The following is a 72089-nucleotide window of genomic DNA, read 5'->3' on the forward strand; positions in this document are numbered from 1 at the left end:
ATGCGTTCTCGGTGAGTGGGGTCACTTGCGGGAGTGACTTCACGCCCTAGTTTCGCCCTTCGTGGAACCCGCCACGGAAGGGATGTGCACATTAATGGGACAGGTTATCGCCGTACGATGAGCGGGCTTGTGGAACGGCAGTGCGGTCCCCCATCGCGGGCCGGGTCCAAAGTGGACGGTCGAGATTGAGACGATGGGAGTTGGTGGTGTGTGTGTGTGTGTGTGTGATTCGTTGTTTGTCTGTTTATCTTATTGTTGATATATGTATTGAATTGTGTGATTAGTACTGACCCGTTTAAATGTTTTAAAAACTGTGGTGATCCATTCGGGGTGGTGAGCGATTATTGAGCGGTGTGATATGACGCGTATGGGATAGCCGGATGAGTCATCACGTGGCCGTTAGAAGTCTTCCGCTGTGTCAGACGAAGTCTAGTAGCTTTGATAGTTTTAGCAGTAGACCGTATGAGAACCTTGTAATTCCTTTTATTAGTTTTGGTTTGAACATGTAATCACTTAATCTATAATTACTTTAAAAGTACGTTTCTTTATTGTCTTATGATATTCAAGCACTTCGGGCAACCGAGATGGTAGTATCCTTATACCTGAGTGGTCCTGGTAAGGCACTTGGAGTATGGGGGTGTTACAAATGGTATCAGAGCGACGATTTTGGAACCTGTAACAAATGAACATAGTGAACATAGGGAGTCTAATAAAATGAACCTGGTGTATGTGTAATGGGAGCCCCGGCTGATGCTAGGTTTTGGGTGAGTAGGCGCCCTCATTTCAAAATCTTGGCCCCATGATACTTAAGCCAGTCACATGGTATGGGAACGTGGAGTCCGTGTGTATATGTGCGACGTGTATGTTAATTGTGCTGTATATGGTTGGTTGAAAGCATGTTGCATGATAGTTAGTTTACATGTTGGTTGGAATCGTTGGAAAGGTATATGAGAATGCTGAATGATAAGATAGGAAAAGAAAGTAGTTCGTATATGATGATGTGTGATGAATAATGATGTTGCAGGACGAATGATTTATAATGAGGCAATCCTAATATATATGTGGTTATGGGGTGTGATAAGATTTGTTTTCGTAGTTTTGTTTGCGTAAAACTATATATTAAGTTCGTATAATTGTCTACTATCGTATCATATGCGCTTGTTAGATGAAGTATGTGATTGAACTAGATGAATTGATTGGAAAAGATGAAGTGGATTCGTAATGTTGTCGTATTAGCAACATGGAAATAGGATTTGTAGTGTATGGGTGTGGTTTGTGTTATGAAAAGTTATGAAAATTTAAACATGCGGGTAATACATGATTGAAAGTTGAATGTTATATGAGCATGATAGATGGTAATGTTTGACTTTTGGTAAGTAGTAACATGAAGAATAGAGGTTCAATGATATGTGTTTTATATAACGAATTGGATGAAAAGCATGATAGTTGTTTATAACGTGGCACTTGATAACACGAGGTAGATTATTTTGTTGATTGTATGAGGAGTCGCGCAGATTTGAATGCGTAGTTGTAATCATAATGTTGAAATAATAATGAATGCATAGTACGTTAGGGTATGTGAGATAACATTCGGGTAGTATTCACGAAGTTCGCATGACGCGATCGAGTGGGTTTGATTCGATCGAGTGGGTATTTGTCGTTATTTTGACCAGAATCGTGTTTTGGGCACTCGATCGAGTACCTCGGGCACTCGATCGAGTATTGGGTCACTCGATCGAGTAGCCGGGCTACTCGGTCGAGTAAGTCGAGATCGAAGGTCTGTTTGGGTTCTCGAGTGGGCACTCGATCGAGCATGATTGGGCACTCGATCGAGTAGCCTCAACTCGATCGAGTAGGTTCTGGTACTCGATCGAGTGGGGTCCGTGCAGGTCATATGCGTGTTTCAGGTCATATGTCTATCTTTTTGACATTCGTTGCATATTATGTTTAATTCAAAGGTCTTGTATTACTTCTTTGTGCATTGTTTTACGTATGTGTTGGTCCTGAAGCGTAAGTTACCCAATCTTATGATGTAAAGAATGGCACTATGATGAGTATGAGTTCGGTGGGGAGGACATGAGTTATATGTAATTATGATAGATGGTGGAAAAAGAAAAGGAAGATTGGTATAGTTTATTGAGGCATGGCGCACGTTTTGCGAGACGGGATGAGTGATATGATTGTGTGTTGAGTAATGTAAAAGTAAGTGAATATGGGCAAGGGATGATGTGAGTATAATGAACGTGATAATGAAAAGATTGAAAGTAAGAATGTGGACAGTGGCAGCTTGAGATGTGTAAAGAGTTATGGAGGGAAATGGTTAGGAGTCGTGTGGGTTATGGATTTATGTAGTGAAAGTTCGTTTAAAGGGGTTGAGAAGAGTAATATATATAGTGAACTTTGTGGAGACATGTCGCGAGGTGTATTTGTAGACAGTGAGTGAGTTTGGGAGGTTTGGTTTATTAAAAGATGAAACTATTGTGTGATTTCCTTGGGTAATTAACGGTATTAAATGAATTCTGATTTCTAGAGATGTAAAAAGGGAGATGCAATTATTTGAGCATTAAACGTTGGTGCTATGAATAGATTAGTGACTAGTAGGAGTGATAGCATAATAAGAGAAGATCCATGGTAAGAAAGAGTGAGATGATGTCGGTAGAAAATAATGGAATTCGAGTTTTGGGGCGACAAAGGGGTAACTGGATTTCTAAAGAGTTAGCTAGAAGGAATGAGGAGTTGAACTATTAATGGGTATTATTGAGTGTAAGGAGAAAAGAAGGATGAAAGTAAGCTGAGGAAATGTTCACCGGAGCTATGTGATATAAAGGTAAGGAATCATCGAAAGGTGTGATAGTATCACGAGGATGTTAGCTAAAGGTTATATAGGAGTTTCAGGACAACATGATTGATACTGAGTTTCGAGGAATTAAGGGAGTAAGGAGTTGGTGGAGTATTAGCACGATACGAGATATTTGGTGGAGAGTTGGATGACGATACAAATAAGATAGCGTTGGGAATAATGTTGAGGTAATTTTGTGGATGGGTTTGATGTTCGTTATTTGGAATGTTAACCGAAAATAGGAGAGAAACCATGTTAGTTTGATATGAGTGTAAGAGATTTGATATACGAGCAGTGATGGCTTTGTGGTGTTATCACTAGTGGTTAAGAATGATGGTATATTAGAAAGGTAGCAATTCTAAAGAGGTTGATTTGGTAGGGACCTGATTGTTGTGTATGATTGTGAGAGGGCATAAGATGTGGTTAGATGAGGAGGATGCTATTAGTTGAATAGTGAAGGTATGGTTATATTTGGCAGGAAGTGATGGTTGTGCGAATGGGGGAATATGTTATGAGGGGCATATGAGTTAAACTCGGGTGGCAGGTAACCTTTATCGAGTGGTAACTTACGTGGTCAGGATTGACTAGTTGGTTGTGATTACGGGTCTATGATATGTGTAAATGTTTGTGTGAGGTTCTGACCTCACAAGAAGTGGTATGGTGTGATAATTATAAAGTTGTTTTATGAATGTTCTGTAATATATATGTTGGACACGGTAATTTAATTTAATGATATCCAAAAAGGTAATAATTTGATTGATTTGACATGGCTAGTTATAATTTTATGTGTATTGATAACACATGTGTATTCCGGGAAATGGCAGAGAGGATGTTCATGAGATGCTTATCTGTTTATCCATATAATATGTTGCATGGTGATTTAATAAAGTGGATTTGAGTAAGTTTTCTTGTCTGAGAAGTTATGCTAAGTCAGTATTTATGGGAATTGTATGCAGTTGTGATGTCTATCGGTGTGGTTGTGGTGCCTCGGGTGGTGATCCGGGCACGGTACATAGTGCTGTGATGCGGGTATTTTCGCACTACGGTGTGGTCATTGGTGGCGGTGTTGCGATGCCGTCACCGGTTGTGGTGGAGTAGGCGGATGATTATGATTCGGGTTTCAAAGTACATACCATTATACATAGATTGTTGTTTTGTTTGATGTTGCTCTCTGCGAGTGTCGATTTGTCTTTGATAGACGTTGTCTTGCTTATTCATGTTTTCTTTACCAGGTTAAGTTGGGAATGAGGTAGAGTATGATGTAAAATAGAGTTGTATATGTTTCGTTGTTGTCATGGGATAGTGATAATCTGTTGATGGGACACGGTTGTGAGAGGTTGTTACGGTAATTTTGATCTTGTTTTCAGATGAGACATCGGTAGACATGGTAATGGAAAATGATTCGTGGAACATGTGTTGTAATGAGCTGAAAGCGGCAGGTAGTTCATAATCTTTTGTTGAGACAGTGAGTGTAGGGTGTTGGGGAAATTAGTGTCATGTTAAGTTGTGTATGAATTTTGCGGTAATGAAAGAAAGAACTTGAGGATCTAGTGTGCGTGTACGTAACAAATGCGGATCGTGAGTTATGCTTCTGGGAGATAAGTGCCTTACGTAGAGAGGTACGTTGTCTGGCAGTAATAATGAAGAGTGGGTATGGTGATTTGCTACGAGTTTATGGTATAGGTTAGGTGCGCTGCCGAATGAGTTGAGGAATGGGAAATGTTTATGTATGGGAGCCTTGGATATAAGAATGGTGAGTGTTTGGTTTATAGACGGTTATCTTTGACATGTGGTGGTACAGAGGGTAATGAGATATAGATATGGTTTGGTATTAGTGAGTTACGAGGACTTAACATTTGTCTTAAGAGGAGTAGGATGCGATAAAACAGATTTTGATGGTTGTACATATGGTAATATATTCGGAAGTTGAGTCTTGATGTAGAATAAAAGATCGATTCGTGTTGTGGGTGATTTTATTAAAGGTCATGACCGTGCTTGTAGTAGCGTGATGTTTAGGAGTGTGAGAATATTTCGCTAGTATTGACAGTTGGATGATGAGGTTACGAGTGTGAGTAAACTTCGAGGACGAAGTTCCTTTTAAGGGTGGTAGAATATAACATCCCGTTTAATGTCTATGAGTGTCTTGGTATTGGATTTGATAGTTGATCATATTATGGAGCTAGCAGCATTAGAGGATGGTAGTTGGTTATGTATGGAGTTGGTGTCGTGAGAGATATATATGTGGTAGATACGATATAGTGAATCATGTTGTGGAAGTAAACATAGTTGGTGGAGTGGGTGTTAAGAGTTCATGCTCTATGTTCGGTCGAGTTCTTGAGTCCTTAGCTAAGTTGTTGTGTCTTGGTCGAGTCTGTATGGTTGTTTTTATGTATGGGTTGAACTTCGGGGACGAAGTTCCTTTTAAGGAGGGAAGACTGTAATACTCCGTATTTATAAGTCTTGGGGTACTCTATCGAGTAGCCCTTACTCTGTCGAGTAAGGGTAAGTTGCGAGATTAAATAGTTTCGACTGTTAGGGTACTCGATCGAGTAGCAGGGGTACTCGATCGAGTAAGGGGGTACTCGATCGAGTACCTTGGGTACTTGATCGAGTGTCCTGCTTACGGGGAGTTTTCTCGGGTTTTGTTAATTATGCGATTAAGGTATTTAAACATAGTCGTCATTGTTTTAAATCACTTTTACAAAACCTAAAACCCCGTTTAAGAGAGAAAGCAACCAGTTCATCTTCCTAATCGCATCCTTAGCAATTCCCGAGTTCGGATCGTCGCTCTTGTCGTTATTCGTATCGTTGAGTTCCCTGCGTCGAGGGTAAGCTTTTAATATAGTTTTTATAATGTTTTGTTAAGATTGGTTAAACCCTAATTTAGGAATTGGGGGTTTTGGTGTGTAGTTTGTGACGTGTAGTCTTTATGTGCCGTATGATAGGAGGAGAATTCGTAGAGGAGCCGTTTTGATACAAATTTGTAGATACCGTCTGCGTGTTGTGCTTTCCGGTAGGATTTCCTACTCGCATTAGTCCCATAATGGGATATTGGTGATGTCTTTGTAGTTAGTTGTTTGATATGATGATTGTGATTGTGATTGTGATTGTGATTGTGATTGTGATTGTGATTGGTTGTCTATGGCTCTCGAGATGCGTTCTCGGCTGAGTGGGGTCACTTGCGGGAGTGACTTCACGCCCTAGTTTCGCCCTTCGTGGAACCCGCCACGGAAGGGGATGTGCACATTAATGGGACAGGGTTATCGCTCGTACGATGAGCGGGGCTTAGGTGGGAACGGCCGCGGTCCCCCATCGGTGGTCGGTCCAAAGGGACGGTCGATATTGAGACGATGGGAGTTGGTGGTGTGTGTGTGTGTGTGTGACGGTTCAAATTTGTCTTTATCTTATTGTTGATATATATATTGAGTTGTGTGATTAGTACTGACCCCGTTTAAATGTTTTAAAAATCGTGGTGATCCATTCGGGGTGGTGAGCGATTATTGAGCAGTGTGTGATATGACGCGTATGGGATAGCTGGGATGAGTCATCACGTGGCAGTTAGAAGTCTTCCGCTGTGTCAGACGAAGTCTAGTAGCTTTGATAGTTTTAGCTGTAGACCGTATGAGAACCTTGTAATTCCTTTTATTAGTTTTGGTTTGAACATGTAATCACTTAATCTATAATTACTTTAAAAGTACGTTTCTTTATTGTCTTATGATATTCAGTACCTCGGGCAACCGAGATGGTAGTATCCTTATACCTGAGTGGTCCTGGTAAGGCACTTGGAGTATGGGGGTGTTACACCTTGATTATTTTAAAACTAAGTTATAGAACATTATCGAATAGGTGTTTCGAAGTTCAAATCCGGGTGTCACATAATTCTAAAAAAATGAAATATCATAATCGATTATAATATATTGTACTTACTTGATTTTATGCATTAAGTAGCCTTTAAAGCTTTGTTATCTCGAATTCTAGCAAAATTTATTAAGTACTAATCATCATAAGTGTAAGAGAATCGGGGCGCTTTGATAGCCCTTATGATTAATATAAAGACAGGTGTGAAATTAATGATTTGTGTACATTTGCTGTATTTTGTAAGGGGGAAAAATCAAATGTAAACTATTGACTGGGATGGAGGGAGTATATATTTTGTTTGAACTATATAAGACAGTCTTATTAATTGAACAAAATAATAATAATAATAATAATAATAATAAGTACGGGGATTTGTGCGCGGCAGCGGGTTATGGTTTCCTTCCCTTCTCTTTCTCATCACTTGGGGAGCTGGGTTCGGATGCTGTTGTCTTGCTCAAGCGGATCCAGAAATTCTCGGTATCTCAGGATGCGGGGGATCAGGTGGCCGCTTACATTTTTACTAGACTTAGCTTTGCTGTTGCTAAGGGTGTGGGAGCCCAGATTGTTTCTCGGCTCCCCACCAATTTCATGTAAACTTTTATTTTTCTTTTAATAAAAGTTGCGCATCCTTTTATAATAATAATAATAACAACAACAACAACAACAACAACAACAACAACAACAACAACAACAACAACAACAACAACAACAACAACAACAACAACAACAACAACAACAACAACAACAACAACAACAACAACAACAACAACAACAACAACAACAACAACAACAACAACAACAACAACAACAACAACAACAACAACAACAACAACAACAACAACAACAACAACAACAACAACAACAACAACAACAACAACAACAACAACAACAACAACAACAACAACAACAACAACAACAACAATAATTATTACTGATACACAGAGTTCATTTTTATGTTCTTTCTTTCACAAACCACATGTAATGTATACTCCTATGATCATCTTATTGTTATCATTCAACCGTATAGGCGTAAAAGATAAACCCATTTATGTTTTTGGCCACTATAGGAAAACATACAATTTAGTGACAACAAAATTATATAGTTTGTTTTTTGTGCTAGGCATGGAAATGCTTTCCATATTTCTTAGAAGAATTCACATGCTACATCAAGTTAGTCATCATCCCAAGTGTAGTAAGTTGAACATAAATCATCTCATATTTGTTGATGACTTGATTGTTTTTGTGAGAGAGATGTACCATCTGTGAAAGGAATAGCTACAATTTTAAATGATTTTGCAGCAAATTCTGGATTATACCCTAACCCTTATAAAACTAGTATTTACTTTGGTGGAGTCAAAGATGACATAAGATGCCAAATTTTCAATGCTACTGGGTATACTGAGGATCATTTCCCATTTAAATACTTGGGTTTAACACTTTATCCAGGGAAACTAAGTGGTAATATGTACAATCTTCTCTTGGATAAAATCCAAGCTGCAATCACTCATTGGTCTACTAAACTGCTCACTTATGCTGGAAAATTACAATTGATTAATACTGTAATTTTTGGGCTTGAGAGTTTCTAGTGTTCTGCTCTATTACTGCCTAAGGGAGTCATAAATCTGATCAAAAAATACTGTAAAAATCTATTCTGGGGCATCACTGAAGGTGCTAGGAAAATGGTCTATAAAAGTTGGAGTTCAATTTGTGCTCCATGGGAAGAGGGAGGATTTAATGTGAAAGAGGTTTTGAGTTTGAACAAAGCATTGCTTAGTAAATGGATTTGGAAGTTGCAATATGATCAGGAGGGAGTCTAGGCACAATGGAACATCCACTATAATCTACATAATCAATCTATATGGGATGCTCAGAATAAGAATGTGACACCCCCATACTCCGAGTGCCTTACCAGGACCACCCAAGTATAAGAACGTCACCATCTCGGTTTCCCGAGGCAATAATAATAAAATGACAATAAAGAAACATAATTTAAATAGTAATAAAGTTTAAGTGATTACAATTCCAAATCCAAACTGACAAAAATACGATACATGTTCTCTTAAACCAAATGTCCAAACAGCTAAAATATAACAGCGGAAGACTCTAATCAGCTCGTGGTGACACATCCCAGCTAGCCCAAATGCCTCTAGTCAAACCTGCTCAACAACTGCTCACCATCCCCGTGGATCACCACAGTTTTTAAAACAATTAAACGGGGTCAGTACTAATTACACAAAAACAAGATACAATACAACAATTGCCAAATAGCACAATCGTCACATCAAACCCCGGTGATGCGTGTCATTTATATGATGTTTTACACCTCATTTTACACGCATTTCAGAGCCCAATTATGTAGTTTATGCTACTATTTGCCCCATTTCGTCTACTTTCGTATTTTCATGTAATATTGAAGATTTATGCGGAAATGAGTAGAAATCAAGCCGAATCCGTTCCCGAGTACCTTGCATTGCATTTGACATGAAATATTTACTCAAGAAACAAACTTGGTGCGCATTTCGAGGCCCGAAAGACAATTTTATGAAGAATTAGAAGCGAACTACTAGCTACACTGGTCGATCGACTGACCTCCATAGTCGATCGACCAGAGCACGACTTACAGAAGCTACTGTTCAGTGCAGACCAGTCGATCGACTGCCTTGCATGGTCGATCGACCATCACACGAGCTGACGCGCAAATTAAAGAAATAGAACGAGAATTCCAAAGCCCATTGTAAATTAGGTTTAGGAATAAGTGTTACGTTATATTCCTATATAACGTAACCTTAGTTTTCAGAATAATCATAAAGTTTTATCAAGTCTTTTATCATCAATAATTAGGGTTCCTTAGATTATTGTTAGTAATTAATAAAGTTTTTTTTTTTTTTTTTTGCATCCGGTTTTGATCTTTCCTTCCTGTTTCATACGGTATTCTTCTGTTCTAATATTCAGTTTTATTGCTTTCGTTCGTAGTATAGGATTGTTAGGTTATAATTCCCAAAGCCAATTATCGTTTTATGTTAATTGTTCAATTAATTAATTTAAGTATGAATTCGAATGCTTTAATTATTGATTTTATTGCTGTAATTATTTCTAGTATGAGTAGCTAAACCCCTTGTGCTAGGATGTAGGGAATCTGTAGTATAGGCGGCATTAGAATAGTGGACCTGAAATCGCGCCATGGTCGACCGAGCGGCCTATCTGGTCGATCGACCGGCTCCCGTGTGATTACCTTCGTTTTAATTAATTTAATTGTTGTATTTGACGAATCGAGTGCACGCGACTAGTTGAATGCTTAGGAATTGACCGACCTAATAAGATCGAAAGATAGGGGAGGGAAATAGACTACCTAATTAAGATGACTAGATTAATGAGATCGAAAGATAAGTTAATTTAGACTTTTAAATCACTTTTCAGAACGAAAGTTAATATTAGTGATATTAGGGACCCGTAGCGAGATCGAAAGATGCTACCTGTTAAGAGTGGACCGAGAGGACTTCTTATTTTCCCGTCTCACGTGATTGTTTTAGACTTACCTAGTATACTGCCGCCGAAACTATAGTGAACCGACCATCTTAGCACCCTTTTAATATTTGATTTCATCTACTAGCTTAGTTTACTTTTCATTTATTGCCTTAGTTATAGATCAACTCAAATCAAAACCCCCACTCACTTGTTACTTTAAGACTAAAATTAGACAACTAAAAATTGCATTCGCCTCTCTGTGGTTCGAACCTGCTACCTCTATCTATAGTTGTAGTTGGAATTATAAATATTATTTTTGACACCTTACGACGGGTATCAAATTTTGGCGCCGTTGCCGGAGAGGCAATTGTTTAAATTTTTAGTTGTTTTTATTTTAGTCTTTTCTATAATTTAAGGGACATCTGTTCCTTAAACTATTCTCATATTCTACTTGTAGTTTCTTCTTATGCGCAGGTCACAGGGTGGTGAATTATTACCGTTCAATCCTGAGATTGAGAAGACTTTGCGCGAGTTGAGACGATCATCTAGGGTATTGCCGACAGAGGAAGAGCTGAGTACTCTGTCCAGTTACTACGAGAACGAGCTGTTTGAGGAGGATCCACCTTCGTCACCTATTTCTACTTCCTCAGCAGAGACTGTCACATCTCCAGACATGGCTGAAGAAGCAAGTATAGCCAGTCACTCTGAGCCGACAGCCGAGACTCTCTATAAGGGATTCGCATTACCAGGGACGGATAGAAAATTCGAGCCGAAACCGTCCTATATCCACTTGGTTGAGAGAAACCAATTCGGGGGAGCTGCAAATGAAGATGCAGCCAAACATATGGAGACATTCATTGACTATTGTTGTTCCATACCCCTACCGACCGGTGTGACCCAGGACCAAGTGAAGGAGACTATGTTCATATTCTCTCTTCGTGATGCTGCAAGGGAGTGGGACCGAGACCTGGATCGAGCTGCTAACGGGATCACTGATTGGAATTCGCTGGCCCTAGCATTTTACAAGAAATATTTCTCTGCCTCAAAGACAAATGCCATTAGAGCTCAGATCACGAGCTTTAAACAGGGTCCTGATGAGAATTTTCATGAGGCGTGGGTTCGTTTCAAGAAGCTGGTGCGAACTATTCCGCACCATGGGTTTGAGAAATGGAGTCTATGCAATCAATTTTATAATGGGCTTTATGACGATCAGAGGGCTATCCTGGATGCGACAGCTAGTGGCAGATTCCAGGAGAATGTTGGAGAAACTAAGGGGTGGAAAATTATTGATGATTTGGCCACCCATAAAGCTGAGTATGGAAATTCCAGGGGAAATCAAAGGAGAGCTGCTGAATCCCCTTCTGTAGCTGCATTAGAGGCTCTCACGGTGAGATTTGATAAGTACGAGTTGGGAGGAGCTTCGAAAGGAGGGATCTATCAAGTGAATGCTGTGTCAGACGGTCCTTTCGTCTGCAAAAGATGTGGAGCTGAGGGACATGTTTCAGATTTTTGTCCTAATCCCTATGAGTCTTGTGCTGCTTTTCAACATTATAGGCAGACAAATACTTATTTTGAGCCGAATGTCCATCCAAACTTGAGGTGGAGTAGCCAAAATGTCCAAAATCCGACTCCACCCCCACAGCAGCAGCAACAAAGCTATGTACCCCCTCATAAGCAGCAGCAGCCGTACCAAAAGCCTCCGTATGTTCCACAGCAGCAGCAGTCCCATGGCTCCGATTTTGCCGAGTTGAAAAATTTGTTGCTGAAGGAGTCTCAAGCTAGAGAGGTCGGGATGAAAATGTTGGAGAGCCAAATTGCCCAATTGGCTAGCAAGAGTGCAACAAGAGCTCCGGGGCATTTACCATCGCAGACGGATCAAAAGGAGACCCTTAATGCTATTACTTTGAGGAGTGGGTCCACCCTTGAGGGGCCCGCTATGGTCGAGGATGTCACTAAAAAAGATGAGGCGGAACCAAGTAAGAAGAAGGTTGTAACGAATAATAGGAAGAAAAAGACGATCAGCAAGTATATCAGTCGATCGACTGACATACCCAGTCGATCGAACAGTCCGCGAAGTGACACAGCTACTGTTCCTGTAGAAGTCAGTCGATCGACTGACATGCATGATCGATCGACTGACAACGCTGCTAATGGTGAGTCTTTTCGTCCTCCAATGCCAAATAACTTGAGAGACCACTTGTTTCGGGGTACGACTACTCCGAAAATATTGAGGCAAGACCCAAATGATGATGGGTCAGTCCCGGTTCCAAAGTATGACCCGATGACGATTAATGGTTCATTTTTTAGACGGTCTAAAGAAGGGTCAAGCTACAACAAAGAGAAGGTAGTGGATTTTCAGCCTAAATCCACCGATGCCGGCATGAGAGACCTAGAGGAGAGGGCTAAGTTACTTCTTACAACCCCCTATCCGGAGAGATTGGTGCCGACGAAGAAACAGGTATCGTTTAACGAATTTGAAAATGTTATTCGCAGCTTAAATGTGCAAGTTCCTTTTCTTGAATTAGTTAATCAAGTGCCTGCCTACATGAAATTTATGAAGCAAGTTTTGTCTAAAAAGAAGTCACTTGAAACTGTGCAATCTGTCGCACTAACTGAGGAGTCATGTTCTTATTTGACCCACAGTGCACCTCATAAGCTAGAAGACCCAGGTAGCTTTTCAGTCCTATGTAATATTGGCACCTTTTCTATTGAGAAGGCCTTGTGTGACCTAGGAGCCAGTATTAGTGTCACGCCTTTGAGTCTTGCTAGGAAGTTGAAATTGACTAGGTTTGCAGTTACCAACATGACAATACAGATGGCTGATTGATCTGCGGTCCAGCCTATAGGAGTCTTAGAAGACATTCCCGTGCAAATAGGAAAGTTCTTTTTCCCTGTTGACTTCGTTGTACTAGATATGCCCGAGGATGCCCACATTCCTATCATATTGGGTAGACCATTTCTGCACACTGCTGGTGCAGTTATAGATGTTGGCTCAGGGACATTGACTTTTAAGGTAGGGAAACACTCCACTGTCTTTGCCCAGACAGCTAAGAAGAAAGATCCTTTGTGGCCAGTCACTTGTAATGTGGTTTCTGAAAAGAAATCCTATTTTGTGCTTCCTGATATGCCTGCCCCTATGACTATTCCTGTTGTAACACCTCCGCCCCAGATTGGGAGCAAATTGGAGGAAGATTCTTCTGTTTTGGATATTGTAGGAGTTGGTTTGGGGAAGGAAGAGCCGCATGTTGCTCCAGCTGTGAAGGAGCCAATCGTTCAAAGAGGCGGTTTAGGATGTCTTAGCTATGGCACTGATGAGGAGCCTGATGAGGAGCCACTCAAAGTGACGGAGTCCGATTTGGATTTTGACGAGTCAGATGAAGTTATTGATTGGGGAGATGCTGAAGCTGTTGATCCGTTGAGTTCTGCGGATGTTGGAGTTGAGAAGAGTGCAGCTGAGAAGATGAGCACTTTAGAGGCTACTTCTTGTAGCCAGAAGCCGAGCAAGTGGGCCATTCCGTGGCCATTCTTGATCAACTATTAGTTGATTAAGACTTTTTAAAAAACCATTCATTTTATTGTTTTTAGACTTTTTATTGCTTTTGTGTGCGCGAGACTTCGCATTTTAATAAGTTTGCTTAGGATTTTAAACACTTTAGACTGTTACTTTGGGTTTTGCGCAATTTTGGGCGCGTTATTATGTGTATTTGCAGGTTTATAGACCATGTTGGCTCAATTTATTGAGCTAATTCGAAGAAAATCAGAACTTACAAAGAGTTTTTTTTGCGATCGATCGCCTCCTATGGTCGATCGACTGAGCTGCGATTCCCAGGAGCTTTTGTTCCTGTTCACCCTGGTCGATCGACTGGGTGATGTGGTCGATCGACCATGTTCGCTGCTGTACCTGCTCACGACCATTCCCCTGTTTTCTTCCGTTTCTTTATTTTACACATAATGTTGCGTTTAATAAATTGTTTTCTCGGATTTACGCATGGTACTTTTGTTAGCCTTTTCAGGTACCTATGGTAGCACTGCTGGCTACTGAAACCTCCTAGCTCACGCTAGTTTGGGGAGGTTTCCTTTTGTTGCGCTTAAAGTCTTGTGAGTTTCCGAGTCCTTACTTCATGTCTTATGTAGTTAATTTTCGCAAATTCCCGTTTTTCTTTTATTTCATTACATGATTTTGCACAATGGGAACATTGTGTGATTTGGTTTGGGGAAGGGTTTTGCGTTGCATTTCATTTGCTTGCATTCATGTTTACATTTTTGTCTTGCATTTGTGGTTTCATTTCTCTTATATATACAGAAATTCAAAAAAAATTGAAAATTTTCAAAAATTTCAAAAAATGCACGTTTATTTTAGCATTTAGGTCGAGTCGGAACGGTAGTATTTCAATGATGACATTACATTTTCAGCTGTTTTATGCCTAAGCCTTGCTAATTGACATGTTATTAGTAGAATCATATGCATAGTCTACGAGTTTTCGTTAAATTCTTGCTGAACTTGAGACTTGACTTAGATTTTTGGCAAACTACATCATTTTTCTGAGATTTAGAGCCTATAACTGGTGTCATACATGACCAGTTTATCTAGGATTGTGAGTAGTACTCCTTATGAGACATGCTACATCAATTTGCATAAATATGAACTTAATCTGCTTAATACCTGTATGCATTCGGTTCGTGGTTAGTTGACACATGTGGAAGAGGTCACTCCCTTTATTCATTTTGCCCATAAGCTTCACACTGCCAAAAATAGCCTTTTTGTCCCGATAACTACATCCTACACTTAGCCCGCCCTTGTCAAGCTAGTAGTTTATGTTCCTGGGATTGTTACTTTGTTTTTGGTAGCTAATGCTCATTTTGAGATGATGTTGGGAAGATGAAAAAGGAAGGAAAGAAGAAAACAAAAAAGAGGAAAAAGAAAAAAAAAAACGCGTGCTGTACTGTAGAGGGCGGTCGATCGACTGCTACACCTGGTCGATCGACTGAAACCCGAGAAAAGAGAAAAGAGAAAAATCACATGGTTGGAGTTTTGATTAGTTGGTGATTTTATTCCCATGCTTTATTATCATCTTTTGGGGAATTACAATTACATCGGAGATTGTGAGATTTGTGCTTGATAATTAGCACCGGGTTTATTATTGAATTTTGAGAAAGAAGTTGGACGTTGTTATTAATTTGGTTCCCTTAGTTACTGGCTTGGCTTTTAACTCTGTTTTTATCCAAATTTACCTTAGCCTCTTTTTACCCATTACCTCACATATCCATATTTACCTCGGTATGTGTCATGGTCTTTTGATTGGTTGGAATGCATATGTACGGTTGTAGAAATTATTTTCATATTATATTGCAGGCATGTTCTTATAGGTCGTAGTTAGGTGAGTGTCATTACATTTACTTCTTTCTATCTTACATATATTCACCTGTGCTTATGTGTGATATGAGCGACCCGCGAGAGTCCATAATAATAAGTCTTTATAGTTGACGGTTCAGCAGTTTTTAATGACTACATAACTCGTTCGCATGATTCATAATGCTAATTGATTGTTAGTTGTTGCATTAAATTGGTTTAGGCTATTCGGTTTGCATTTCGCTCTGAGATTGAACTCGTTCCATTAGGTTTTAGGATTGAGTCTAGTTCTTGCTTGGGGACAAGCAAGGGTTTGGTTTGGGGAAGTTTGATGCGTGTCATTTATATGATGTTTTACACCTCATTTTACACGCATTTCAGAGCTCAATTATGTAGTTTATGCTACTATTTGCCCTATTTCGTCTACTTTCGTATTTTCCTGTAATATTGCAGATTTATGCGGAAATGAGTAGAAATCAAGCCGAATCCGTTCCCGAGTACCTTGCATTGCATTTGACATGAAATATTTACTCAAGAAACGAACTTGGTGCGCATTTCGAGGCCCGAAAGACAATTTTATGAAGAATTAGAAGCGAACTACCAGCTACACTGGTCGATCGACTGACCTCCATAGTCGATCGACCAGAGCACGACTTACAGAAGCTACTGTTCAGTGCAGACCAGTCGATCGACTGCCTTGCATGGTCGATCGACCATCACACGAGCTGACGCGCAAATTAAAGAAATAGAACGAGAATTCCAAAGCCCATTGTATATTAGGTTTAGGAATAAGTGTTACGTTATATTCCTATATAACGTAACCTTAGTTTTCAGAATAATCATCAAGTTTTATCAAGTCTTTTATCATCAATAATTAGGGTTCCTTAGATTATTGTTAGTAATTAATAAAGTTTTTTTTTTTTTTTTTTGCATCCGGTTTTGATCTTTCCTTCCTGTTTCATACGGTATTCTTCTGTTCTAATATTCAGTTTTATTGCTTTCGTTCGTAGTATAGGATTGTTAGGTTAGAATTCCCAAAGCCAATTATCGTTTTATGTTAATTGTTCAATTAATTAAATTAAGTATGAATTCGAATGCTTTAATTATTGATTTTATTGCTGTCATTATTTCTAGTATGAGTAGCAAAACCCCTTGTGCTAGGATGTAGGGAATCTGTAGTGTAGGCGGCATTAGAATAGTGGACCTGAAATCGCGCCATGGTCGACCGACCGGCCTATCTGGTCGATCGACCGGCTCCCATGAGATTACCTTCGTTTTAATTAATTTAATTGCTGTATTTGACGAATCGAGTGCACGCGACTAGTTGAATGCTTAGGAATTGACCGACCCAATAAGATCGAAAGATAGGGGAGGGAAATAGACTACCTAATTAACACGACTAGATTAATGAGATCGAAAGATAAGTTAATTTAGACTTTTAAATCACTTTTCAGAACGAAAGTTAATATTAGTGATATTAGGGACCCGTAGCGAGATCGAAATATGCTACATGTTAAGAGTGGACCGAGAGGACTTCTTATTTTCCCGTCTCACGTAATTGTTTTAGACTTACCTAGTATACTGCCGCCGAAACTATAGTGAACCGACCATCTTAGCACCCTTTTAATATTTGATTTCATCTACTAGCTTAGTTTACTTTTCATTTATTGCCTTAGTTATAGATCAACTCAAATCAAAACCCCCACTCACTTGTTACTTTAAGACTAAAATCAGACAACTAAAAATTGCATTCGCCTCTCTGTGGTTCGACCCTGCTACCGCTATCTATAGTTGTAGTTGGAATTATAAATATTATTTTTGATACCTTACGACGGGTATCACCCGGTCTCCATAAACAATCTCCACGTAACTGACTACACACTAAAGTATGTAGCCGTGCCAGAGTACCCATCGCAACAGATACTCCACACCGCCGGTGGGGGACCGCAGCCGTACCCACCAAATCCCTGGTCATCTCCATCTAGCGATAAACCCAAGTCCATTAATGTGCACATCCCTTCTGTGGCGGGTTCCACAGAAGGCGAATCATGGGCGTGAAGCCACTCCTGCAAGTGACTCCACTCAGCCAGGGACACGCCCCGAAGAACACAGACAGATAAACAGCAATCACAATACAACCTCAACAACCGTCTGAAAGAATCAACAATACTAACTACAGCACAATTCACCACACATATCATGTAACTAATACTAAGTAGGGAAAACCGTACCTGAAATGCAATCACAAACAGCAGATGATCTAGCAGCTGTCTCAAAAACACTGTTCTACGAATCCTCTTCCTATTCACATAATCATATAATTACTAACAATCACAATTAATCATCAAAACCCCCAATCTCCCAAATTAGGGTTTAAACAAAGTTCATTAAATGCTATAAAATTGGTACGTAGATCTTACCCTCGACGCAAGGATCACAAGGACACAAAGAATGATGAAATCCGACCTCTCAAGCTCCGGGATTTGCCAATAACACGGATGATGCGAATAACATAGTCTCAATCTCCTTTTTAAGATTATTAGGTTTGTAAAAGTGTTTAATAAAGATGACGATATAAATTATATACTAATCCGTGTTATTAACAAAACCCGTCAAAACAATACCCGTTAACCGACCTACTCGATCGAGTAACTAACGTACTCGATCGAGTGCCACTTACTCGATCGAGTACCCAGGCTACTCGATCGAGTACCCTATAGGCAGAACACTGTTTCTAAAATCAAAACACCCTTACTCGATAGAGTAAGGCCCACTCGATAGAGTACCCCGAGACTCATAAAACCGTAATATTACAGTCTTCCCTCCTTAAAAAGAACTTCGTCCCCAAAGTTCAAACCACAACAAAATAAAAACATACTACCACACTCCCGACACTACAACCAAAACAAACTCAACACAAAACTCCGACACAACTCACTACTAACTATACCAAAAAAAAACATAAAAAGATGCAAAAAACTCTTCGCGATCATCTCCTACCCCCTTAAAAGAAACAAGGTTACGTCCCCGTAACCATACATACCTGATAAAAAAGAATCGGATAGCGCTCTCTCATGGACTCCTCTGCCTCCCAAGTAACCTCCTCAACCTCATGATTCGACCAAAGAATCTTAAGCAAGACTGTCTCGCCATTTCTAGTTTTCCTAACCTTCCGGTCAAGAATCTGCTTAGGCACCTCAAGGTAAGACAAGGACTCATCCAGCTCTATGTTCTCTGCCTCTAACACATGTGACGGATCACTTACATACTTCCGCAGCTGAGATACATGAAACACATTATGCACCCTATCCAAAGAAGACGGTAAAGCCAAACGGTAAACAACCTCTCTAACCCGGTCTAAGATCTCATATGGTCCTATGAACTTCTGGCTCAGCTTGCCTTTCTTCCCAAATCTCATGACCCCACGCATAGGAGACACTTTCAGAAGAACCTTGTCCCCAACCTGAAACTCTATATCCCGGCGTTGTAGATCTGCATAACTCTTTTGCCTATCCTGAGCTGCTCTCATCCTTTCCCTGATCATCTTAATCTGCTCAACCATCTCATGTACCTTCTCTAGTCCCAAAACGACTGCCTCAGCAGTGTCGTCCCAACAAATCGGACTCCTACATCTCCTCCCATATAAAGCCTCAAATGGCGCCATGCCAATACTAGTATGATAGCTGTTGTTATAGGAAAACTCGATCAAATCTAACCTCTGTCCCCAACTACCACCAAAGTCCATCACACAAGCTCGTAACATATCCTCAAGAGTCTTGATTATTCTCTCTGTCTGACCATCTGTTGCAGGATTAAAAGCTGTACTCATCTTCAATGTCGTTCCTAAAGACTCCTGCAATTCATTCCAAAACCGTGAGATAAACCTCGAATCTCTGTCAGATACGATGTCCTTAGGCACCCCATGTAACCTTAGCACATTCTTCCGATAAGCCATAGCTAATTGTGCCTTAGTCCATGTATCTTTCATTGGCATAAAATGAGCTGACTTGGTCAGTCAATCCACTATAACCCATATCATGTTGTTATCCTGATGGCTCTTGGGCAAACCCATGTTAAAATCCATGGAAATGGATTCCCACTTCCACTTAGGTACCTCTAAAGACTGAATCTTACCTTGTGGTCGTTGCTGCTCCCCTTTAACTCTCTGACATGTCAAACAACGGGCCACAAACTCATCTGTTTCTTTCTTCATCCCAGGCCACCAGAAAGTCTTCTTTAAATCCTTGTACAGCTTGTCACCACCTGGATGTACCGAATATGGTGTACAATGTGCCTCTGTCATGATTGTCTTTTTCAGCTCCTCATCATTAGGGACACACCACTTCCCATCAAACCTCAAACTACCGTCTGTATGAATAGAGAATCTAGACGTTGTCCCTTTCTCTACTCCAGCTCTCCACTCCACCATCTTGGGATCTAACACCTGTTTACCTCGAATATCATCATATAGGTCAGGCTGTACTGTCAAATCTCCCATTGGCATCCCCTTTCTGGATCATATGTATCCCAAACTTCCCAACCTCATCTCTCAACCTCATCAAGGATATAGCCGTGCACAAAGAATGTATACTCTTCCTGCTCAAAGCATCTGCAACTACATTGGCTTTCCCTTCATAGTAGATAATATCCATGTCATAATCGCCAATCAACTCCATCCACCTCCTTTGTCCCATGTTCAACTCCTTTTGAGTGAAGATGTACTTGAGACTCTTGTGATCAGAAAATACCTTAAAGGTCGCCCCATAAAGGTAATGTCTCCAGATCTTGAGAGCAAACACAACTGCACCCAACTCCAGATCGTGTGTAGGATAATTCTCTTCATAAGGCTTCAATTGCCTAGAAGCATAGGCAATCACTTTACCATTCTGCATCAACACACATCCCAACCCGTTCTTTGAGGCGTCTGTATAAACCTCAAAGTTCTCACTCCCTTCAGGCAATGCTAAGATTGGAGCTGTGGTTAAACGCTCCTTCAATGTCTGAAACGCCGTCTCACAACTTTCATCCCAACGAAACCTGTTCTCTTTCCTCATCAAAGCTGTCATAGGTCTAGCAATCTTGGAGAAATCTTTCACGAACCGTCTGTAATATCCTGCTAAACCCAAGAAACTCCTGATCTCAGCTACATTCTTTGGTGCTTCCCACTTGGTAACTGCTTCAATCTTTGCAAGATCCACATCTACCCCTTCCTTTGAAATCACATGCGCCAGAAAGGCAACTTTCTCTAACCAGAACTCACACTTGGACAACTTGGCATACAACTCATGCTCCCTCAAGGTCTGCAACACAATCCTGAGATGCTCCTCATGTTCCTTCTTAGTCTTAGAATAGACTAAGGTGTCATCGATGAAAACCACTACAAACTTGTCCAAAAACTGACTGAAGACTCTGTTCATCAAATCCATAAACACATCCGGCGCATTAGATAACCCAAAAGGCATCACCACATACTCATAATGGCCATACCTCGACGTGAAAGCTGTCTTTGGTATGTCCTCCTCTCTAATCTTCACCTGATGGTACCCCGACCTCAAATCAATCTTGGAAAAGACTGATGCACCACTCAACTGATCAAACAGGTCATCTATCCTTGGAAAAGGATACTTGTTCTTCACCGTCACTCGGTTTAACTCCCTGTAATCTATGCACAACCTCAGGCTCCCATCTTTCTTCTTCACAAAAAGAACTGGTGCTCCCCACGGTGATACACTAGGTCTAATGTATCCCCTCTCAATCAGATCATCTAACTGCTTCCTGAGCTCCTCCAACTCCTTAGGACCCATCCGGTACGGTGCCTTAGAGATTGGCCACGTCCCCTTTGCCACCAACACCAAATCTATCTCCTCTTCGGTGGCAACCCCGGAATCTCCTCTGGAAGACATCTCAAAACTCCCCCACAATCGTATCGATCAATCGTCGGACTCTCCATCCTGTCATCTCTCACATGGCACAAGATCATCGGGCACCCCTTCCTCAGATAGGACTTCAAGGTCACAGCTACAATCAACTTAACTTTGGGTTTGACAACAAACCCACGATATGACACACTAATGCCCTTAGGACCTCTCAGAGACACTTTGTTTTGATGACAGTCTATCTTAGCTTTGTACTTTCCCAACCAATACATCCCGACTATCATCTCAAAACCGTCTAAAGGAAACTCAAGCAAGTCTAAAGGTAGATCAACTTGCCCAACTATCATGGATACATCTCTATACAACCTCCCACACGATACAAACTCACCCGAAGGTATAAAAACTTCCTCTCTTACAGACTCATACTCTCTCAGACCCAACTGTTTAACATGACTCGAAGATACAAACGACTGTGATGCCCCCGAATCAAACAAAACAAAGGTATAAACACCATTAACAAGAAAAGTACCAGTGATAACTTGAGCGTCGTCCTCAGCTGCTTTCTTCTCCATCATGAACAACTTGCATCGGTCTTCGCCCACCTCCCGGACAAGATTAGTCAAGTAGCCGGTTTAGCACCCGACCCCTGGTTGTTATTGGTGTTCGTAGCAGATTTCTGATAAGAGTTATCGCCATTGTGGTTGCCCCTACCGTTGTTGCTCTAACCTCCCCTGGTTTTCCATGACCCAGCGGGTCTGTTGCTCGCATAACTCTGTGCAGGACCCTGAGAAAAGCTCCCCTGTCTCGGCCTCTGAAAACCTCCACTCACCGCACTGGTGCACTCACGTCTCTTGTGGCCCATACCGCCACAGTTGTAGCAGGTCATACCCCAGCTACCCCCACTACTACCACGGCCTCTCCCGAAAGAAGCCCCAACACTAAACCCCGAGCCCGATGAATATGCTCTCGCCTGAGTATGGTTACCCTTCTTATAGTTGGATTGGCCACCTCCCTCACTCTCAGCCTTTTGTTTTCTCAGCACCTCTCTCTCGGGCCATCTCCACTAGCCGCTCAGCCCTCTCAGCTCTCTCATAAGCTTCCTTAACATCCGTAAGGACTCCCACAGGTAACATCTCCATGATCTTGGGGGTCAACCCCTTCTCAAACCTCAGAGCTAGGTTCTCATCACTCAATCCCATATCCTCAGCATACCTAGCCTTCTCATTAAACTGTCGGTAGTACTTAGCCACCGTCATGTCAGCTGTCATCTTAAACCCATCAAACTCCTCTCTTAGCTTACTCCTCACATGCTCTGGCACGAACTCTCGCCTCATAGCCTTTCTAAACTCTTCCCAAGGAATAGCAGGTAACCCCTGCCTTGCATACATATCCCTAGCGTTCACCTTTACCTTATCCCACCACTCACCTGCCGCCTCCCTCAAGTAGAACGCGTCTTGTTCCACTTTCATCTCATCCGGGCAGTGCACCAAATCCAGGATGTTCTCCATCTCTCTGTGCCAATTATCCAGAAGAATTGGCTCCTTGGTCCCCTTGTACTCTTTTGGGTTAAACCTCGCTATGTAGAGACTAATCTTTGAATGATCAACATCCTTATCCTTCCCCACTCTCTTTAAAGCTTCCGTAAGAGCATCTTGGTGCTCCAACATCTTAACTATGCCATCGGTGGTCATGCTCTCAGCTCTAGCATAAAGGGCGTTTCTCTTTGGCGGCATCTTGTAACTATATAAGAAATGGTAGATATAAACACGCATACTATAACCCAAAACACGTATATCACCTGCACAGACCCTACTCGATCGAGTACCGGAACTCACTCGATCGAGTTGAGCCCACTCGATCGAGTGCCCAACCTACTCGATCAAGTGCCTCGACTCCAGAACCTAATCAGACTCCTGCCCAAAAACATACTAGACCGAGCTTACAAGACACTCGATCGAGCGCCCCCTACTCGATCGAGTGCCCCTATTTACTCGATCGAGTACCCAAAAACACGGTTCTGTCCAGAAAACATCATACTACCTACTCGATCGAGTCACATCCACTCGATCGAGTCATGCAGACTCGTATAAACTACCCGCATGTTCATCTCACTTTCCCAACATAATATACAAGTTTTATAAGTTTAACAAAATAAACATAACGATCTATTCATGTTATCAAAATGCCACATTATAAACACGCAACATACTTTTCATTCAATTCAACATGCAAACACGTCTCCTTCAACTTTTATCCATACTTCCAATTCTCCACATCCAACATCTAACAGTTCACAACCCAAACTATTAGGTACACATACAGAACAAAAGACAACACTTACGACCCTGACACGTACCCCCATGTGACCGGTTCAAAATTGCAGGGCGAGTTCGCGACTTTAGAATGTCTCCCAAGACTTTGCATTAGCTCCTACAACTTTTACCCCGGGTTCATTTTAATTGACTCTCTATGTTCATTAGCTTCATTGGTTACAGGTTTCAGGATTATCGCTCTGATAACACTTTGTGACACCCCCATACTCCGAGTGCCTTACAAGGACCACCCAGGTATAAGAACGTCACCATCTCGGTTTCCCGAGGCAATGATAATCAAATGACAATAAAGAAACATAATTTAAATAGTAATAAAGTTTAAGTGATTACAATTCCAAATCCAAACTGACAAAAATACGATACATGTTCTCTTAAACCAAATGTTCAAACAACTAAAATATGACAGCCGAAGACTCTAATCAGCTCGTGGTGACACATCCCAGCTAGCCCAAATGTCTCTAGTAAAACCTGATCAACAACTGCTCACCATCCCCGAATGGATCACCACAGTTTTTAAAACAATTAAACGGGGTTAGTACTAATTACACAAAAACAAGATACAATACAACAATTACCAAACAGCACAATCGTCACATCAAACCCCGGTCTCCATAAATAATCTTCACGTAACTGACTACACACTAAAGTATGTAGCCCTGCCAGAGTACCCATCGCAACAGATACTCCGCACCGCCAGTGGGGGACCGCATCCGTACCCACCAAATCCCCGCTCATCTCCATCGAGCGATAAACCCAAGTCCATTAATGTGCACATCCCTTCTGTGGCGGGTTCCACAGAAGGCGAATCATGGGCGTGAAGCCACTCCCGTAAGTGACTCCACTCAGCCAGGGACACGCCCCGAAGAACACAGACAGATAAACAGCAATCACAATACAACCTCAACAACCGTATGAAACAATCAACAATACTAACTACAGCACAATTCACCACACATATCATGTAACTAATACTGAGTAGGGAAAACCCTACCTGAAATGCAATCACAAACAGCAGACGATCTAGCAGTTGTCTCAAAAACGCTCTTCTACGAATCCTCCTCCTATTCACATAATCATATAATTACTAACAATCACAATTAACCATCAAAACCCCCAATCCCCCAAATTAGGGTTTAAACAAAGTTCATTAAATGCTATAAAATCATCACTTATGTTTACTTCTCCATCATTTTCTTCCACGGAAGTTGAGTACAGAAGAGTCTTACCACTATCATTATTGGAGGCTCCTAAACGAGTGAAGACCATGTTTGAACGAACACCTAAACGATCACTTAATTCACCTTTGTTTCTTGTACATGGCAGAGGGGTTGATGACTTAACTTCATTTGTTCCTCGTTTATCCAGTCGAGTGAAGACAAAAGGACGATTTATTGTAGGACTCGGTCTCCCCAGCCTGTCGAATACAGAAGGACGGGCTCTCTATACAGGTGGACTTATCCTGTCGAAGACTGAAGATGTTGATAGTGTTTTAGTGTCTTCTGCTTCATTCTTCTCAGCCTCTTCCACTGTGATATGTTGTGAAGATGTAGTAGTTATGTTCCTACGAGCACTGATCTTCACGGGTTTAGGAGACTTATAACCAAGCCCCGCTTTAGTCTCTATAAAGCTTCCTTCTTGCTTGAACAACTCCTGTTGAGTTTTGTTAACCCCATATAGTTCAACTTCTACAACTTTCCCAAGCGGAGTTGATTTTGTAAAGTCGTATCCTGCATTTACCAGTAGCTTGTATGCGTTAGAATGAAATATTCCCACATTTTGATCGTTTGATGATTGGTTTGATGAACAGACAAAACCAACTGGAGGAGGTCTCATAAATTTCGTTTGGTTTGAACTTGGAAGAGGTGTGGTGACTTTCACCATCCATTCTTGCTTGATCATTGGAGTTGGTTTACTTTTGTCTTTAAGATCTCTCTTTGTTATACATTCTGCAAAATGACTATCTCCTTCTTTGCAACGATATTTGGGAATATACCGCAATACTGGCGAGATAGACTTCTGTGGCATTTCTTGCTTCTTGGGTGATGTAACGGGAGTAGATGCTTTACTAGAGTTTTCTATATTTTGCTTATCATCTTCTTTAACATGACTCGTAACAACATCTTCTTTGGTATTCTCTTTCGGCTTACCTCCTTTTCCAGTTGATGAAATTGTAGTTGGCATGAACTCACTAGAAGTACCATTTTCTTCAAAAAAAATTTTCGTCAGCCTTAGTGAAAGGCTTGGCGTCTCCATTCATCTTCCTTTCACTGCCGTGATAATACATCAAGCATTGATGGAGGGTTGATGCAACAACTCCATTTTCATGTTTCCATGGTCGACCTAATAATAACTTAAATGATGTCTTGGCCTCGATGACATGGAAGAGTAAGTGTTTCATATGACAAGTCACCCATGCTAAGGTTTACACGTATCATGCCAATAGCCCACTCTCCATTTAAGTTGAAACCGTGAATTAATGTTCGACTGCTGGAAAGTTCATCAACCGTGATGCCTAGCTCTTTCATGGTTGCTTTGGGCATGAGATTTACTCTTGAGCCTCCATCTTAAGATTCTGTTGACTTTTTGTCCTCGAATGTAGCCTGACACATAAAGCGGCCTATTGTGAGGCTTGTAACCCAGAAGCAGATCTTCATCTGAAAAGGTCAAGGCTGCATTGCAGGAGACACATTGTGTTGACTGCTCTGCAAGCTCTCCTACATTTTTCATCTTGCCAGCGTATAGTTCTGGTTTATCAAGTCCTTGGAGTATTATCTGGTGCTTCTCTTTCGGCAGGTGAAAGTTTTATCTCCACCCCATATTTGCGGAAAGGGTTGAGAACCTTTACAACTTCAATTTCCTTTTTAGGGTAAGATTGTAATTGTTGTGATGGTACTGCATCATCTGCTTCGTTTTGCTTTACTTTTTCTTTATCATCATGACTTACTGCAGAAATGGTACATACGGTAACATTGTTCAAGAAATCTCTTGGAAGGAATTCTTCTAGAGCAATATGACTCAACGATTTTTCCTTAGGCATATTGATAGGCAAGACACATGGTTTGACCACTGTTTCAGACTTCTTCTCCCCATCAGACATGCAGGATTTCATCTTCTTTGATTGCTTTCGTTGATGATGGACATGTTCGACTGCTTGCCATATTTGTTTCGGTAATACTACGGTTTTCTATGTCTATGGGTACTCTATCGAGTAGGACTTACTCAGTCGAGTAAGTAGCTTTTTACGCAAAACAGTAGTTTGCCTGTTGGGTACTCGATCGAGTAAGAGGCACTCGATCGAGTAAGTCACTTACTTGATCGAGTAAGTGTGTCTTATGGGTTGATTTAGCCGGGTTTTGTTAATAACGCGAGATTAATATAAAAGGCTTCCGTCATTATTCTTAAACACTTTTAACATTCTAAAAAACTTTCAAGAGAAGAACAAGAGCTACGTTGTTCGCATTCGTTGCGTTGTTAGGAAATCCCAAGGCTGGGATCGCCGGATTGCCTCGTTCGTTATACCGTTGTGATCGTCGTGTCAAGGGTAAGCTTCTTATACAATTTTTATAGCATTTCGTCGAGTTTGATTAAAACCCTAATTGGGTAGTGTTGGGGGTTTTGGGTGTATTGTGTGGATCTGGTAGTAATTGTATGTATACATGTTATAGGAGGAGGATTCGTAGAGGAAAAGTTTTGATTTGCTGCTTGACGGTCTCTTGTGATTGCAATTCCAGGTAGGGTTTCCCTACTCAGTATTGATTATATGGTTTTGTTGGTGATTAATTGTTGTTGTTTTATATCATATCGGTAATGGATTTGGAATTGGTGATTGTTGATAGTATAATATAGTTGTCGTATAACTGTCTGTGGTTTGCGAGGTGCGTCCTCGGCTGAGTGGAGTCACTTGCGGGAGTGGCTTCACGCCCTTGATTCGCCTTCTGTGGAACCCGCCACATAAGGGATGTGCACATTTAGGAACTTGGGTTTATCTCTCGGATGAGATGAGCGAGGCTTAGGTGGGAACGGCTGCGGTCCCCCACTAGCGGTGTGGAGTACTTGTTGCGATGAGTATTCAGTCAGGTGTGTGGTGATGAAATAGAGTTGTGTTGATTGAGCTGGTTTGTAGTATTGTTTTATTGTAGCTGTTTGTTTGTGTAATCAGTACTGACCCTGTTTAATTGTTTTAAAAACTGTGGTGATCCATTCGGGGATGGTGAGGAGTTATTGAGGAGGTATGAGTTGATGCGCATGAGATAGCTGGGTTGAGTTATCACTAGCTGTTTAATAGTCTTCCGTTGTATCATGAACTAGTTTGTTGTTTTTGGATAGTATTTTGAGAATGGTTGTATTTTACTTTATCAGTTTTGGATTTGACCGTGTATCACTTTAAACTATTTATTAAAGTATGTTTCTTTATGGTCTATTTAATATTCATTGCCTCGGGTAACCGAGATGGTAGCATTCTCATGCCTTGAGTGGTCCTGATAAGGCACTTGGAGTATGGGGGTGTTACAGTTTCTTTGTCTTCTTGCGTTTGACTAAGGTCCACCCTTCGCCACCATTATCTACATTCTTCTTCTCTTGAGGAGCTAATCCTGCTTTTGGGGATATCGATGAATATGGCTTTTGAAACCATATAGCAACAGGTTCAAGGCTCCCGAATTGCAACATGCATACATCCCACTTACGATGCATCATTGCCTCCTCGTGTTCCTCATGCAGCTCCAATATTGCAGTAGTTTGATTTGTAGCTACTGTTTCATCCCAGTCAAGGGTAATCTTTTCGTCTCTGGGTAATATTTCAAGGGGATGACTTACCAGTCTGTGATAGCGACAATAGTTGGGATCACTTGTCTTGTTAGCCTGATCAGGTCTCTTGGACTTTGGCAGTTGTATAACCTTTTTCTCCAGAAGGTCATCTAGCATTCCAGATAAGTCAGAGTCTGGTAAAGGGTACTTCCTAGCTTGTAACTCTTTTAAAGTGGGCTTGTTTTGCTGATAACTGTAAGCATATGACTCCTTCTTTTCAAACTTAGGCTTTGATGAGATCTTAACGGGCAAGCCGCTGGTTTCGACGACCATTGTCTCCTTTCCTATTGACTTGAAGCCTTTATCTGTCTTTCTGAACTGCTTCTTTTCACTTGGCGCCTTAGAAGAGGTTGAACGAGCTTTGCCATGCCCTTTGATTGTAATTCCCATGTCGTGCACAAGGGTTGCCAATTCTGGAAAGCTTTTCGGCTTGATCCCTTTCATTATATAAAGAATATCCCAGATCATCCCGTTAATGCACATTTCCACTGCTGAGGATTCACTTAAGGGATATTTGCATTACAGACTCAATGTACGCCATGGATCGATGTAGTCGACGACAGGTTCATCCTCCCACTGTGGCAGTGTTTATTAGTTCACTCATGCTGACGATACGCCTAGTGCTGTAGAACCGGTTAAGAAATTTGTCTTCCATGCGACCCCAACTGTCAATTGACTCAGAGTCCAAGTCTGTGTACCAATCAAAAGCAATTCCTTTAAGAGAACATACAAAATGCGTGACTAGACGATCACCATTATTTCCAGCATTGTTGCATGTCTCGACGAAGTGGGCGATGTGTTGTTTTGAGTAACTTATTTATTATTAACTCAAATTAATTCATTTATTTGATTTTTGACACTTAAATAAATTTTTAGTGCCTATAATAATAATAATTTTCATCCTAAGTTATAGTAGACTTGAGACGTATTTCCGTCTAACAAAAGACCGTCACGTTTCTCTTATGAGGCTAGTTTAATCCGGACCAATCACAAAGCGACAACACACCCACCTACTTTTTTACACCTCACTAAAATAATCTTTTTTTTATCCCTCACTCACACAATTTGTTTCAACCGGCACTTACTCCTTCTGTAACACCCCAACTATCCGGCCAAGATAATTGGAGTGTTACCATCTGGGTTTCCCGAGGTAGTGTTTCAAAACTTCAACTAAAGAACATTTTATAAATAAATATAATGTTTAGTGAATTAAATAAACGTAAACAAATGAATAAAAATACAACTCATGGCTACTATGCTCATTTAACTAGCTACACTCGTCTCGTGACTCATCAAACTCGTCCCGTCTCCCGCGTACTATCCAAACCATCCGTACCTAACCTGCTCCCTATATGACCAAAGGATATCATATGGATCGACACAGACCACCCCAAAAAAGACAGGTGACAAATACAGAGATACAATAAACGTCAGTTTCAATAAACAAATAAAGTGTGACACGACTCAAGTGTGTGGGTATGCAACATGACTATTAATATGAAAAAACCATTATCAACAGCTACCACCACAGTATCGGGACATGCCCAGACATACCAACAACCACACTTCTACGGGATACGCCCAGACATACCGATAACCACACTGGTACCGGGACACGCCCAGACATACCGATAATCACAAACAGGTACCGGGACACGCCCAGACGTACCAGGTCCGCAAGCCAACTGGATCCCCTGCCAGACGTCGTGTCTCAACCTTACGAGTCCCTCCGTAACTGAAGCCATTAATGTGCACATCCCTCTTGGAGTGAGAAGCTCCAAGAGGCGACTTAAGCGCAAGACGGTCTCCCAACCGTCTTACGTCTCCTCAATAACCAAGTAACACCACCAATGATCTCCAACACAACACAACAATGACCATAGATGGAAAATGCAACACAATATCAATTATATGACTCATCATGAACTCAATCCCAACATATCATGGATAAAACTTCCTTAAAGACCAACATGTTATCCCAATTGACTCATACATATAAATGATGATACAAGACACACAAATATTGAAACCGAGTAGGATAAACCTACCTTTTAGCATACTCCATAAGCTAATCCAAGACAACAAGAATCCATCTCATAAATCCGTCTCATCCTAATCTATTATAAAATATAAAATCCCTTATTATTACTCTCTAATTACCCATAAACACATACTAATTGCTAATTAATCAACCCAATTGAAAACCTCCAAAAGTTAGGGTTCATAAGAATAGAAAAGGGTAGATCTTAACTTACAAATCAAGAGGAAGGATGAAAGAAGGTGAGAAATCCACTAAACCAAACTTGAATCCCCTAATATGGTGTTTGTGAGGGTTTTAGAGAGAAGGGAGTGAGTTTGGAGAGATAAGGAGGAAGGTGAAAATGATTTTAGGGTTAGGGGAGAAAGAGATTAAATCCCGTGTTCTGAAAACAGCGGCACTCGATCGAGTGGCGAGTCCACTCGGTTGAGTGTCACTCACTCGTTCGAGTGCCGGACCACTCTTTCGAGTGTCGGTCCACTCGGTCGAGTGGATCTCATTCGGTCGAGTGCGACATAGTTCTCAGCAATGGCCAGTTTTCGTAAAATAGTCATATCTCACTCAATTCTTGGTCATTTTGGGCGTGTGACCTACCGTTGGAATTGTAAGAGAACAATTTAGCACATCCACTTGTAAACACATCAATAGCATGTCCAGATCTCAAGTTATGACAGTTTTAAGATGACCCTTCTATGGGCGGACATTATATCAACTCCACTAAGTCGAGTATTGGTTATACTCGGTCCACTCGGTCTACTCGGTCGAGTGAACGCCTTAGAAACTACGAGGTATTAAAAACTTCCCTCCTTAAAAATAACTTCGTCCCCAAAGTGCACCTCACTCTCTCATTTCCTCAAATCTGATGCATTCTCTCGCACCTCACATGTTTATCAACCATATACGCTCTTTCTAAACATCACACTCATCCCAAAGTTCTTCACTCAATTCTCACTACTTCTCACATTTATCAACCGTATACGCTCTTTCTAAACATCACACTCATCCTAAAGTTCTTCACTCAATTCTCACTACTTCTCACATTATGTACTTTCTCTTTCCTAAATTTCCGAATTATTACATCCACTCTCCCTAAAAGGGAAATTCGACCCGAAGTTCAGCCATCAAACCTCATAATGATCTCATACACTCGTTACTAAATTCCACGAATAACTATGTTCCTGATGTCTAGTAACAAAAATCTTAGAGAGAGAGAACGAATCTTAGAGAGAGAAAATCCTCTCTAGAAAATTAGGGTTTCAGTTGCAAATGGCAAAGAAACCTAAATCAAAATCTTCTCTTAACAAAAGAAAAATTATTTCTAAAGCTAAATTACGTCTGTCCTTTTCTAATATGGAAAATCTGAGGCTTGATAATACTGATGATTCATCGGAACCAACTAAGGTAGAGGCATCCAGTTCTGATGCACCAGCGATTCCGCAATATGCTAACGCGAAAACCACCAGACCGATTAGCGATATTGTGAGGATCCCAGTCATTAACCTAGATACCGTCGTTGAAGATGATGTTGAATCCATAGAAGAGGAGAATCTTGTAGACGATGCTGCGATTGAGGATAATCCTGTAGCAGATGAAGCTGGTTGGACTCAGGTTACTGGTAAGAATCGTTCCCACTCTCCTGTTTCATCTCAGAAAAAGGTACTTCAGATAACTGCTGAGGAAGTGCAACCTCAACTCGAATATTGGTCGACTGCAGTAATTTGTTATGTGTTAGGGGGTAACCCATCATGGGCGCGTCTGTCAGGTTTTATTACTAATCTGTGGGGGAAATATAAATTTGATAAGGTGTCTTTTCTGCCCAATGGAGCGTTTCTGGTTCATTTCCCTACTTTGGAGTGTCGAAATCTTGTGCTCAAACAAGGATTCCCTATGTTTGAAAATAAGCCACTGGTAGTAAAACCCTGGACTGAGACAACTTCCATGGCTAAAGAGCCTATCAAGGCTGTGCCAGTGTGGATACGTTTATGTGGCCTAGGTTTGAAATTTTGGGGTGAAAAAACATTGGAGAAACTTGCTACCTTGGTGGGGAAGTATATGCGTGCTGATAGTGCTACTCTTGAGAAGACCATACTAGGGTATGAAAGACTTATGGTAAAAGTAGAGGTTGGACAAGATTTCCCTGAGAAGATTTACTTTAAAGATGAGAGAGGCAATGATGTTTGTGTGTGTGTTGAATATGAATGAAAACCTGTGGTTTGTGGCTCCTGTAAGGGCATTGGTCACATAAAGGATGTCTGTAAGAAGACAACTGCTGCTCCTCTCATAATTCAGGTTTGAAGACCAGTGGTAAAGCCTCTTGTGCCTCAGCCACAGCCCACTAGTCTTAACAAACCAGAGGGGGTGATACCATCCACTCTTTTGTTTGGGGGGGGGGGGTAACCATTCACAATTATGACCATCTACCTGTTTCAGCCAGTCCTATTATTCAAAGAGTGAGGCAAGAACATGTTCATGTGTCTCATCTAAGACCTGGGACATCCTATAAAGCAGTTGTGTCTCCTTCTAAGGACACTGCTAGTACTGCTGAGACAAGGTTAGTACAAGAAGAAGGGGGGACTAGCATCAATATTACTTGTTATAATGGATAGCTTGGGATTTTGGAATGTTAGGGGTATGAACAACCCAAATAAACAGTTAGATATTAAGAAATTTCTTTATCAAAATAAAATTGGTTTATTTGGATTAGTGGAGACTAAAATAAAGGAGCAGGATTTTTTGGTTGTGCTGAATAATTTAGGAGTTCAATGGAAGGGTGTCAACAATAATATGCATCATCCTGGTGGAAGAGTCTGGATTATTTGGGTTCCTCAAGTTTTTAATGTCCATCTCATTGCTGACAGTGACCAGCATATATGTAACACCCCCATACTCCAAGTGCCTTACCAGGACCACTTAAGGCATGGAAGTGCTACCATCTCGGTTACCCGAGGCAATGATAATCATAAGACAATAAAGAAATATATTTAAATAGTAAATAACGTTTAATGTGATTACATGCCAAAAACAAAAACTGATAAAGAGATACAAGTTCTCCAAAACTGTCTACTATCAAAAGACTATAAAACTATCAAACACAGCGGAAAACTTCTAAACTGCATCGTGGTGATTCCTCCCAGTTATCCCATACGCATCAGCTCATACCTGCTCAATAACTGCTCACCACCCCCGAATGGATCACCACAGTTTTTAAAACATTTAAACGGAGTCAGTACTAATTACACAAAAACAAAGCCACAATTAAACAAGTATACAAACAGTTCAAACAGCTCAACACAATCCCCAGTCTCCATCTCCAATCACCACACAACTGACTACACACTAAAGTATGTAACCCTGCCAGAGTACCCATCGCAACAGGTTACTCCTAGCCGCTAGTGGGGGACCGCAGCCATTCCCACCTAAGCCCCGCTCATCTCCATCGAGCGTTAAACCCATGTTCATTAATGTACATATCCCTCATGTGGCGGGTTCCACAGGAGGCGAATCAAGGGCGTGAAGCCACTCCCGCAAGTGACTCCACTCAGCCAGGGACGCACCCCGAAGAACACAGACAGATAAACAATAACCATAACACCAAAATCAACAGCCGTCTGAATCAATCAACAATATACAATCACAACCGTTTGAATCAATCAACAATCACTATCTACAGCACAATCACCACACATATCATGTAACTAATACTGAATAGGGAAAACCCTACCTGGAATGCAACACCAACAGCAGACGATCTAGCAGCTGTCTCAAAATCTTTCTTCTACGAATCCTCCTCCTATTCACATAATCATACAATCACTACTAACACCATAAATCATACAAATCCCCAATTCCCAAAATTAGGGTTTAAACAAAGTCAATCAAATGCTATAAAAATGGTACGTGGATCTTACCCTTGACGCAAGGATCACTATGATGCAAAGAACAACGAAATCCGACCTCTCTAGCTCCGGGATTTGCTAATAATGCGAATGGAGAGAACAACGTAGTTTGCAATCTCTTTTTGAGTGTATTAGGTTTATAAAAGTGTTTATGAAAGATAACGGCGTATTATATATATTAATTCGCATTATTAGCAAAACCCGTCAAAATATTACCCGATAACCAACTTACTCGATCGAGTAAGTAACATACTCGATCGAGTGCCGCTTACTCAATCGAGTGCCAAGGCTACTCGATCGAGTACCCTACAGACAGAAAATTGTTTCGTTTACCAAAACATACTTACTCGACAGAGTAAGCCCCATTCGATAGAGTACCCAAAGACTCATAAAACCGTAGTATTACAGACTTCCCTCCTTAAAAGGAACTTCGTCCCCGAAGTTCAACCCATACATAAAAACAAACATACTAACTCGACCAAGACACAACAACGCAACTAAGAACTCAAAACAAAACCCCAACCTATAAAACATGAACTCTTAACACCAACTCCACCAACTATTCCTACCTCCCCAACATGGCTCACGATATCGTATCAACTACATCATAGACTCTCCCGACACTAACTTCATACACTACTAACTACCATCCACTAACGCTGCTGGCTCCGTTTCACTAACATATTATCCACTAGAAAATCCAATATCAAGACACTCATAAACATCAAACGGAATGTTACATTCTACCACCCTTAAAACGAACTTCGTCCCCGAAGTTTACTCACACTCATAACATTATCTTCCAACTGTCAAAACTATCGAACTCATAATAATCATCATTCAACTGTCAACACTATTGAAATATTCTCGCACTCCTAGACATCGCACTACTACAAGCACGGTCATGACCTTTAATAAAATCAACCACAACACGAATCAATCTTTTATTCTACATCAAGACTCAAACTTCCAAATCTACTACAACCTGTAAAACCATTAAACTCTCTTTGTCGCATCCTACTCCTCTTAAGATAAATGTTACGTCCTCGTAACTCACTAATACTAAATCCTAGCCATATCTTCTCATTATCCTCATCACCACCGCATGTCAAAAATAACCACCTATACTCTAAACAGTCGCCATGCATATATCCAAGGCTCTCTTACTTAAACAATTCTCATACTTCAATTCACTCGTCACACCACCTAACCTATACCTCAAAATCTTTAGCTTAACCCAAAATTTCAACTCTTCCACATTACCGCAACATGACATACCTCTCTATATAAATTATATAAAACTCCCATCGCCAAAAGAATATCTCACGATCCACACTTGTTACGTACACTCACACTAGATCCTCAAGTTCTTTTCTTTCATTACCGCAAAACTCATACATAACTTAACATGACACCAATTCCCAATACTCTGCACTCACTATCTCAACAAAAGATTATGAACCACCTGCCACTTTCAAATCATTACAACACATGTTCCACGAATCACTTGCCATGACTATGACTACCGATGCCTCATCTTAAAACAAGATCAAAATTATTGTAACAACTTCTCACAACTGTGTCCCATAAACAGAATATCACTATACCATGACAACAACGAAAACATATACAACTCTCTTTCATATCATACTCTGCCCTCATTCCCAAACTGAAACTGGTAAGAAACATCAATAAACAAAACAACAGTCTACATGTTCAACCAAAACTCACAAGGAACAGCAGCAAATAAAACAACAATCTATGTTTAACTGGTATGTACTTTAGAAAACTCGTATCATAATCATCATGCCTACTCCACCACAACCGGTGACGGCATCGCAACACCGCTACCAACAGCCACACCGCAGTGCGAAAATACCCGCATCACAACACTAAGTACCGTGCCCGGATCACCACCCGAGGCACCACAACCACACCGATAGACATCACAACATACACAATCCCATAAACACTGACTCAATATAACATCTCGGACAAGAAAAACTTACTCAAGACTGCTTTACTAGATCACAACACCATATATCATACGGAATAACAGACAAGAATCTCATGCATACCATCCATAACTTTTCACAGAATAAACATATATCATGAATACACATGCAAGTATAACCAGTCATGTCAGACCACCCAAACTATCACTTTTGGTCATCATTCCATTAAGTTACCGTATCCAACATATATTACAGAACATTTAGATAACAACATTATAACTATCACACCATACCGCTTCTCGTGAGGTCACAACCTCACACAAACATTTATATACATCTTAGACCCATAATCACATCCAACTAGTCAATCCTGATCACGTAAGTTACCACTCAACAAAGGTTACCTATTGCCCGAGCTTAACTCATATGCCCCTCATAACATATTTCCCCATTCGCATAACCATCACCTCCTGTCAAGAACAACCATTCAACTAGTACTCAACTACTAGCAACCGCCTCCTAAGACCACACCTCATACTTCCTCATAACCGTACTCATCAATTGGGTCTCTATAAAATCAACCCCTTTAGAATGGCCATTTTTTTCTATTTATCATCACTCTTAACCATTAGTGACAACCCCTCAACCCTGCCATCGTTCGGACATCAAGCCTCTTACACTCATCTCTAAACATCATAGTTTCTTTCCTATCTTTGGTTAACATCCCAAATAACGAACATCAAATCCATCAACAAAATTACCTCAACATTCTTCCCAATACTATCCTTAATTGTATCATCATCTAACTCTCCACCAAAATCTCATATCATGCAGATATTCTACCAACTTCTTACTTTCCTTAATTCCTCAAAACTCAAGACTAATCATGTTGTCCCGAAACTCCTATATAACCATTAACTAACATCCTCATGATTGGTATCACACAGCTCGACGACCCCTTACCTCTATATCATATAACTCCGGTCAACATTTTCCTAGTTTTACTCCCCTCATTCTTTTTTTTTCACTCGACAAAATCAATTACCCATAAAACTCCTTATTACTTCTTCCTAACTCTTTAGTGCTCCGATTACCTTCTCATTGTTCCAAAACTCAAATCCCATTATTTCTTATCGATATTATCTCACTCTTCCTTGCCATGGATCTTCTCTTATCATGCTATCCCATTATTTCCAAACTCATTTCATACTGTTAACTGCCCAAGAAAATCACACATTAGTTCCACCTCTTGATAAACCAAATTCCCAAACTCACTCGCTATCGGCAAACCCACATCGCTGCATAACTCAATCTAAGCTCTTTATACCCCATTTCTTTCCATTTACCTATAACGACCTTTCCATTACATATATTCTTAACTAACTGAGATAACTACCTCCCTTCATAATCCTTAAACATCCGAAGTTACCACCATATGCGTCTCTCATTTCAATCTTTCATTCTCACGTTCCATAAACTTACATCACCCTTTGTCCACATTCACTCACTTTTACATTACTCAACACATAATCATATCACTCATCCCGTCTCACAAAACATGCTCTATGCCTCAATTAAGCCTTGCCAATCTTTCTTTTCTTTTTCCTCTATCTATCACAACCACATATAATTCATGCCCCCTCCACCGAACTCATACACACCATAGGTGCCACTCACTACACCATAAGATTGGGTAACTTACGCATCAGGCTCAACATACATATAAAACAATGCATAAAGAAGAAAAATAACACTTTTGAATTAAACATGATATGCAACAAAGTCAAAATATAGGCATATGACCCAAAATAGGGGTCACTAGATCGAGTACAGGCCACTCGATCGAGTAAATAACTTACTCGATCGAGTAGGCGAAAGTCAGAGACACGTATATAAAAATTACCATGGCTACTCGATCGAGTAAGGGGTACTCGATCGAGTACCAAGGTGCACTCGATCGAGTAAGGGCCACTCGATCGAGTACCCTACGCATTTCTCAGCACTGTCAGTTTTCGTAAAACGGTCATAACTCACTCATTTCTTGGTCGTTTTGGGCGTGTGACCTATCGTTAGAATCGTAAAAGAACAAGCTATCACCTCCAATTGGAATCACATTAAAATCATTTATGCATCTCAAGTTATAACAGTTTAAAGACAACTTTGCTGTAATCAGACGACATAATTATCTGATTTTCTCTTTCAAACAACTTAAACATCAACAAAGCGAATAAAAGCGACTTAATACTTGTAAAACAACTATCCCTAACCACATGTTACGACCTACCAAAAGCCAAACAATAACATTTATCATGCTCATATAACATTCAACTTATCACTCATGTACTACCGCATACTTTAACTTCATAACTTTTCGTAAAATAAAACATACTCATACAATTACAAATCCTACTTCCATGTTACTAATACAACCATATTACAAATCCACTTCGTCACCTAAACATATTCATAATCACGAATTCATATTTTCATGCAATTGCCACTTCATTTATTTTTCCAATCAATTCATCTAGTTCAATCACATTCTTCATCTAACAAGTGCATATGATACAACAATAGACAATTATATGAACTTATTATATAGCTTTACGCAAACAAAATTATGTAAAATCATATCACACCCCCTAATCACATGCTACTAGTATATCCCCATTATAAATCATCCATCCTGCAACATCATTATTCATCACATATTATCATATATGAACTACTCTCTTTTTCTACCACATCATTCATCATTCTCATATACTTTTCCAATGATTCAAAACAACATTGTAAACCGACTATCATGCAATTCATGTATTCAATCAACGACAAATATAATCATATCATCATCATCCTTCACTACACATCTCATATCCTCCACATGCATGCATCCATCGATTCATACACCACCTTACTATATAGATACACAACACACAAGGTAAAAACATAGCGATCCCGACTCATATCCCATGTGACCGGTTCAAAATTGTAGGGCGAGTTCGCGACTTTAGGACGTCTCCCAAGCCTTTGCATTAGCTCCTACAACTTCTACCCCGGGTTCATTTTAATTAGACTCCCTAGGTTCATTAGATTCATTGGTTACAGGTTTCAGGATCGTCGCTCTGATACCATTTTGTAACACCCCCATACTCCAAGTGCCTTACCAGGACCACTTAAGGCATGGAAGTGCTACCATCTCGGTTACCCGAGGCAATGATAACCATAAGACAATAAAGAAATATATTTAAATAGTAAATAACGTTTAATGTGATTACATGCCAAAAACCAAAACTGATAAAGAGATACAAGTTCTCCAAAACTGTCTACTATCAAAAGACTAAAAAACTATCAAACACGGCGGAAGACTTCTAAACTGCATCGTGGTGACTCCTCCCAGTTATCCCATACGCATCAGCTCATACCTGCTCAATAACTGCTCACCACCCCCGAATGGATCACCACAGTTTTTAAAACATTTAAACGGGGTCAGTACTAATTACACAAAAACAAAGCCACAATGAAACAAGTATACAAACAGTTCAAACAGCTCAACACAATCCCCAGTCTCCATCTCCAATCACCACACAACTGACTAAACACTAAAGTGTGTAGCCCTGCCAGAGTACCCATCGTAACAGGTTACTCCTCGCCGCTAGTGGGGGACCGCAGCCGTTCCCACCTAAGCCCCGCTCATCTCCATCGAGCGATAAACCCATGTTCATTAATGTGCACATCCCTCCTGTGGCGGGTTCCACAGGAGGCGAATCAAGGGCGTGAAGCCACTCCCGCAAGTGACTCCACTCAGCCAGGGACGCACCCCGAAGAACACAGACAGATAAACAATAACCATAACACCAAAATCAACAGCCGTCTGAATCAATCAACAATATACAATCACAACCGTTTGAATCAATCAACAATCACTATCTACAGCACAATCACCACACATATCATGTAACTAATACTGAGTAGGGAAAACCCTACCTAGAATGCAATACCAACAGCAGACGATCTAGCAGCTATCTCAAAATCTTTCTTCTACGAATCCTCCTCCTATTCACATAATCATACAATCACTACTAACACCATAAATCATACAAATCCCCAATTCACAAAATTAGGGTTTAAACAAAGTCAATCAAATGCTATAAAAATGGTACGTGGATCTTACCCATGACGCAAGGATCACTATGATGCAAAGAACAACGAAATCCGACCTCTCTAGCTCCGGGATTTGCCAATAATGCGAATGGAGAGAACAACGTAGTTTGCAATCTCTTTTTGAGTGTATTAGGTTTCTAAAAGTGTTTATGAAAGATAACGGCATATTATATATATTAATTCGCATTATTAACAAAACCCGTCAAAATATTACCCGATAACCAACTTACTCGATCGAGTAAGTAACATACTCGATCGAGTGCCGCTTACTCGATCGAGTGCCAAGGCTACTCGATCGAGTACCCTACAGACAGAACATTATTTCGTTTACCAAAACATACTTACTCCACAGAGTAAGCCCCACTCGATAGAGTACCCAAAGACTCATAAAACCGTAGTATTACAATATAACTGTTGAAGTTTCTGACATTACTTCAGGAGATATTTTCTAGTACACTGTTGTGTATGGGTCTAATTCTGACAGTGATAGGCTTAATCTTTGGGAGCAGCTTACTCAGATCAAGGATCAATGTTTCATACCTTGGTGTATATGTGGAGATTTCAATTCAGTTTTGGATTATAATGAAAGACTGGGTAGAGAAGTGACCTGGAGTGAAATTAAGGATTTCAGGCAGTGTGTTGATTATTGTGAGGTGACTGACATTGTTGCTCATGGATCGTTTTTTACCTGGAACAATAAACAAGACCCTTCTACTCGTGTTTTTTCTAGAATTGATAGGTGCTTAGTCAACATTGAGTGGCTTTAGTTGTTCCCTGACAGTTCAACTTATTTTATGAATGAAGGAACTTTTGATCACTGTCCCTGTATTTGCTATAGAAGGAAGGAGGCACCTGTCAGAAGCACTTCTTTTAAATACTTCAACATGTGGAGTTTAGACTCTAAGTTTAAAGAAGTGGTTGCCAATGAATGGAATAAGAATATTTCAGGGGTCAAAATGTACCAAATTGTCACTAAGCTTAGGAACATGAAGAAGCCTTTGAGGGATTTAAATAAGAACAAGTTTTCTGATATTGAGAGGAGTGCTGAAGTTGCTAGAGTCTTGTTGGATAGTCTGCAATCTGCTATGCATATTAACCCTCAGGATCAGCAACTCCTAGCTGCTGAACATGAAGCTGCAGAGGAATTTAAAACTTTAAATAAGGCTAGAACAAAATACTTACATCAGAAAGCAAAGGTGGAGTGGTTGCTGGAAGGAGATGAGAACACTAATTTTTATCACAGCAGGATTAAAGCCAGGCAGATTCATAACAAGGTATCTCAAATTATTGATATTGAGGGGGTCAGTCATCAGGATCCTTTGGCTATTGAGAATGCTTTCTTATCTTATTATATTGAACTGCTGAGATCAAGTAAACCAACAACAAATGTGCATAAACCTACTGTGAGAACTGGCAATCTCATTAATGATCATCATGTCTAAATTTTGCTCAGACCAATTACTGATAATGAAATTAGACAGTGTATGTTTTCCATTCCAGCTGATAAAAGCCCTGGACTAGATGGATACACAAGTCAGTTTTATAGAGATTCTTGGGATATAGTGGGTCAGGATGTGTGTGCTGCTGTGAAGGATTTTTTTCACTCTGGTCAGCTCTTGAAGCAACTCAACACAACATACATTACCATGATTCCTAAAGGTAGTAATCTAAAAATTGTCCTGGAATTCCGCCCTATTGCTTGTTGTAACACTTTGTATAAGTGTATTGCAAAGCTACTATGCAACAGACTGGGGGGCATACTACTTAACATTGTTAGTATAAATCAAGGTGGGTTTATCAAAGGGAGGAACATTGTAGAGAACGTGCTCATTTGCCAAGACATTGTCAGACTATACAATAGGCAAGCTGCATCTCCTAGATGCCGGGTTAAAATTGACCTTCAGAAAGCCTATGATAGTGTGGAGTGGGAGTTTTTGGAGCAGATGTTGAGAGCTTTAAAATTTCCTGGGAAATTTATCAATTAGATTATGAAATGTGTCTCTACTCCCTCGTATTCATTATCACTGAATGGAAGGTCGTTTGGTTTTTTCAAAGGTGGCCCTTTGTCCCCTCTCTTGTTTACTCTTTGTATGGACTATTTGTCTAGGATTCTGGCTGTTGTGGTTCAACAAGATAATTTTATGTTTCATCCTCTCTGTGGGCACCTAAAACTTAACCATCTTTTGTTTGCAGATGACCTACTTATGTTCTCTAAGGGTAATGCAGTGTCTATCATGTGGATTCTTAGGGCTTTTGCCACTTTCTCTTCTGCTTCTGGTCTTTGCCTCAATGAAGATAAAACTGAGATTTATTTAAATGGGGTGAGATCTTATACAGTGAATGAGGTGCTTCAAATTTCTGGGTTCAAGAAGGGGGGGGTTTACCTTTCAAATATCTTGGGGTTCCTATTTCCTCCAAGAAGCTTTCTAAGAATGATGGGAGAAATCTGACAGACAAGATCACTGCAAAAATAAGAGCTTGGGGGGCTAAACATTTATCTTATGCTGGTAGATTAACATTGGTCACCTCTGTCTTGCATACCTTACACTCTTATTGGGCTACCATTTTCCTTATTCCCTCTGGAATCATGAACAATATAGATAGGATTTGCAGAAAATTTCTCTGGAGTGGGAAAGACTCTTATCTTCGTGCACCTGCTGATGGCTGGGATCAGTGCTGTAAGCTAAAGGCTGAAGGTGGGATGGGAATTAAGAACTCAAAGATGTGGAATCAGCATTATTGGGTAAGTATGTCTGGTAGGTAGCTGCTAAGAAGGATCATCTCTGGGTGCGTTGGATCAATCATGTGTATCTCAGAGGTGGACATTGGACCAACTACTCTCCTCCCTCCGACTGTAGTTGGTCTTGGAAAAAAATATCCCACATAATGTTGTTATTCAGGCCTGCTTATATACATGATCAGTGGCTGGGGAATATGGATGCATACACTATAAAAGCAGGTTATGATTTGATTAGGACTCCTGGGGACTCTGTTAGTTGGTGGAAACTTTGTTGGAATTCTCTGAATGTACCTAAGTCTTCTTTCATTTACTGGGCTGTCATGTTAGGGAGGTTGCTTACTCGAGATAGGTTGGCAAGGATGGGTGGTTCTATTGCTATGGAATGCTATTTATGTAATAAAGCTGATGAATCCCATAGGCATCTGTTTTTTTAGTGTGATTTTAGCAGGAGATGCTCTGAGCTCTTGCAGAAGAAACTTCACACTTGCCTGAACCCACGAGACCTGGTTAGGTGGAACAAAAGAGGGAGGAGAATTAGTATCTTGTGAAGAAGGATTGTTTTTGCGTGCTATGTGATGCTTGTGTATTTTATTTGGCAGGCTAGGAACAAAGCTCGAAATATGCTCACCGTCACTCATCCTAAAGTTCTTGTCCAGCAGGCCACTCAAGCTGTTACTACCAGATTTTGGGCTCGAAACAAATCTCCTATCACAAGGGAGGATACTGGTTGGCTTAACAGTTTGCGTGCTAGTTAGTTGATGTTGTGCTTTTCTTGATGTAGCTCTTTTTGGTTGATTTGAGTGTTAGTTTTGATCTTGTAAATCTCTACACGGATGATGTATTCTTTTGTTGATATTAATATACTTAACCTTTCCCCAAAAAAAAAAAACTATGTTCCTGGTTCAACACTTTCTCTTACCTATTGCAAATCCATTATCAAATCTCGTATTGTCTTATGCCATTGCTATAATCCCAATCTAGAAACCTCTTAAGAAGTCTCTCTACGGGTACCCCTACGAGCCTCCCAAAGGTCAAGCACTAGGTCTAATCCACGGTTCAAAACTCTAATCTCATTGATAACTTCTAACTCATGTCGGTTATATGAATACGTATCTATCACGGTGTATAACTTGATTATTATTACATATCTATATCACGTCAAATCTCATGCTTTCGTATGTATGCACATCAATCACGAATATGCGGACTACAAGAAACACTCAAATAATACAATTCCTCGTTATCTGACTCAACCATATTCAACATTTCCATTTCCGGACATCATACCACACATATACCGCATCAAATCCACCACATTATCATACATGTGTTTCCATATCCGTTCCCATCCATCATCAACACTTCCGCTCATACGGAAGACCATAATACACAATCATGCAAATGACCACTACGCGACATATATCTTGCATATTTCATCTTACTTGTACACAACTAATCAATCACGCTGATTAACACACACCAAACAAGATTATCTTATCATTTCTATCATTAATCCACTCATGTCGAATCAACAATATCCATTTACTTGTAAAATACCATACCATGTAATCAAACGTAAACAGTTCACAGATATCCTCCATGTAAGGTCAACATGCTCATCCAAGCACAAGTCAACTAATATAAACCGCGAAATAAGGGTACATGCTCAATATTTGGTTAAATATCAACAAAACAAGGGTCAAGGCAGACCACTCGATCGAGTGTAGGAGAGCACTCGTCCGAGTAGGCGACCACTCGGTTGAGTGCATGGTGCACTCGGTCGAGTGTCATCTGGGGCAGAATGTTTTCGTTCTCAACTCGATTCCAAACTTCCCTATTTCATCACATAAATTCTAATATACTATAAATGGTGACTAACACACCATTAAATAACCAAATTTAAGCATAACTCTTGGCCCTACGGCCATCATCATTACACAATTAAGATAAAACATCCGAGACATACACAAAATACTATTTCATAGTTCTTTTCGCAACCGTACTATTTTCTCCCCATACCCGGCGACGGTATCACCATACCGTCATCAACAACCACAATAGTCACATCAGTAGCCACAACACTTATACTATCTCATGGACAAGACCCTAACCACTCATTGCTCTCAAAGAATAATAACAACATCATCGCCCAAATGAACACTACCACAAGATCACGATGTATACTATGGATGTTTCTCTTGACGTTTGGGAGGCAAGTTTACAACAACATCTATACTACCACTTATAGGGTCGGATTTTCACACAACCACCTTTACACTTCATGCATACACACTCAAATTAAGTGATTACACCCTATAACACGAATGATTAATACCTCAGCAATATGATTGAGTTCTCAAGTTTTACATGCCACACTCTTACTCTCATGACCGTACAACTGAAACTTGGTAATACTAAATCTACCATCATATATCTCAATTATTCATCAGCCAAAGTTCATAAACATTCTCAATAACAATATCCCTCAACATGCAATTCAACCTTGTTCACTATCCATAAGTTCAACCATTTAACAAATTTAGCTCATACACTTATCTTACTCATTATCCACAATTTAGCTCATACACTTATCTTACTCAATTCAAGACACCCTACGCAAGCTAAAACCATTTTTTCATACTCCAAATTTTCAAGATAAGTTATATACGAAGTCACCAATATCACCACTTAACATAAAAGATTTCTTCCTGAAAAGTCAATAACCATACTACGTCCTCATATCTCTAAATTTATACTTTACATTGGTAAGATATGCATAAACACCCATTTCCATTCAGTATCCCTTTACTCACAATACTTTCATCACTATTTAACCAATTCCAATTTAACTTCTAGCACATCATACATGTAACTCTCTACTTGGCTCAAATCCACATCTATTGAGCAACTTACCATAACCCATGTCTCCCGCTCCTAACTCTCAAGATGCTATAATCACTCATTGCACATTATTAGTGCCCCTTTTTTTCCTCATAAACTCATCGACTCACTCCCATGACAAATCCTTTATAACACAACCATATATGTCTACACTGCTTTACTCTCAAGACCATACAACCCAGAAGGTAAACAAGGCATTGACACACACACACACACACACACACACACACACACACACACACACACACACACACACACACACACACACACACACACACACACACACACACACACACACACATATATATATATATATATATATAAGCAAGCATCACACTATTAACGAAGATTGCAACATTACGAGACAAGGAAACGAAACCATGTTTTAAATATGAAGATTTAAAATTTGATCATATACCCTATGTTATATAAAAAAAACTTAGCAAAATTTTAAGATAAGATTCCCAAATTAAGGCAATGCATAGCATTATTAACAAAATTGAAGTCTTATTACTCAATTAAATCAAGAAGGCTTTAAAACGGAATTTTTAAATTTTAAGACCATACCTAGCATCATCAAACAACATTTGGATCACGCAATACTACATCAACAAGGACTAAGTACCAAGAATTAACTAAGTCATGTTTGAGTGCAAAATCAAAATCCATGAAATTCCAAAATTTTTGGGCCACAATTAAGATAAAATTTTGAATCAAAATGATACATGTCGTTACTAACAAGGATAGTTACCTCATTAGCCAATTAAACAAGGTTTTAAACGCAAAAATCCAAAACTTAAGCATGATCATCAAAGTTTCAAAAATTTTGGAATAAAATTTCAAGACAAGTTGTAAATATACGACAAAAGTTAGCAATAACAACTAAACCTTGGTCCTTGTTAACAATTAACCAAACAACAAATACAAAATAAAATTATTGACACCAGAATGTATATTTTCGAGTTCATAAAAAACAATTGGGCAAAATTCAATATAAAAAAAGTATACTTGAAATCATAAATGAAGTAGGAGGTGATTAATATCATGAATCTAACACAATATGTAATGAATAAACAAAATGTGAAGGAATTAACGTAGATTTACACACAAAAATCAAGTTGGAAGAATGAGAGGAAGGAAAGCGTCACTTGCATGGTGAAATTAGCCAATTTAAGGGACTAAAATAGAGTAGGAACTTGAATTCGAGCAATAAACAATCAACAATGAAGTTAACAAGGAAAAATGAATTTAAATGACTGAATAAAGAGATAAAATAAGGCAATAAAACAATTTTAACGAAATTCATAACCCAGAAAATGGCACTCGGTCGAGTGCTAAGTCCACTCAGTCGAGTGCTTTCTCCACTCGGTCGAGTGATACGGTTCATTCGGTCGAGTGACTTGTACTCGGCCGGGTACTAGCTTGCACTCGGTTCGGTGCCCCTCTATGGTTTGCAATTCCCGACTAACAAATACCATTTTATACTAATGACTAATCTACTAACAAACATTACTAATCACATTCTAACTATAGCACTAATGAAGTTAAAACATGTACCAAATGAATACCTACATCATGTAAGAATCCTATCAACTACGCAATTTACGGTTTCAAACTCATCATATTCAAACACGTAACAATCATACAAAGGAAAGCTTCACATAAAAAAAAAATTCTCTACTCGTATCACATATATCTTACTAAAGTAACATTCAAATTTAAGCATTTCCACTATCACCTGTTATCATTTACCACACAACCTCTATATCATGCAAGATGCTTAACAAAACTATAACACAAGTATAATCATGCGACATTTCAATTCACGTTTCCCGACTCATAACCACCCACATAGTTACCAACCGAAACAATATGATCTAGTTTTGAAATGAGGGATCCTTCTCACCCAAAACCGACCTCTTATTGTACTCATGTCGGGTTCATTTTATTAGACACTACTAGATTCATTTTGGTTCATTGGTTAAGTTCCAAAATCGTCGCTCTGATACTACTTTGTAACACCCCAACTATCCGGCCAAGATAATTGGAGCGTTACCATCTCGGTTTCCCGAGGTAGTGTTTCAAAACTTCAATTAAAGAACATTTTATAAATAAATATAATGTTTAGTGAACTACATAAACGTAAACAAATGAATAACAATACAACTCATGGCTACTATGCTCATCTAACTAGCTAAACTCGTCTCGTGATTCATCAAGCTCGTCCCGTCTCCCGCGTACTATCCAAACCATCTGTACCTAACCTGCTCCCCATATGACCAAAGAATATATGGATTGACACAGGCCACCCCAAAAGAGACAGATGACAAATACACAGACACAACAAACGTCAGTTTCAATAAACAAATAAAGTGCGACACGATTCAAGCGTGTGAGTATGCAACATGACTACTAATATGAATAAACCATTATCAACAGCCACCACCACGGTATCGGGACACGCCCAGACATACAGACAACCACACTGGTATCGGGACACGCCCAGACATACCGATAACCACACTGGTACCGGGACATGCCCAGACATACCGATAATCACAAACAGGTACCGGGACACGCCCAGACGTACCGGGTCCGGAAGCCAACGGGATCCCCTGCTAGACGTTGTATCTCAACCATACGAGTCCCTCTGTAACTGAAGCCATTAATGTGCACATCCCTCTTGGAGTGGGAAGCTCCAAGAGGCGACTTAAGTGCAAGACGGTCTCCCAACCGTCTTACATCTCCTTAATAACCAAGTAACACCACCAATGATCTCCAACACAACACAACAATGACCATACATGGAAAATGCAACACAATATCAATTATATGACTCATCATGAACTCAATCCCAACATATCATGGATAAAACTTTCTTAAAGACCAACATGTTATCCCAATTCACTCATACATAAAAATGATGATGCAAGACACACAAATATGCACAGAAAAATATTAAAACCGTGTAGGATAAACCTATCTTTTAGCATACTCCATAAGATAATCCAAGACAACAAGAATCCATCTCTTAAAACCGTCTCATCCTACAATAATCATATAACAACTATCATAATACATCCTAATCTATTATAAAATTTAAAACTCCTTATTATTACCCTCTAATTACCCATAAACACATACTAATTGCTAATTAATCAACCCAATTGAAAACCTTCAAAAGTTAGGGTTCATAAGAATAGAAAAGGGTAGATCTTAACTTACAAATCAAGAGAAAGGATGGAGGAAGGTGAGCAATCCACTAAACCAAGCTTGAATCCCCTAATATGGTGTTTGTGAGGGTTTTACAGAGAAGGGAGAGAGTTTGGAGAGATAAGGAAGAAGGTGGAAATGATTTTAGGGTTAGGGGAGAAAGGGATTAAATCCCGTGTTTTGAAAACAGCGGCACTCGGTCGAGTGTCGCTCACTCCTTCGAGTTCCAGTCCACTTGGTCGAGTGTTGGTCCACTCGGTCGAGTGGACCTCACTCGGTCGAGTGCGACACAGTTCTCAACAATGACCGGTTTTCGTAAAACAGTCATTTCTCACGCTTTTCTTGGTCATTTTGGGCGTGTGACCTACCATTGGAATTTTAAGAGAATAATCTATCACTTCCAATTGGAATCACATCAATATCGTTTCCAGATCTCAAGTTATGACAGTTTTAAGACGACCCTTCTATAGGCGGATATTATAACAACTCCACTAAGTCTAGTATTGGTTATACTCGGTCCACTCGGTCTACTCGGTCGAGTGAAAGCCTTAGAAACTATGAGGTATTAAAATCTTTCCTCCTTAAAAAGAACTTTGTCCCCGAAATTCACCTCACTCTCTCATTTCCTCAAATATGATGCATTCTCTCGCACCTCACATGTTTATCAACCGTATACGCTCTTTCGATCTAAACATTACACTCATCCCAAAGTTGTTCACTCAATTCTCACTACTTCTCACATTTATCAACCGTATAAACATCACACTCATCCCAAATTTCTTCACTCAATTCTCACTACTTCTCATATTCTGTACTTTCTCTTTCCTAAATTTTCCGAATTATTACACTTTCCCCTTTCTTTTTTTCGAACAAACCCAGTAACAACAACAAGCATAAAACTCCATTAATCGTCCTCCTTCAACCTCAGATTTCTCCCTCATTTCTCAACTGTTTCCTTTAGTTTTTGCGCCATTCTCTTTCCCTTTCCGTCCTGCATCTTTCTAGGTAAGAAAGTTACCCTCTTGTTGAGTTTTCAAAATGACCCGTCTTATGCGGATTTCGGTTTTAAGCTTAATGATCTCGTCTTTCCCTTTCTAGGTGAAGAGTTTGAAGACCTGCCGGAGAGAAACTCATGCTTTGTGGACCATTCACTTGAAGATTAGAGAGCTTTCGAGGTAACGGTGATAGGTTACTCGACAAAAATGTCGAAATTTCGTCTTATGTGTTATTTTACATGCTGTGATATGATCTTATAAAGATGAAAGTTGTATTTTAAATTTATAGAATACGATTGTTATCGTCATTTGTATTGGTCAAAGCTAGTGTAGTATCTAATTATCGTCATTAGTATTGGTTAAAGGTAGTGTAAGAATAATAGTTGAAATCGGATAGTGTGTGATATAAGGATGAATGTATAGTACATTAAATGTATAGAACACAGGTATTATTGTCATTAGTAGTGGAACCATATACTTGATTCTTATAGTGAAGTGCTTCTTAGAATAATAATTTTGTGTCTGATCTGTAGCACTAGTACTCTTTGTTGACGAGATATTAATTAGGATTTTGCATTTTTGATACGGAATCAAAATATTGTGTGCTTTAAGTCGGGCCGATCTGATAGGAAGGTCTGGTTGCTTAATTACGACTTCTTCTTAAACCATATTTATTTTCGTATCTCTTAATTTTTTATGCATCTTACTAGTCTATCCTAGTGCGACTCATCTTTGGACTGTTTTATGCGTGAAAATGAAATAATACGGTACGGTTTTATACTCTGTTTTGGGTAGTCGTAATGAGGGGTTGTTTGGGGCTGTTATGGGCAGCCGTGGGGGTGGTTGTGTGGGCTGTTATAGCGGGTAAATGGTGGCTATTACGGGGTGTGTAGGTGGTTGCTATAAATAGTAATCTCAATGTGTATTCCCGTCTTAAACATGCTCATGATTCCGTCTTATGGTTTACCTGTTTTATTTGTTTTGAGTAAATATTTTTGGGCGAGTTTTGGACCCGTCTTGTGGAATGATGGTCATGACCGTGGGTTGACCTTGGGCCAGGCTGAGCGGGTGGGTGGTTGTGGTGGCTGGCCGTGGGTTGGCAACACGGCCACGGCCTAGCCACAGCTCATGGCGAACACGGGTGATGATTGCTTGTGTTCTTGTTTTCATTCTTCCTTGTTTGGTGACTAGTGTTGGTAAGTTGTTGGGCTCATTAGATTTTATTTATTGGGCTCATCATATTTTCTTTATCGGGCTCATCGTGTTGTCTTTGTTGGGCTTCACATGTTTTATTTGTTGGGTTTCACATGTTTTATATGTTGGGCATGACATATCTTATTTGTTGGGCTCACAATGGTTTATTGGTTGGGCCAACCTTATATTCTGGAGTGGGCTCATGAATGAGTCACATGTGGTTGGTTACATTTTATCTCGTATTTTACATAACGTAAATTATTCATTACCACTTGTTATATTTTACGTAACCGGCATGTTTATTTATGAAATGGAATATTTATTAATATAATACAAGTATGAAAGGTTTATTATAAATAATTACTTGTGAGGATCGTATTCTTGACAATGCCTTATATTATTTGAATGTGAGAGTCTTGGTCCTATCAGATACTAGAGGTGAGATGCAAACCTTCTAGTTGCGATATGATCGCCGGGATTGTTGTTCCCATCCGTTCTTATGGTAAGATGCAAGCTATAAGTATGAATGTGACATTAGTAGCCACGTCCCGTGCAATGTGTTGGAGTTAGTGTCCTCCACAATAGTGCGTTAACATAATAAATCTCATTAATGGAATATCATCAGATATTTAATTATTTGATCCTCGTCAGTTGATTAACGTAAATCGATAACGGTTGGCTGACTAGAGTTTGACGTTATTGTCGTGAGACGGCGGTGATCAACTGACCCCTTTCGGTCACACCTATAGGAACGAACCCCAATAGACAACTAATTAATTGTATGAGATACAATTTATTTAGTCCCTTGATTTATAGACTAAGAGGTTAGTCGATTATTTTTAGAGAGATTTCGAGTTGCGAACTCGAGGAGAGACAGTTATTATTTAATTATGCGATAATTGAATAGTAAGTTTTGGGAGACGGGTTTTAGTTAATTAACTGTTAATTTACTAAAATTGTACTAATTGATTAATGTGATTAATATTAGTACGTAAATAATATGTGTAGTTGTACACGTATATTTACGGAGTGAATTGGACGAATTAATTATGGAAGTATTTAAACATGATACGATGTTTAAAATAAAAATTACACGGATTTGTGCGCCAAATATAAGAACCAACATGGACCCGTAAATGGGCAAATGGACCGTGTAAAATAAGAGTAGTGGATGATTACTCTCATAATCATTTCACCTTATTTTGTATACTACCATAATTTATCATATACAAGATTTTGCATGTGATGTAAGATAAAAATGTAAGACAAAATTATCCACTAACACACTCCTCCACCCGCCACTTTCCCTTCTACTTCACTCCATCAATTGTTCACATTTTCACTCAACCTTACTACTACACACAACACTTATGCATGTGAACTTTTTTCCTCCAACATCTCTCTAAAATAATAAGCATCTTTTTACTAAGTTGTTAGTAAAACAAAATTAATACTAAGAGTGTTAGTATTATTAACATATTATCAAGGGTTAAATTTTACTAGTTTCTAGTTAATACTTGTAAAATTATTTGGGTGTAAGTTCTTGGGTGGATTAAGGAAGGAGACCTTCTACTTTAGAGGTTGGTTTTTGGAGGATCTTCCATATTCATATAGTTCAAGAACAAACTAGTGAGGTGAACTAGTTTGTACCCTTTTTACCACAAAATCAATGTAAGGAAATTGTTTTTCCTTATACTTTCATTTTTATGCTTTCATATTAGCATGCATGTTACATAGATCACCTAAATGATAATTTATGAGATAAATTAATTTTATTAGAGAGTCTAATATGGATCTATGATCTTTCAAGTGGTATCAGAGCTTAGGCTTGTAATTTGCATGTTGATTTTAAGCATTTTAATGAATTATGAGATAATTTGTAAAAACTCAAAAATTGTGTTAGAAGAGGTTTTAGCACGAAATTTTTGGGACATGCATACCTACTGATCTAAAAAGGTTTTTGGAATTCTTTGGTGATTTTTGAAGTTATTTTGCTAATTTTAATGTTTTTTTGGTAGAAAACCGAGTCAAAATTTCGCATTTTAGTGAAAAATTAACTAAAATTAGTTAAAAGTTGATTAGGTGTATGGATTTTTTATGGTAGTTCATGCATATTTTCTACTGATTGTATGCAAAAAGTTGAAGGTTGGTTCGAATTTTTGCATGTTTATTGATTTTTGAGTTAAAAGTCGATAAAGGTCCAATTAATTAATCATAATTTCGAAACTTTTGATTCTGCCCATGATAAATTTATATACATTTAATAATATTATTTAAATGTCAAAAGTGATTTTGCATGTGTGTTTTCACTTTGTTTTTATGTTTATTGGTTTTAGTGGTTAAAAACCGATAAATATCGATCTTTTTCTTCACAAAAGTTATCCGGAATTTTTGGGCAATTTTTCTGACATTTTGGTGTTCTTGGGAGTGTTCCAGAATACTAAAATTTTTTGTTTCAATTTTTTGGGTAATTTTTCAATTATTTTGGATTTTTACTTATATATTATGATTTTATCGATTAAATTAGTAAATTATCACCAAATCAAACTAATAATTTATCATAAAATTAGTGAGGACTAATTTTGAGGTTCAAAACAGTTTGGAAAATTAGTTTGGACTTAAATGAGATTTAAGAGTTAATTATTGATTTTTACATGTTAAAAATCGATTAAATCCACAAAAACCGAGATGGATACCAACGAATGATTGATAGGGCGATTTTGACATTATTTTACAGCATTTTAAGCATATTTATTTAAGTTGAATGAATTATTGTCATTTATTTAAACTATTTATCTTGTTGTACCTAGTATGGCCTAGTTAATTTTAATCGTTATTACCCGAAATGAATGGGAATATCGATTTGTTTGTAATTAAATACGATCTCGTATCGTCGGTTTGTAATTAATTAATAGTTTTATTTATTTTATTAATTAATGTATAATAGGAATAGCTATGTAATTCAATTGTAATAATTATTTTTACCGGCGTTTTCAAAAAGACGGATTACATCGAGACGGAGTCTATTTTTGGAAGGTGTTCCAAATCCCACAAGGAAGAGCCACTTTTGGAATGAAGAGGCAAGGGACCAAGGAGTTGGTTTCCGAAATGTAATAGACTAGTTTTTATTAACTAGGTGGCCATACTAGGATTTATTCATATGCTTACATGTTTGCTTGTTTTATTTTCGCATGCCAAAATCGCCATTCACATGCATTTTATTTTTGCGATTGTCAATTCACGTCATTTACATTCGCCAACTTAGTTCACTTATTAGGAATTTATGACTAAATTGACAAGATCTCTCACATATCTAAAATTGAGATTAGCCTTACCAATTAGTAACACCTATGAATCTCTTGTTCATTAGAGCCACGCTCGCCCAAGCGGGGTGTTCTCTTTTTACCTTGAGTAAGTAGGGTGGTAAGCAGTTATCACACGCCAAAATTGGTTAGACTCAACGGGATATAAGAAGGTCTTGTGTTCCGGGGCTAGTAGATGGATTTAAGGAAATTCGTCGACCAAGAGTTCTAGAGGTAGAATTAGTCAACGTGACTTACCGAATTTACACAATTATTGGATGTTTCGCCCAAGCGATGCTCATTTTTGTTTAATATTTGGGTCTTGGAATCATTTATATAATTTAGTGGGAGATCATTATATAAATGTTCAAACTTGTTGAACATGTTTTTCACAAGTATTTTTAAAACATTGAATGTTAATTTTTCCTATTTTTTGTTACTTTTTTATTAATGAATTTACTATGATATCGCGCACTTCATCCTCTATTTATTATTGTACTCGTTTCGTTCTTTCATAGGAAGCGGTTTCTTTGAAGGAATTAATGATTGGTAACATGATTTACAAATTCACCTACATAAGCTTACAACGATTTTTGCGATTATTATACAACTTAACATCCATACATATTTAAAAGGGGTTTTCATGTTGCAAACTCATATTACGAGTTTAAAAAGAAGTCACATTTTATCAAGAGAGTCTTGATTTCGGAAGTGACAACCCCGTCATGAAGATGACGTATTAGTTTTAATTACTCAAGTGTAATTGAAATTTTTGCGAAAAGAGTTTTCAAAAACACAAATAATACTCTAATATAATACCGTCAAATGGCTCAATTCGAGAAAGGCCAAATCGATTGTTTATACGCTAAAGAAGTTTAGGCATATGATGACAATTGAACGGTTAGGTAGTCCAATTTCGCAAGAAGTTGAGATTTTGCCACGTGTTGCACTCACTTTATAGTAATTCACTTTTACTAAGTGTATAAAATATCACGAATGACTTGAATAGCGGTCTTCATGAGATTCATTTTTGCTTGATTGAAGCAAAGAGGAATGTGAAAGTGAGTGGGAGTTAAGAAGTATCAACCCTAGATGTATGCGATAGAACAAAGTTGAAAGAGACATCTACTCAATGGATAGGCTAGTTCCACTATCTTGGTATGAGATATCAAGTATGGATCATTTATTTGTAAAGAAGTTTACATGAATTGATAAAACGTAAGACGTCTAGCATAGGACATTTTTGTATCGAAATGGTGCTAGATTAGCAATGATTTCGATGGGGAAAAATGTACCTAAATTTGTTTTTTAAAGAATGTAATCATCTATGTGTATACATAGAAGGCATCACTTATGTGATTTAAAACAAAATGTTGTACCTACTCCTATGATAACTTGGTGGTTGGTTTAGACCACTTAAGTTAGAGGAATTTTACATTCTTCACAAAAACTAAATGTTATACTATCTTGTAGATTTTAAAGTCTCTACTCCGGTGAACCCAAATTAATCAAACCTCAAGTAAATTCGTTTCACTTATAAACGATAAGCACATCGAATAACCATTTGATTGTGAGTCTTATGGTATGTGTGCATGTATTATGTTTTCTTGTGTAGAAAAGAAACACAAATAGTGAGGTGATTGACCATATACATACGGATGTGTAAGGCCGATAGTTGGTAATATACATACTTGGTTACTTTTACCGTATTGTTAAGTAGATATGAAAACCTCGTATCTATTTAATAAGACATAAAAGTGATTTTTGAAACGTGAAATATTTTCAAAATGAAGTAGTAAACCAAAAGCACGTAAAGATCAAGATGTTGATCGGAAGTTTCAAAGTAATGACTTTGAAGATCAAATGGGTAATATCAAGTAATGATCTTGATAATCACTAAGAAGGTTGTGAACCATTTCACATAATACCTTCTCCTTGGGACACCATAGAGTATGGTGTAGTAAAGTATATAAACTGAACTTTATGAGATACAGTTTGAGGTATTTTGCAATTTTGTAAGCTATTTTCTCACTAAAAGTTTAAAACCCAACTATGATAGCTTTAATGACTCCATATGAGATATGGATAGGGAGAGTCCCTAACTTGTTTTTTTATACATTTGGGATCATAAATGTTTATGTTCAGAACCAATTTGTATATCTATGAGGGTTATCCAAAATTAAACCACATGATTTTTACTCCTCCAAAACGAGAACAAAGAGTTTGTGGCTCATAATACTGTCTTTCCAGAAAGATTTTCATTTTCCGGAAGACAGAGTGGGAGAAATTTTGAACTTACGGAAGTCCAAGACCCACAAACTAAGTACAATGCAAGAAGATGTTCTTTATTGAGGCTCAGTGGTGAGTACAATGCAAGAAGACGTTCTTTATTGTGGCTCAGTGGTTATAAGGAGATAATTTTGCGATAATATTGCGTTACTTTTCAAAAGTGACGAATCTTAAACCCTCATCAAAGGTTTTTCTATAGTATGAACTCTATGTGATGGCGTGTCACCATGCAATTCGAATTGATCTCCTTGCACACGATGTGATAAGAAGATTTAAGGTGGATACTTTGGTAGGTTACCTTGATCTTGTCGTAAAGGTTACATAAGATGTTTAAATTTTGGGTTGGTTATAGAGAGTTTTGTGACAACCCAAATGCCTTTATCAATTCGTATGTTCTTAGCAATATAGCTTCTCATGAGGATGAGATTCGGCAAATGAATAATGAAACCTTCTCCTTGGGAGAAGTTTTGTTGATGTTGTCAATGCTAAGAAGCCTAGCATGCTTGAAAGATCCCTTTTGTGATCTATATACATCAAAGAGTTGGAACTTTGGGTTCAATCATGTAGTCTATCAAAATGGTATTACTCGAGTGTCGAGGTAACATGATAATACATGGAGTTTAGTGGGAGCTAAAATGAGTTTCTTAGTCTAAAATATGTGCTTGACATATTATTGACTAAAAATGTAGCTGAGGTGATATTTCTTAGTCTAAAATATGTGTTTGACATATTAGTGACTAGAAATATTCTCGGGTGAATACTTGAGATTAACATGGCGCATATTAAATATCCGGATCTAAAAAGATAGATCTCTATGGATATTAGCATTATAGTCAAGAGACTTATGTGATAAGATTCTTGACTCGTTCAAGTTGTTGAACAATTAATATGATCTCTTGTGCTTCCGCTGCAGGATCTATTAAATATGCTAAAAGCTTCTCTCGCCGGGACTTATCATGTTGAGAATATGAGAAGTCATTACCAATCATTTTCTAGTAAGTGTCACTAGATGATTATCAAGAGCATCCTTGAGTACTTGAGAAGCACTAAGGATTAACTCTTGTAGTTTGGAGGAATTAATGAATTTCGTGTAAGAGGTTATACCATTATATTCCTATGCTTATAAGATGTTATGAGCCTCGTTAAGGAATGGTTAGCATGTAAGAGTGCTATGTGCATAAAGAATAATATGTATAAGAAGTTATACATATGTGTATAAGAAGTTATACATGTATAAAGCAAACATGTATGAGGTGTCATACATAAAAGATGTCATATGAAGGATGTGTATGTATAAGTGTTATACGTACAAATCATGAACGAAAGCTAAGTACATTACAGCATTCAATGTTGTAAAAGAGATAGTTGATAACCGGAATTTAATGGAACTAGAGTAGTTCCGTTAGCCGAATATCGTCTCCCGATAGACTGTGAAAACAGTGAGAGTGTTTGACTGGCTTTAGAACCAGAGTCTAAAAACTTGTTTAGACATGTACTTAGAAAGACTCTATGTGATGAAAAGATTGCATAGAACAAAGGAAAATTGCAATGAAAATTAGAGTGATGCAACTGTTGCTAATCCTCTAACCGAAGCCATTGGCATAAGGTTGACATGATGGTTATATCATCTCAATGTGATTGAGCAGTATACCTTAATTGTTGAAGATCGTTATGTAAATATTGGATAGAGTATTGATATTTACATAAGTGATGATCGCATTCATTGTTAGAGTTTCTTTAAGAACTCAATTATTCAGTTTGACTGAAAACATTGAATACCTTGTTTATCTGAATAAGTTGTGGAGACAATGTTGAACAATATTCAAGTGAATAAGATGAACATTGTATTTTGTCCCTAGTCACTTAATGAGGTGACGTCTCGGAATGACTAGATTGTAAGTCGATTGATGGTTGTTCAACACCATAAGGTCATATGTGATGACTGGTCGATTACATAGGCAGAGTGTGTGACACTTTGCCGGACAGTGACCATTTAGAGAGTCCCTAAGTTCTATTATAGACGCCTGGTCGTGGCGGGGATCTCTTAGATGTTCTAATGAGTCGATTCTTTTGACTGGAGACTATTATCCGAGCAGTGCGATTTCCGAGTGACTTTGGTTTTTGTCCTAGGTCGTGCCGTGAAAGGAGGCCAAAAGGGCATTTACTAGGTCATGGTGAGTTGTATTGTGCAATAGGATAGATAGGGCATACAGGAATTGTCCACCCACGTTGGGTAACTATATCTCAAGGCCACTCGAGGAGTTAATGACTACAAATGTGTGGCCACGCTTGGAAGTAATCTGTGAGAGATTTTTTCGGTCAGGTAGTCACACTCCCGATCGAGAAAACCACTCGCGATGTGTTCATGTGCAAGTGCGACCTGAAAGACACCTTGCATTGAGTGGGAGATTAAAACGGACAAGAGAATTGGTAGCGCACACCTTGTGTCGGACAAGTGGGAGATTGTTGGAGTTAGTGTCCTCCACAATAGTGCGTTAACATAATAAATCTCATTAATGGAATATCATCAGATATTTAATTATTTGATCCTCGTCAGTTGATTAACGTAAATCGATAACGGTTGGCTGACTAGAGTTTGACGTTATTTTCGTGAGACGGCGGTGATCAACTGACCCCTTTCGGTCACACCTATAGGAACGAACCCCAATAGACAACTAATTAATTGTATGAGATACAATTTATTTAGTCCCTTGATTTATAGACTAAGAGGTTAGTCGATTATTTTTAGAGAGATTTCGAGTTGCGAACTCGAGGAGAGACAGTTATTATTTAATTATGCGATAATTGAATAGTAAGTTTTGGGAGACGGGTTTTAGTTAATTAACTGTTAATTTACTAAAATTGTACTAATTGATTAATGTGATTAATATTAGTACGTAAATAATATGTGTAGTTGTACACGTATATCTACGGAGTGAATTGGACGAATTAATTATGGAAGTATTTAAACATGATACGATGTTTAAAATAAAAATTACACGAATTTGTGCGACAAATATAAGAACCAACATGGACCCGCAAATGGGCAAATGGACCGTGTAAAATAAGAGTAGTGGATGATTACTCTCATAATCATTTCAACTTATTTTGTATACTACCATAATTTATCATATACAAGATTTTGCATGTGATGTAAGATAAAAATGTAAGACAAAATTGTCCACTAACACACTCCTCCACTCGCCACTTTCCCTTCTACTTCACTCCATCAATTATTCACATTTTCACTCAACCTTACTACTACACACAACACTTATGCATGTGAACTTTTTTCCTCCAACATCTCTCTAAAATAATAAGCATCTTTTTACTAAGTTGTTAGTAAAACAAAATTAATACTAAGAGTGTTAGTATTATTAACATATTATCAAGGGTTAAATTTTACTAGTTTCTAGTTAATACTTGTAAAATTATTTGGGTGTAAGTTCTTGGGTGGATTAAGGAAGGAGACCTTCTACTTTGGAGGTTGGTTTTAAGAGGATCTTCCATATTCATATAGCTCAAGAACAAACTAGTGAGGTGAACTAGTTTGTGCCCTTTTTACCACAAAATCAATGTAAGGAAATTATTTTTCCTTATACTTTCATTTTTATGCTTTCATATTAGCATGCATGTTACATTGATCACCTAAATGATAATTTATGAGATAAATTAATTTTATTAGAGAGTCTAATATGGATATATGATCTTTCACAATGTTTGTTAAAAGGGGTTTTCAAAATAATGGCTATCGTTTCCATGCTTAGTATATGTCTTACACTTTGAGTCAAGTCAATATGAGTTTGGTTGACCTAGTTGTTCTACCTTCTTGAATGCATACTTACTCTTAATTTATCATGCTTATCTCGCTATGATTATCATTTATATTCCCTAGTTTATTATTATTCAAAGTATTGTATGTTGTGTCTTGGACATGCTTTAAAGGTAGCCTCTGAGTCGGATACTTGTGTGTTGTGTCATGGACATGCTTTAAAGGTAGCCTCTGAGCCGGATACTTGTGTTGTATCATATAAGTCTAATTATTATTCACTCTAGTCTTCTTGTATCATACCATTCATATGGCCATGCGTCTTTATAGTTGTATTATCATTTATGACGGTTTGGTCGGATTGTCTCATATGTATGTATCATATACCTTATCTATGGTTGACTACACATGTTCTGAATGTTATTCTTGTGTTTTAGTGCTTACATAAAATAGTTATATTTATTATGTTCTAATATGTTCCTACTTTATCTGTGTTTTGACATATTGTGGCTGGGAGAACCTTGAGTTACTTCCCACTGACTGTGGCTTTCATGTTTACATAAATGACAGGTTTGTTAAGATGCATTTGTGGGGTTTAGACATGTTAGCTAGCGAGCACCTTGGATTAGTAGTCTATTTAGTAGGATTGCTTAGACTCACCCTTTATCGTCTTGTCATTCAAGGGATATATTTCCCCCGTCTTTAACTATCACGTTTGTATAAACTTAATTTTATTTCCGCATACTTTATCTTGTTATAAGTTTTATTGAACCCGCGCTTTAAACTTTAAAAGGTTTCAAAAATTCCCGAAAATTCCGCATTTTCTTATTGTATTTTCTTAGCCATATTGTGGAGGTTCACAGTTGGTATCAGAGCCTTTGTTGCTCCCGACGCACACGCGTGTACCCAAAACTTAAACTTGAATTGACCTTGAATAATTAATGAGAGATTGGTAGAACTAAGGACCTAAGTTGGTAGTCTTTTGTATATGCTATTTGTTAGGTGCTAACTTGATTGATTTATTTGGTGTCTTGAGAAGATGGTGCGACCGACCAAGGTGGAGAATATCATCATGCGAGCCCTTACTCAAATTCTTCGGAATCAACGCAATGCCAATGCTCATGTCAATCATCGCCCTAACTTCCGTGGCAAGAGACCCTTTGTGCCCTCATCTTCGTCATCTGTTAACAAGAATAAGAAGCTCATATCAAGAGGACAAGAACCAAGTGGACAAGCTCCCTCCGTCGGAAGATAACCCTGAGGAGACCTGCAAGTGCTTCAAGTGTAGACAAGCTTACTCAAATTTGTAATACATTCTAAACGTGATTTTTTCAATCCTTTAGTTAAATAGTTAAATTCTATCTAAATTCATCATTGCTTAAATTTTTTTTCTTTTTCTTTTTTACCCATATCAAGGCCTGTATGAATCTCTTCTCTTAGGTAGCTCTTTGCTTTGTTAGAGTATTACTCCATTCGATCCAAATTCACCCAATAGGGTTTATAACTTGAATGAAGAGGAAATCGAAAAGTGTAAACTATTGAATGAAACACCCAAAAAAGAAAAGTTTAAACTATTAACCGGAATGAAGGGAGTACAAAATTTGTTAGAACTCCATTTGAACTAATGACGGTAAAAATGGAGAAAGGAAAAAAAGGATGGGAATAACACAAATTGATATACAATTATGATGACATAACCGACAATCGTATAAATATAGAGTTGATTATTGATCATCCTTTTAACAATTTAACATCCTAAATATACATGAAAGCTCAAATCATATAATGAGTTGTGTTCCAACACATCGAACAGCATAAATTCATTTCATTGCAAAACAAGAGGCAAAATCATTTACCAAGATGCGTACAAAGAAATCAACAACAAAGAAAAACAAAAATAGAGAATTTCAAAATTAAACGATATGTATATTGTACATAGTTATGTAGATTAAAGTGTTTTCTTCTCCCTCATAAGATATACTCCCTCCATACCAGACCAACGGTAACACTTACTTAATACGGTCGTACCATACTAATGTTAACATTCCTTATTTGGCCCACAACATTACCAAATTATCCTTATACCCTTTTGATATTTACACAAAATGCTTTTACCCCACCTATCAACCCACAATTACATACCCCGCCTATTTTTTCCCTCTTTACCCCTACCTTTACCCTCTTTTCTTAAAAACCCTATTCTTTACCATGTTACCATTGGTCTGGTATGGAGGGAGTATATGTTAAAAACTCTATTTTTTACCATGTTACCATCTATTTGATTATCGCAGCCTATATTAATTCTAACCTTGTCGGTGAAAATATTAATTCGCTACACTAGTTATCAATTCGGGCCTAAATCAATCAACTAGAGGAAGAACAAAAATCAAACGATAATTCATGCGATGTTACTAGCAATAAATTAATATTCCCCTTTCTAATTTACCTAGGTCCCCTTCATCCTAGATGAGGAATTTAGCTACTCATATTAGATCTAACAATAACAATAACTATAATTTAAAGCATGATTAAAGATATAAAATAACAATAATTAATTAAAAGCATAAAACTTGAATGGATTAATTAATGAGGAATGAATAGTACCGTAGTAATCAACAAGGAAAGATTAAGAAGCAAGTATCAAAGCTAAAACAAGTTTCCAGCCATCTGAAAGTAAATAAAAGCGTACCCTAATAAAATATACGAGTTTTGAATTTATATTGCAAAATAAGTGTTTTAGGAAATTACGGAAATTAATCCGTCAACAAGGATCCTCGATCGAGCCTGAGGTCACTCGATCAAGGACGATTACTCGATCGAGCCTCAATGCACTCGATCGAGGAACCAGCTTCACAGCTTGTTATCGTCTTTCCTTCACTTCATATCTTCAAGCCCCCTCGTTCCTCGTGCCATGCTTCGTGTATTTCACTATGCCATATCCGCAATGCTCATCTTAGCTCGATTCACCTCGTAATGCGTCATTTCTACATTAAAACATAAAATAGCGGCAGTATCGACAATTCACTATAAAAGGGCATATAAATGACATAAAGGCACGGAAATGGTATATAAAAAGCTATGAAAGGAGTTATAAAAGTGTATATAAAAGTGATACATCAAACTCCCCTAAACCAAACCTTTGCTTGTCCTCAAGCAAAGCAATCAAACTATACAAAAGACTAACATAAAAATGGTGAATGAATAACTCAGAGCAAATGTCTAGGGACATACAAATCCCGGCTATCCATATCTATAACAAAGTAATGACTAAAAATTGTGTCGATAAAACAAATTCAAATGCACGGGTAATAGATTAACGCAGCTCAACTCAAGATGTGACATGATACCGAGACTCGGCCAAATACTTTTCAACCTTACAAGACAATTTTATTGGATTCTCGCAGTTTCACTCATGCACTCATAAGGGGTGAGATATATGTAAGATAGAAATAATAAAGACACTCACTCAACTTATAAAAGATGCATGCAATCTAATGTGATAGTAGTTTCTCCAACTAGTACGCACTCACAACACAGACTAAGTACATGTATCAAGGACAAAATGGTGGCCAATGGGCATGGGTATAGAAGTGGTTTGTGCAAAAAGCACGTATGTATATGTGAGGCTAAGACGGTAGTCGCAGCGCTAAACCAATAACTAAATCTAATAAAATATAATACAACCATCCAACTAGAGAAATCATATCAACTTTGACAATACATGAGAGAATGTAAAAACTCTCCAAAAGTGCATTAGACTCTAGTATTTACCACTTATGATCTCCTAACAAAACTGATGAAGCAATTCTTTTTTTTCTTCTTTCTTTTTTTTTTCTTTTTCGGAATTTTCGAATTTTTTTTCTATTTATTTTTTTTTTTCTTTTTCTTTGCTTCATAATACTCTTCTTTTTTCAACATAGGAGATCAACACAATTGCTACCAAAATTAAAGTTACAACACACATGACATAAAAGTCCCAACCCAACCAAAGTTGCTATAATAACATAAGACTCAAGCAACTGCGACTGTCCCGAAAAGGTAGGCAAATTCTAGAATGTAGCTATGAAATAGGATATGAAATGGCTACATGGTTCAAACGGGCTAACAAAACAGGGTTATGTATGGCATATTTGAACAATAAGAATCGCCTTTCGTTATGTACTTAATCATATGAATGCGCAAAAAGCTAAGAAACTAATGTCACGCTTATGCAATTTGATATTACATATTCCACAAGGAGACCACACTCTTTATCCTAAATAACAAATGAGACCAGTTTATTAATGTTCCTGGCCTAGGAAGCTCTATAGACCTCAAAAATTTAAGTGGTTTACCAACAAAATATAGACAAATTTACTCGGCATAAGGCATATTGTGACGGTCAAGACTTGAGTTAAGAGCTTTGTTTATCATAGCTAACATGTCAAAACAATGTACATGGATAACTAAATGGGATTCAAATGCAAAGACAAAGCAAATTATCATCATTGCTAAACAATTCACCAAGACTCGGCTCAAAATAAATAAAAACATGTTTTTGTATTTTATAAATTTTTCAATTTTTATGGATTTTTTCTTTAAACACACACAACAATAAATAAACACACAACAGAAATAAATACTCTCCCCCAAACCTAAATGTCGTACTGTCCTCATTGTGACGCCTACAACATAGCAATTACACAGAAAATCCAGCAACCTAAAGGACACTAATAACAAAGGGAAGAGGGAAAATAAGAAATACAACAAAAACAAAAACAAAGAAAGATAATACCAGCTGTGTAGCAAAGACTCCTCCAAACCAGATGGAAAGTGAGGGATGTAGTGACTAGCTGTTACTACTGCGCACCATCATCATCATCATCAACATTGGCTTCATCAAAGCCATCAATCTCCTCAAACATGGCCAACAACTCGGGGTCCTCAACTCGACCCCCACGGCCTCTAGCACGACCAGCTCATCTAACACGGCCTCTAGTATGGCCACCTCCGGGAAAAGCTGCTGCAGCAGAAGTAGAAGCTGTAAACTAGCCAAAAGGCCCTCTTTGTGAACAGGAACACCAACATCCTATGGAAAAACACTGGTAGGCTGGTGGGGACGTACAGGAGTGTAAAAGGGGAAACCCAGAGCGCCATACTCCTTATTAAACTGCCCAAACTCTGCAGGGGTCACACCGTAAGGGTGGAAAACACGGCTGTCATCACCAGGTGTGGTGTAGAAACTCGGAGAAGTACCCGTGTACTGACACCCCCCCCCCAGAAAGATTAACGGCCTCCATCTGCTCCCACAAACGCCGTTGTGTCAAAGCGGTGTCGATACCCTCATGTACCCTCACGTGTCTCTCAAGGACTAGGTCAATGTGATAACCGTAGGAGGGAAAGGATGTAGGATAAGGAGGGGGAGGAGGAGGAGGAGGGGGCGGGTAAGAACCAGGCAAAGAACCAGGCAAGTGAGTGGCAGGCTGACGACGTCTCCGACGCCCACCAGTAGTAGCAGTAGTACTAAAACAAGGTAAACTAACTAGAAGCTCATCTGGATTCAGATAGGTGACAGGGGCAGGTCTCAATCTAGCTTCACTCTCCTCAAGAGGTGCAATAGCCGACAAACGATCATTAGGCAAAAGCATATAGAACTGACCATGCACTTTCCAATAGTGATATGTCCCATCCTGAAAGTTAAGGCAAGAAATGCCATAGCGTAGATAATCATCATCTACCAACAGCTCAGGGTCCTCCATAGGCTCATAGGGATCATTACCCTCAAAATCACATAGAACCCTAGCAATCCTAGTAACAATGGCACCGCAATCTAAATCTGCATATCTCTCAGTCATGAGGTCAAGGGCCTGGCAAACGAGTGCAGGGGAGAAAACTGGAAAGTAGCTTCCTGGAAGGGGTTAAGGTAGCTAGCCAAAATCAAGACCTCTAAGGAAGAGGCCCTACTTCTATCATGTCTCCCATATAATAGATAACTCAAATACCGCAAGAAAAGCCTATGACAAACATGTTGGACGTCAAGTAAAGACATGCAACTCACATCTGCATCCGCAAAACCAGTAAACAATGGAAAAAATCGGACAGCTGACAACCCAGTACCATTATACAAATCACCAGTAGTATGCTTATCAATGCCTAATATCTCATAAAGACGGTCAAAAGTTAGAGTGTGGGAAATAAATCTGTATACTTCCCTTAAACTGGAAGGATTATAACGATTTAACAAAGATGATCTAAGGTCATAAAATAAAATACATAAACATAAGTAAAAAGATTTAGAATTAACCTCCGGTCCTAGCAAATATGGCCTAAGAACAATATCAAAATTGATATTCGCCTATTAGTTGCACCCAAGACGATCTGAGATATGCCCTTTGATTATGCTAGAAATCAATCTAAAATTTTCTGTAAAATTTAATTGTCTTTGTGTTCTTGTGATGAGAAAGAGGAGGCTAGGTCAAGAAAAAGCATTAGGGTAGAAATAATTCTCTCCTTTTCTTTTATATAGACCAAATTACCCAAATTAATTAGGAAAGATATTACTCTCCTAATATTCGGCCAATGTTGACCGAAATAAGGAATACAATTTCCTTATTTTTGATCTTTCCAAAAATATATAATATGTGTTGAATTGTCATCTAGTGAGGATCGAACCCATGACCTCTTGGTATGTGTACCCTCGCTATTACCACTATGACACATTCAACTTGTTGATATTAAATACAACTGATTATATTTAATTACGAATTAACAGATTAATTCGTCCAAACTAACCTTATATATATTTAATTAAATATAACTTATTATATTTAATTTACGAATTGACAGTTTAATTCGTCTAATCTTAATATTATTTAATTTTCATTAAATAATTATCTCATCAACACATTGACTAACTTTTTAATCATTTTGGGCATCAATGTAATTATATTTCTATAACCACATTTCTCAAACACGTCCTATAGGTGTGACCTTTAGGGATCAGTTGATCACCGCCATCTGTATGATAATAACGTCAAACTTTCTAGCAAGCCAACCGTTATTAGGTAAACGTTAATCAACTGATTAAATATACGAAGTATACCCTTGTGAACCTGTAAGAGATTTACAAATGTTATCACACTAATTTGTTGAGGACACAAGCTCCAACAAACTCCCACTTGTCCTCACAAGTGTATGTGCGATAACCGATTCTCATATCCTTTAAAATTTCTCCCACTCAATGTAAAACAATTTGCAAATCCGAATTCACAAAGGTCGTATTTTACAAGCGATCAGTATCAAGAGTGGTTTTCCCGACTAGAGAGTAACTTAACTGATAAACGAATCAACATTCGAGCATAGCCATGCATTTCAGTTACAACTCCTCGAGTGGCCTCGAGAAATAACTATACCTGATAAGGGTTGGATATTTTTCTCAACTCGAATCCTGCAGATGTAAGCACAGTATGAAATGACCCAGAAAAAATCTACTTAGCCCCAGTTACGGTAGACCATGAGAAAGAAACCAAAGTCACCCAAAAACTGCCTTAATCTCAAGAGACAATTGATAGTCAAAAGAATCGACTCTAGGAACACAATGGATGTCCTATCCACGACCTGGCACCGAATGTTTTGAAACATTTAGGACTCCATTACGTTGTCACAAAAAGTTGTCCTACGAGGTATCGCCATAATCTCGTATCTGTGATCGATTAGTCAACCGTTTAACTTATGGCTCGTTGAACCCACCATCAATCGACTGCACAATATAATAGCTGGAGTTATCAGCTCACATTGGCGATTACGGACCAAAACAAATATAATATAATTCAGTTCACTTTGTGGCGTTCAATGTTGTCAGTACAATCCACATGAAAAACAAAATGTTATAATAAAACGATGAAGTTATAAATAGTATATGAAAAAGATAATGTATCAAATCCATAATCAAGTACTACAACTCAGGAACACGTTTAATTCCCATGGAAATGACGTGCCCTACATGCTTATCATAATTCAACGATTCAGTAGTAGAATCTGCTACAACACACTAAGAGTGAAGACGAACCGGACTGAGATCCGTTTGGAAGCTAGCATCTGCGTAACCGGTTGCGCATAGCTTAGTATCTCCTCCATAAGTCAATACCCAATCCTTAGTCCTCTGTAGGTACCTGGATTCTTTTGGTACCGACTCATCATACTCAATGCATGTGCCACGTCTGGACGTGTGCATATCATGACATGCATGATTGATCCTATAGCTGATGCATAAGGAACACGATTCATGCGTTCAACCCCTTCAGGCATCGTGGGTGACTTGAGACTTGCTCAACTGCATCCCACACGTCATTGGAAGGTTCCCCTTCTTGGAGTTGGTCATGCTGAACTTCTCAAGAATCTTATCCAAATAAGACTCCTGACTAAGTGATAACGTCCGTCGTGATCTATCTCGGTAGATATGGATTCCCAAAATGCGTTGTGCCTCACCCAGATCTTTCATTTGGAAATGGTTCTTCAACCATTCTTTAACCGAAGATAGGAAAGGAATGTCATTCCCAATCAGGAGTATGTCATCGACATACAATATCAAGAATACAATCTTGCTCCCAATCGACTTGATATATAAGCATGGTTCTTCGACCGATCGAGTGAAACCATACTCTTTTATCACCTGGTCGAAACGATGATTCCAACTCCGAGAAGCTTGCTTAAGTCCATAAATGGAACGCTTAAGCTTGCATACTTTCTTAGGATGTTCAGGATCTATGAAACCTTCGGGTTGCACCATGTACAACTCTTCCTCCAAATAACCGTTTAAGAAGGCGGTTTTCACATCCATTTGCCAAATTTCATCGTCATGAAAAGCGGCAATCGCTAAGATTATCCGAATGGAACGTAGCATGACTACAGGTGCAAAAATTTCATCATAATGCAATCCGTGCACTTGAGTGAAACCTTTTGCCACAAGTCGTGCCTTATAGGTATCTGGTTGCGCGTCTACAGAACGCTTTATCTTGTAAAGCCATTTGCACTGTAGAGGTTTTACCTAATTAGGTAAATCAACTAGATCCCACACGTCATTCTCATACATGGAGTCCATCTCGAATTGCATGGCTTCGAGCCATAGCTTTGAGTCGGAACAGGTCATGGCACCTTTATAGGTTGCGGGTTCATTACTTTCTAGAAGTAAAACGTCATTCTCCTCGACCATACCAATGTATCTGTCCGGAGGATGAGAGTCTCTACCCGACCTCCTAGGTTCCTCAGGAATATTAACCGTATCATCAGTTGGAGGTACAGCTTCCTCCATCTGTTCCTCGGTCATTGGTTCTGGAATCTCCGACAACTCGAAGGTTCTATTACTCGACTTGTTCTCGAGAAATTCTTTCTCTAAGAACGTCGCACTAGCCACAACAAAAACTCGATGTTCGGTTGGCGAATAGAAGTAATGACCAAATGTTCCTTTTGGATAACCTATAAAGTATGTCTTGACCGATCGCGGGCCGAGCTTATCCTCGTGTCTCCACTTGACATAAGCCTCGCAGCCCCAAACCCGAATAAAGGACAAGTTAGGTACCGTCCCCTTCCATATTTCATATGGAGTCTTGCCGACAGCTTTAGACGGACTTCGGTTAAGTATAAGAGCGGCTGACAAAAGAGCATAACCCTATAATGATTCAGGCACTATTGTGTGGCTCATCATGGATCGAACCATATCAAGTAAGGTTCGATTTCTCCGTTCGGACACACCATTTAATTGAGGTGTTCCAGGTGGAGTTAACTGTAGAGCGATTCCACAGTCTTTCAGGTGTTGATCAAACTCATTTGAAAGATATTTACCACCCCGATCTGAACGGAGTGCTTTAATCTTTCTACCCAGTTGGTTCTGTACCCTATTCTGGTATTCTTGAATTTCTCAAAGGACTCACTTTTATGCTTCATTAAGTAGACATATCCGTATCTACTCAAATCGTCCGTGAAAGTGATAAAATATCTATAGCCATCTCTAGCGGTAATTGACATAGGTCCACATACGTCCGTATGTATGAGTCCTAATAGGTCACTAGCGCGCATTCCAACACCTTTGAAGGAAACTCGAGTCATCTTGCCAATGAGACATGATTCACACGTGCCATATGCAGAAAATCCGAATGAGGGAATAGTCCCATTATCGACGAGTTTCTTTACGCGTTTCTCATTTATGTGTCCCATTCGACAATTCCATAGATAGGTTTGATCTTTGTCACCAACCTTTAATTTCTTATTATTCATGTGTAATACTTCCGTGGTTTGATCTAAGATATAAATTCCATTCATGGAAACTGCTTTGCCATAAATCATTTCATTAAAAGAGAAAATACAACTATTATCCTTTATTGAAAATGTAAAACCGTCTTTAGCAAGTACGGAAACAAAAATAATGTTCTTAGATAAACTGGGTACATAGTAACAGTTATTTAAAGATAACTCAAAACCACTAGGGAGTTGGATTACATATGTTCCCTTCGAGGCAGTAGCTACTCGTGCTCCATTCCCGACTCGCAGGTCCACATCACCTTTTTTGAGAGGTATGATGTTCTTTAGGCCCTGCAAATGATTACACAGATGAGAACCACAACCAGTATCTAGTACCCAAGTTCCGAAACTTGCATGGTTAATCTCAATCATATGAATATAAGATGACATACCAACAGAACGACGCGGCTGCCTTGATGTCCTCACGGTAGACGGGACAGTTCCTCCTCCAATGTCCAGTCTTGTGACAATGGTGGCACTCTATGTCACCGCCCTTGCTCTTTGTCTTGCCCTGTGAGCCACTAGTCTCACCAGGCGCACTCTTACCGTTTCCTGGCTTCTTAAACTTTGGCTTACCTACAGCTAGGTCGCCATGAGCCTTGCCCTTACCTTTACTCTTGTTGTGAATCGTGAGAACATCCTGCTTCATTCTCCCACTCAATTTCATATCCTTCTCGGTCTGTACGAGAAGGGAGTGTAGCTCATGAGGACTCTTTTTCAAGTCATTCATGTAGTAGTTCGCCCTGAAGAGGGCAAAACCATCGTGAAGAGAATGAAGCATTCGGTCAATGACAATGCTCTCACTGATTTTACAATTCAGTGCCTCCAGCT

The sequence above is a fragment of the Silene latifolia genome, chromosome 6 (genome assembly GCF_048544455.1).
Source record: "Silene latifolia isolate original U9 population chromosome 6, ASM4854445v1, whole genome shotgun sequence".
Lineage (NCBI taxonomy): Eukaryota > Viridiplantae > Streptophyta > Magnoliopsida > Caryophyllales > Caryophyllaceae > Silene > Silene latifolia.